Source organism: Lepus europaeus, chromosome 20 (assembly GCF_033115175.1).
Source record: "Lepus europaeus isolate LE1 chromosome 20, mLepTim1.pri, whole genome shotgun sequence".
NCBI lineage: Eukaryota > Metazoa > Chordata > Mammalia > Lagomorpha > Leporidae > Lepus > Lepus europaeus.
The window spans coordinates 1,637,595-1,699,998 of NC_084846.1; the positions used below are offsets into that span (position 1 = coordinate 1,637,595).

Here is a 62,404-nt window from a genome sequence, read left to right on the forward strand (position 1 = left end):
TGCATTAGGGAGCTGGAGCCAGAAATTGATCCCAGGTACTCCAATGTGGGGTGCTGGCATTTTAATCTGCGTCTTAACCATTAGGTTAAACACTCACCCCAGCATACTGTTTTTAAAATATTTATTTTTAATAAAATTATTTAATAAAATATTGTTTTAAAATATTATTTCTTTAAAAAATATATTTCTTTGAAAGGCAAGGTGACAGAGAAAGAGTGAGTCGGAGAAGGAGAGAGAGAGGGAGAGGGAGAGGGAGAGGGAGAGGGAGAGGCAGAGAGGGAGAGGGAGAGGGAGAGGGGGAGAGAGAGAGAGAGAGAGGGAGAGAGAGAGAGAATCTTCCAAATGCCAGTTCACTCCCCAAGTGGCTGCAATGGCTGGGGCTGGGTCAGGGCAAGGCCAAGAGCTGGGAGTTCCATCCGGGTCTCCCACATGGGTGTAGGAACCCAAGCATTTGGGCCGTCCTCTGCTGCTTTGCCAGGTGCATTAGCAGGGAACTGGATCAGAAGTTGATCAGCCAGGATTGGAACCAGTGCTTCTATATGGGATGTGGCTTAACTCACTGTGCCACAACACTGGCCCCCACCAGCATGCTGCTCCTGTTTCTGGTTGTTTACTATGTATAATTTTGGTCTTTTTATATAATCTGGGTGTTGATCTAGACTGTATGAGGACACACAGAGAAGTCTGTAGAAAATGGAATTAAAAGGTAGGCTTATGAGTAAAGCCATCACCTGCAGCACCAGCATCCCACATGGGTACCAGTTCCAGTCCCGGCTGCTCCACTTCCGAACCAGCTCCCTGCTATGGCCCAAATGCTTGGGCCATGCACCCATGTGGAAGATCTGGAAGCAGCTCCTGGCTCCTGGCTTCAGCCTGACCCAGCCCCAGCTATTGCAGCCATTTGTGGAGGGAACTAACTCATGAAAGATCTCTCTCTCTTTCTCTCTCTCTAACTCTGTCTTTCAAATCTAAAAAAAGGGGGCCAGCACTGTGGCACAGTGGGTTAATGCCCAGGCCTGAAGAACCGGCATCCTATATGGGCGCCAGTTTGAGAACCGGCTGATCCACTTCCGACCCAGCTCTCTGCTGTGGCCTGAGAAAGCAGTAGAAGATGGCCCAAGTCCTTGGGCCTCTGCACCCATGTGGGAGACCTGGAGGAAGCTCCTGGCTCCTGGCTTCTTCAGATCGGCACAGCTCTGGCCGTTGTGGCCAATTGGAGAGTGAACCACTGGATGGAAGACCTGTCTCTCTCTCTCTCTCTGCCTCTCCTCTCTCTGTGTAACTCTGACTTTCAAATAAATAAATAAATCTTTAAAAAATCTTTTAAAAAGGTAGGCTTATATTAGTGCAAAAAAAAATGTGAAAACCACGCATACAAGGGGTTTTCCCTGTGGGTTAAGATGTCCAGGGGGCCAGCGCTGTGGCATAGCAATAAAAGCCGCTGCCTGAAGTGTTGGCATCCCATATGGGCACCATTCGAGACTTGGCCACTCTACTTCCCATCCAACTCTCTGCTGTGGCCTGGGAAAGCAGTGGACGATGGCCCAAGTCCTTGGGCCCCTGCACCCACGTGGGAGACCTGGAAGAAGCTCCTGGCTCCTGGCTTCGGATAGGCACAGCTCCAGCCATTGTGGCCAACTGGGGAGTGAACCAGTGGATGGAAGACCTCTTTCTTTCTCTCTGCCTCTGCCTCTCTGTAACTGCCTTTCAAATAAATAAATAAATAAATAAATCTTTTATTTTTAAAAAAGACACATTTGTCTGGATTTGATTCCTAGATCCTGAATCCAGCTCCCTGTTAATGCACACCCTGAGAGCATTAAGTACCTGGGTCAGTCCCTGATTCCCTGCTGCCCCATGAGAGACCTGGATGGAGTTCTAGTCTCCGGTTTTCAGAGACGGCCCTATCCCGCTGTGGTGGTTATTTTGGGAGTGAACCAGCAGGGGTGCCTTTCAAAACAAATAAAAATAAACCAATAATTAACAATTAAAATAACAGATGGAATGCAGATTGAGAAACTGATTATGGATGAACAGAAGACTCTATTAACAGGTTCCACACCTGGGGGGTGGAATTCTGAGGATTCTCCTCTTCTTTTTTAAACTCTGCGCTTCTAAATGTGCTAATGAACTTGTATTTTCAAATGCGTACCCATTACTTACATCTTTATATTTCATCTGCTAAGTTTGCTGTAAACAAATAATTTGTAATGGTTTTGTCACGAGAAAAACGCCTCTCCCTCACCCTCACCGATAATAGATGTTTTTTATACTAAAGAACTAATAATAATAATAATAATAATAACAATAACAATAATAATAATGAAAGGAAAACAGGAGTCCGCCCTCATGCCTCCCCAGGCAGCAAAGTCCCGCCCTGGACCAGACACGGGGACGCCGTGGCAGCATCGCCCCCTGGCGGCAGTCCTCGGGAGGTGCGTGCGCACCAGACTGAAGCCTTTGATTTAAAATACAAAGCAATTCTTTGAGTGCAGGATTCACAAGAAGGGGAGGGGCAGCCGTTCGGTGCAGTGGTTAGGACGTTGCTCTGATGGGTTGGTGTTGCTGGGCAGAGGGTTAGGCCACCACCTACGGCGCTGGCAATCCCTTAAGAGCGCAGGTTTGAGTCCCAGCTGCTCCACTTCTGATCCAGCTCCCTGCTGATACGCCTGGGAAAGCAGTGGAGGATGGCCCAAGTGCTTGGAGCCCTGCACCCATGCAGGGAGACCCGGAGGAGGCTCCTGGCTCTTTGCTTCGGATGGGCCCAGCTCCGGCCGTTGTGGCCGTTTGGGGAGTGAACCAGAGGAGGGACGATCTCTCCCTCTCTAACTCTGCCTTTCAAATAAATAAAACTTAAAAAAACAAACAAACAAACAAACAAACAAACAAAAAAACAAGCACTGCTTGATCACCTGCATGCCATACCAGAATGCCCGGGCTTGAGTCCCAGCTCTGCTCCCTGTTCCAACTCCCTGCTGGTGCTCATCTGGGGAGGCGGCGCTGATGGCTCAGGTACCTAGGTCCCTTTTCCCAGCCGGCTCAGCCTTGACGGCTGTGGGCATTTGGGGAGTGAATCAGTGGATGGAAGATCTGTCTTTGTCTCTGTCCCCTCTTTCAACTAAATGATCTATAAACTTAAACCATGTAGAATATATAGGTGACTTACCTTGGTCTAGGGCAGCATACGTCCAGGGTCCCCTACCTGGCAAGCAGCAGAACCTGCCAGTCGGTTCAAGTTCCAGTGTTTGCTTTTCATGATCATGTTCTCTGCCCTGTCACTCCTGGCTGTGTCTGCGGCTCTCCCACACCACAGAGCCACCTATTGAAAGTACATAGTGGGGGCCGGCGCTGTGGCGTAGTGGATAAAGCCACCACTCGCAGTGCAGGCATCCCATATGGGCACCGGTTCGAGTCCTGGCTACTCCACTTCCCATCCAGCCCTCAGCTATGGCCTGGGAAAGCAACAGAAGATGGCCCAAGTTGTTGGGCCTCTGCACCCACGTGGCAGACCCAGATGAAGCTCCTGGCTTCAGATCAGTGCAGCTCCAGCTGTTGCGGCCATCTGGGGAGTGAACCAGTGGATGGAAGACCTCTCTTTCTCTCTCTCTCTGTCTCTGCCTCTCTGTAACTCTGCCTTTCAAATAAACAAATATTTTTAAAAAGAGAAAGAAGGGGAGAAAGGGAGGGAAGGAAGGAAGGAAAGGTGGGGGGGGGCCCTCTTGTGGGTTAGACTCCTTCAGTCTCTGGCTATATGCCTCTCAAGCAGCTCTTGAGGGCTGATCCTGACCTCGAGCCCTCACTGCAACTCCAGGATTCCTTGGCACTGGTTGAACCTCAATCTCTGGAACCAGAAAGAGGCTGCCTGGGCAGACCAGGAGCAGGCACAGACTCTGCAGCTCCAGCGCAAGCCAAACCTCGACACTCACCAAACACCTCCACTGCGCTCCCCTCCAGGCACGTGGTAGAGCTGTTTGCCTGCCTGCTTCTGGCCCGGTGGGGGCGCTGGACTTGTTCTTGCCTCCTGTAGTTTGCATGTGGTTTGTGCCCCAAGGGTTCAAGTGCTGGAATCTCGGTCTCCAGGGTGCTGATGTGAGAAGTGGTGTGGGCTTTAAGAGGCGGGGCCTAGAGGACGGTCACTGGGGGCACTTCCTTTGGAAGGGATTAACGCAGCTCCACTGGGACTCTGGTTGTTCTAATAGAGCGAGGCTGGCCCCTTCTGTTCACTGAGTTCCTGTGTACCGGGTGATCTCCCGCTCTCCGGCACAAATTCCACCATGAACGCATCCTCCATGAGGCCCTTACCAGGGCCAACGTGGTGCCAAGGCCACGCCCTGGAATCTCTTTTCTTCACAGAGTGCCTGGCCGCGGGTGATTTCCTGTAGCAACAGGAAACCCGACGATCCCACAGCCAACAAGCAGCGGCATTCCCAGATCAGAGCACCTCACTGCCGGCAGGAGGCTTTCTAGAGCCTTCTCTCCTCTGCTCCATGACCGGAAGTGTTCCAGCCATTGGTTGGCTTCTCTACTGTGCAGTGAGGCACACAGCAAAGACAGCCCAGATGGTCCGTGATAGATACAAAGTAGAGCAAGAAATGACGGTCACCCCTCAGTATCCCCAGGGGGATTGGGCCCGGGGACCCCCTCCCAAGATGCCAAAAACAAGTCTCGACCTTGACACGGTCTCCTATTTGCATGGAACCTGGGCGCACCCTCCCGCGGACTTTACTCACCTCTAGATGATTCTAACACCTGGGAGAACGTCAGTGCTTTGTAAGTGGTTGTAGCGAGGGGGAGAGACTTTGCCCGTTTCCAGTACAGACACAATGTTTTACTGATTATTTCCAATGCAGGAATTTGCAGAGCGCACAGGAAGGAGGCCCGGCTGTGCGTTTGTATGGTTTTAGGGCTAGAGGTCTTTGGGGTCATTTGATAAAGCAGCACAATCCCAGTGCCTCCCGACAGATACGCAGGCATCCACCTCTCCGCACCTGGGCCCAGCTGAGGGCCTTCTGTTAACCTGCGAGGGCCAACAAAGCAAAGAACCACAGACGTGGGGACTCAAACAATGCAAATATGTTTCTTACAGTTCTGAAGGCTTGAAGGCCAAGGTCAAGGTGGTGTGGACAGGGCTGGCTCCTTCTGAGGGCTGTGGATGGCAGTCTGTTCCCAGCTTCTGGTAGCTCCAGTCTGTCCTTGACTTGTTTGCTCCTCTCCCTGTGTCCTCACATCACTTCTCTGTGTCTGTCTCTGTGTCCTAATGCCCCACCCCTCTTTTTAAAGATTTATTTGAGAGGCAGAGTTACAGAGTGAGAGAGAGAGGTTTTCCATCCGCTGGTTCACTCCCCAATCAGCCACGACTCTCGGAGCTGTGCTGACCCAAAGCCAGGATCCAGGAGCTTCTTCTGGGTTCCCCACACAGGTGCAGGGGCCCAAGCACTTGGGACATCTTCCACTGCTTTCCCAGGCCATTAGCCAAGAGCTTGATTAGAAGTGGAACACCCAGGACTCGAACCGGCACCCATATGGGATGCCGACACTGCAGGCAGAGTCTTAAACTACTATGCCACAGTGCTGGCCCCCCACCCCCTTTCTTTAAGGAGAGAGTTCTGTTGGCTTAGGGCTTGTCCTAATGACCTCATTTTAATTTGATGTTAGGAGCAGAGGTTAAGATGCCCTTTGGAATACCTGCATCCCATGTTGCGTTTATTTATTTTTTTAAAGATTTACTTATATTTATTTATTTATTTGAAAGTCAGTTACACACACACACAGAGAGAGAGAGAGAGAGAGAGAGAGAGAGGGAGAGAGAGAGGTCTTCCATCTGCTGGTTTACCCCCCAAATGGCTGCAACAGGTCAGAGCTGGGCCAATCCGAAGCCAGGAGCCAGGAGCTTCTTCTGGATCCCCTACAGACGTGCAGGGGCCCAAGCACTTGGGCCATCTTCTACTGCTTTCCCAGGCCATAACAGGGAGCTGGATCAGAAGTGGAGTAGCTGGGACTCAAACCGGTGCCCATATGGGATGCTGGCACTGCAGGCAACAGCCTTATCCACTATGCCACAGAAACGGCCACCCCCTCCCCTTTTGGGTTTAAATCCTGCTCTGTTCTCGATTCCACCTTCCTGCTTGCACACCCTGGGAGGCAGCAGTGGCGGCTCAAGGGTTTGAATTCCTGGCACCTGGCTTTGGCATGGCCCAGCCACGGCCGCTGCAAGCATTTGGGGGAGTGAACCAGCAGATGAACACTCTGTTTCCACCTGTGATTCTGACCTTCAAATAAATAGAAATGTAAAAGAATCACGTGTCTAGAAAATTCACAGTGAAGGGAACATCTCAAGGACCCTTGCTTTGTCTTCAGAGATTGGTCTCATTCAACCACCAGTTACCAAGCACATACTACAAGACAGGTGCCCTTCTGTGTAAGACTGCCCAGCTCCCTGCTAATAGCCTAGGAAAGCAGCAGCAGATGGCCCAAGTGCTTGGGCCCCTGCACCCACATGGGAGACCCAGAAGAAGTTCCTGGCTCCTGGCTTTAGACTGGCCCAGCCCCAGCCATTGTGGCCATTTGGGGAGTGAACCAGCAGATGGTTCTCTCTCTCTCTCTCTCTCTCTCTCTCTCTCTAGCTCTGCCTTTCAAATAAATAAATACATCCAAAAGAAAAGAAACAGGTGAGACATCTGTGTGTACTGAAGAAGTTTAAAGGCAAGGAAACATGGAGCAGGTGGAGAAGGGGAAGCTACTTTTTTTTTAGCATAATGTTTCATCCAATTTTTATGAGGTAAATACTTTCTTAGATTTATTTATTTTATTATTTATAAAGGCAGAGTTATGGGGAGAGAGAGAGAGAGAGAGAGAGAGAGAGAGAGAGAGAGAGAGAGAGAATCTTCCATCTGATGGTTCACTGCCCAGTTGGCCACAATGGCTGGAGCTGTGCTGATCCAAAGCCAGGAGCCAGGAGCTTCTTCTGGATCTCCCACTTGGGTGCAGGGGCCCAAGCACTTCGCCATAGGTGGAGGCTTAGCCTACTACGTACATCACAGCGCTGGCCCCAGGGGAGCTACTTTTGGCAGGAGCCCCAGATGGCCTGAAGAGGTGACATGTGAGGACTTACCAACAGAAGAGTGAAGGGTGTGCAGCCAGGAATCGTGGAGACTGGGCAAGAGGTTGCTGCGTAATCATGGCAGCGTGATGAGTGTGGCATGGAAGCCAGTTAGGATGGGAAGGTCACCAGGTGGGGAATCCAGGGCTGAGTGTTCAGCCTAGTGGCCCCTCCCCAAACCCAGAGGTCTGCAGGGGGAGGGAATAGCGGGGGCTCCTTAGAACCTAGGACAGCGCCTTCTCTGTCCATGGTGCTGACAGCTGGTGGGGCGGTAAAACGGTGCCACTGCTTTGGGAGAAAGATTGACGGTTGTTCAAACATAGAATGATCTTGGGACCCAGCGATGCCACTCCTGGCGGGGAGGCCCTAACAGCAGCCAGAGGGCAGAAGCGACCCAAGCGTCCATCAACAGACGGATAACAAAGCGCAGCCCATGCACACAATGGAGCATCATTCAACCACCAAAAGGAAGCAGATTCTGACACAGGCTACAGTGTGCATGGAGCGTGAAGACATTACATGGGGTGAAATACGCCAGGCACGGAAGGGCCACTCACATGAGGTCAGATCCATAGAGACAGAGCACAGAACGCGACAGAGGGGGTGCCAGGGCTGGGGAGTGAGCGCTTCAGGGCAGAGTTTTGGCCTGGGAAGATGGGGAAGTTCTGGGGGTGGATGCAGGGGATGAAGGTTGCCGCCACCATAGGAATGCACTTCATGTTGCTGAGCTGTGCACCGGTTTTATGGTGTATGTATTTTATAGTAAAACAGACACATCCATGAAGAGACGAGATCTTCCAAGGCCCCCCCCCCCCACCCTCGAGACAGTCCCTTGCACATCTCCACGGAGTCCACATGCAGTGGACCAACCGGGGGCTCAGGCTCATGTCCCTAAGAAGCAGTGCCCATGAGGGACACACGGTCCCACCCTGGCTCTGCAGCTGCAGGGACCAAGGCTCAGAGAAGTTGAGTGACTTGCTGAGGACTGGCAGAGGCCGTGCTGGGGTCCGGCTCAGGGCAGCCTGGCCCCACAGACTGAACTAACAGCCAGGACCCTGCATGAGAGCCCATGGGCCGGGTCTCAGCCAATGGGGACCCAGCCATTCTGTGTGAGCTCAGCTGAGCACACAGGAGGGGCACTGCCTGGGAACCTCCAGAGGGGAATTCTCAAGCCCCGTCCGTGTGCAAGGGTGGGAGTCTGCCTTGGGGGAGAATCAGAGTCAGCAGTGCCCACAGTAGGCACACAGCATGGCACACATGGGCCACTTGCGCACAGTGGACCAACTGAGGGGCAGCGGGAACCTAGCAGGGAAAACGAGAAGCCCCAGAAAATCCCTGGAGCCCCTCGGGGAAGGGCATGTGGTGCTGGGAGGCCCTTTGCACGGCAGTGGCACAGGGCGGGGCCACACTTGGGCTGTCACAGTGGGGCGACAGGCGTGCCCCCGCCAACCAGAAGAAAGACAGTGGGGCAAGCCGTCTCCCAAACCCAAAGAAGACACAAGGTCATTTCCAAGAGGTCGAAGTTTATTGGGAGGGTGACCTAGTAGGTCAAGGGTCATCAGTGCAGTCGTGCCCCTCCCCTCGGGGCAGGTCAGTCCAGTGTGTGGGCCCCAGAGGGCGGCAGGACCCAGCGGGGCCCCAGACATAGCAGCAGCAGCAAGGGGAGCGTACCCCCAGCCCAGCCCTGGGGCGGTGGGGGTCCCTCCGGGGAGGTCCTCAGGCATCCGCGGCCGAGCAGGGAGGCTCCACGGGCAGGCAGCGCCGGTGCCGGAGGATGGACTTCTCGTCCTCCTGCGGGGACAGGCCACGCACGCGTCACCCAGCACGGGACGGGGACGCTCTGTACGGTGCACAGCAGCCACGTCCCCCCACACAAAGGCCAGAGCACGGGGACTGACGCCTCAGCCGCCAACCACGGGCTGTCCCGTTGCCTGGCGCGGCCACGCGGGCCTCGTGCTGTCTCCCACCTGTCTCCCACCGCGCAGGCCTGTGACTGACGGGGCTCCTGCAGGGGCGGCCCCGAGACACGTGCGCCTGACGTCACCCACCACGCACGGCCGCAGACACGCCCTCCCTCCGGCTCCCGGCCGCGGGGGGGGCAGTGGGGCCCCGCAGGCGCACTCACTATCTCCGAGGCTGTGCTGGGGCTCGCGCCCTCCGGGGAGCCCCCCTCGTCCCTGGAGCAGTCAGGTCCCGCGTCCTCCTCATACTCGGTCAGGCAGTCCGACTCCTCCCCTGCAGGCAAGGAGCGGCCACGGTGAGGACCCCAGCCCCCAGGTGCTGCTCAGACACCTCCACCCTGCCCCGGCCCCTCACCGTCGGCGCAGCCATCAGAGACGTAGCTGGTGGGGGGCTCGATCCGGGACACGATCTCGGCCAGGTCGGTGAAGCCCGAGCTTGGGAAGGCGAGCACCTGGGGCGGGTGTGATGAGGCCCTGGGGGTCTGCAGGGGCTTGGGGTGTCTGGGGGGGGGGGGGCTCTGAGGAGGGTGCTCTCTACAGTGAGCGAGGCCCTGCACAACCCAGGACTGTAGGGACACTCAGAGGGGACATCTCTGGATCTGCAGTGGCGCCATGGCAGCCCCTGGCTTACGTCTGCGCGGCGGCTCTCATTCAGGTCCGCAGACCGCCGGTCTGTGAGCATCTTCTCAATGACGTCGCCACGGGTCCAGCCTCCGAACACAGCCTTCCCGTACTGGTAGCCCACGTCCTGCGGGTAGCCAGGGCGTCGGGTCGTGCCTGCCACCCGGCTCTGTGTATCCCCACTCTGTCTGCTGCTTCTCTGGCGCCTCCAACGCCTGAGGCTCTGGGGGAGCTGGCACTCGAGATTAAACTTACTTCGCAGTCAGCCGTACGTAGCTGCCTCCTCTACACACCCGGTCTGTGCCTCTGCCAGGCACTCCCAATCCATCTCTCCACATCCTTCCCACGCAGTGGGATTCGGAGGGCTACAAATACGCAGGGCTGTGGAAATCGCCACCTCCCCCCACACCTGCAGTAGGTATCGCTAATCCAGCATGGCAGGCTATCTCAGTGAGCCCAGAAGGGACATCAGACCTTTGAGCTCAGGGTCTGGGGACAGCAGCTACTGATCAGCTTCCGGTGACATGGGCTCTAAGTTTCACAAGGCCAGTGGCACACGCATGACAAACACACTGCTACATCCCTCTCCCAGACCTATGGCAGACATTACTAACTGATCGCTGCTGTGATTCCAACCGAAGCAAACTGCTGCCCTGTCCTTGGGGCGGTGTAGCTGGCACACAGCAGGAAACAGCTCATCCACAGCACATGCACAGCCCCAGCCCCAGCCCCACCCACTGCAGACATCACCAATCGATAGCCTTCGCCCCGCCCGCCGCTCACATAGATCTGGTCGAACTTCCCGAAGTCCATGGTCTTGAAGCAGTCGATGGGCGGGCGCAGGTACTCGCAGTAGGAGCTGGACTTGACCACCTCCAGCTGCCGCACGCAGGACACGTAGGCCAGGCGGGACTGGATCTCTGCCATGTCTGGCACCTTCACCTTGTCCGCCCAGGGGTTCAGCCGCTTCCACAGCAGCCACCAGCCGGACAGGCTGTCCCCATAGGTGCTGAGGTCCGTCTCGTCCTGGCTGCCCACGTCGATGGCGATGACCGTTTTGGCGCCCATGCTGCGGGCGATGTCCGCTGTGGGGCCAGGAGGTCAGTGGGCTGCTGTCCCCCCGGGGCCTAGGGCAGGGATGCGCAGCCCAGTCCCACAAACACGGCCCAGTGAGCAACGAAAAAAAGCCATGCGAACAACACGCATTCATACAAACAGCATGGAAGTCAGCGCGGTGGCCTCGGGGGCAGAGGGCAGGCGGCGGTCGGGTCCCTGTGCCCCAGGGAGGGTCCCTCAGTGTGTGTGGGTGGACAGCCAGGCCCAGCCCCCGAGGGCACCTCTGTCTCCACCAGACTCTGCACACGGCTCCCTCACAAGCTTCACGGTCATGTGTGTGTGTGTGTGTGCGTGCTCCCTGTGGGAGGCTGTGTGTGTGTGAGAACATGCGTCTCCGCAGACACACAGGGGGCCTGTCTGTGTTCCTAGACCCCTGTTTCCCTGTGGGTCCGAGTCTGCCCGTCAACCTGCAGCTCTGCGCACTGCTTGCACCTGTGCAGCCGTGGGCAGGGCGTTTGTACAGCCTGCATGCAGCAGTGGCAGGAGTGGGGAAAATGACCCCAGCTTTGGGGGCCACAGGCTGTGCGCCCCAGCGACTCCACTCTGCTGTTATACTCCAGGGCAGCCTTGGACAACAGGCAAAACTGCACCGCATCACGCGTGATTCACAAAGTGAAGTGACTTCTGACCTCCGGCCTCTGGGCCCACGAGGGTGTGTGCCGATGGCGTGTGTGTCTGTTTGGGCACGTGGGCATCCCTGCCTGCTTCCCATCTGTGCACAGAGTCGGCAGTGAAAGCACGGGTGCCCCCACTGTGTGTGCACGTGGTTGCGTGTGTGGCAGTGTCAAGGCATGTTTGGAGACAGTGGTGTGCAGACATGCTGCTTCACGGAGGTACGTGTGGATCTGTGCATGTGTCCGACCATGTATGTGCCCCACAAGCATGTGAGACAACACGTATGTGTGTATACCTGGCGTGCATACGTTGTGTGGGCCGGCATCATGGTGCAGTGGGTTAAGCTGCCACCTGCAATGCCGGCATCCCATGTGGGCACCTGTTCGATTCCCCCTTGCTCCATTTCAGATCTAGCTCCCTGCTAATGGGCTGAGACCAGCATGGAGCTCCTGGCTCCTGGCTTTGACTTGGCCCAGCCTGGGCTATTGTGGCCATTTGGGGAGTGAAGCAGCAAATGGAAAATCTCTGTTTCTCCCTGCCTCTAACTCTGCCTTTCAAGTAAAAATAAACAAACAAATCTTTAAAAGAAAAACTTGGGGCCAGCACTGTGGCATAGCGGGGAAAGCAGTAGAAGATGGCCCAAGTCCTTGGGCCTCTGCACCCGTGTGGGAGACCTGGCGGAAGCTCCTGGCTCCTGGCTTCGGATTGGCGCAGCTCCGGCCGCTGAGGCCAATTCAGGAGTGAATCAGCAGAGGGAAGACCTCTCTCTCTCTCTCTCTGTCTCTCCTTCTCTGTGCAACTCTTTCCAATAAACAGATTTAAAAAAAAAAAAAAAACACCTCAAAAGTCTCCCTTTCGTGTGCTTGCTCCCCGATGCGTGTGCACGCCTTCAAGTACCTGGACCCACACTCCTGTCCCTCCTGTGCACGCGCCCCCATCGGCACAAGTCCAGTCACACTCGTACACCCATTCGTGCACACGTGTGTGTCTGCAGCACGGGACACCCTGCGTGCATCCGGCAAGCCTGCTTGTGCAGTCTGTGTGCGTGCGTGTCGAGGCAGGCGCATGCGCGAGGCCACTTGCCTGGCAGGTTATTGGTGTAGCCGCCGTCCATGAGGAGGTGCCCGTCCTTGGGGTCGCACAGTGGGGGCAGGTAGCCCGATAGCGTCATGCTGGCACGCACATACCGCCACAGGGAGCCTGCCCGGTGGGACACACAGACCCGCTCAGATGGTGTGGGCAGGTTGTTCACATAGCACCCATCCACCAGCAGGTGCCAGACCTTGGGGTCGCACAGTGTGGGCAGGCAGGGGCAGCGGGAGGCACTAGCCCAGACGTAGCACCACACACAGCCTGTGGGAGGCACCTGACCCCCAAGGATGCACGTACCTGGGGTGTTTAGGGCGTTACTGGGTGATGGTTAGTGGTCAGGCCAGGGTGGACGGTCGCTTGTGTTAACAACATCCCAGACACTCGGCTGCCCCCCCCGAACACCCCCCCACTCCCATGAGGCCACACAGGGTGTCCCATGGCCGGGGGGGGGGGGGGGGGACACGCACCATCCTTGTGCACACGCATGGCCGAGGCCGTGATGTCTGTGGTCACGTTGAAGTAGGGCAGCCACAGGTCCTGTGGGCACAGGGATGGAGGTCAGGGCGTGCAGCCCTCCTGCCGGGGGTGGGTGCTGCAGGCAGGCGCAGGCACACCTCAATCTGCTTATCCTGGAAGACGCGGTGCACGCTGCGGTTAAAGGCCGAGCCGGTGAACATGGAGGTGACGGGGTAGGTGAGGTCCAGCACGGGTTCCAGCACCGACGTCATGGCCTACGGGCAAGCAGGCGGCTGGGGTCAAACGGGAGTCACTCGAGGGCAAAGGGTGGGAGCCAGGAGCGACCAGGGACGCTGACGTGGTCAGCCAGAGCCATCAGCAGGGTGGTCACTAAGGGACCGGGGCCCAGGGTCACCAGCAGGAGGTTAGAGACGCAGGGTGTATCTATGAGGGTCTGGGCAGGGCTCACAGACTCTCCCCCCATCAGGTCAAGGCGGAGTCACGTGGCCCTGGGGGCGGCGAGCCCTCCCCCGCACACACCTTGGCCCACTCCCGGGCCCTCTGCTTGGTACGGCTGGCGCTGCGCTCCTCTGCATAGAGGGCCCCGATGAAGGAGCCAATGGACGTGCCGCCCACCAGGTCCACGGGAACCCCGGCCTCCTCCAACGCCTTCAGCACCCCGATATGCGAGCAGCCCCTGCGGGAAAGAGGGGATCCAGAGTCCCGCCCCAGGGGCTTCCCTGCTGCCACCTTCCCCCCACATCCCTCTCAGCCAGGGCTCAAAGGGTCTCTCCCGGGGAATAAGCCCCACCCCTGGGCACCCTCGCTCCGCCCCTCCCGGACCGCCGCCCCTCACCTGGCCCCGCCCCCGCCCAGCACCAGGGCAATGGTGTTTCCCGTGAGCACGCGCGCCAAGCGGGAGAAGTCGCTGTGCCGGTCCGCGCGCCTGGAGAACACCTTCGCGTAGAGCTCGTGCTGGGCTCGGAGAGAGGGAGAGCGCGACCCGTGAGGATCCAGAGTCACAGGGGCGGAGCTCTGCAGCCTTGGGGGGGAGGTGCTGGAGGGAAGGGTGGCCCCGCTCCAAGTCCCGCCCTCACCAGCTTGGCCGGGCTCCTGCGCGAGAAGAGGCGGCGAGGGCAGCGCAGGTGCAGGTGCCCCGAGCACCAGCTGCGCATGTTGAGCCACTCCACGGTGCGCATGGGGCCCGGGCCCTCCTCCCGGTGCAGCAGGACAAGCTGCTTGAGGGCGCGCACGGCCGTGTTCTCCAGCATCTGCTCCAGCTGCGAGAGCGACAGCGGGGTCACGGCCTCCCGTCCACCTCCCTGGCCGCTAGGCCCCATGGCCAGGGACAATGGGCTGGCCCGGACACGGGAGGGCAGCGAGGGGTCCTGGGGGCTGGGAGGTGGGGGTCCCTCTGCGTGGCTTCCAGACCTGGCCCAGAGTGGGCTCCTGGTCCCCCAGGCCCACGATCAGGATACAGTCGGCCTGGCGCAGGCACCGCACGGTCCAGGGCGTCAGCGATGCGTCCGTCTGGTAGAGCACAATGCGGTGCGCGTCCTCCTGTTGGGCCAGCCACCCCGACAGCCGGAATTCTTGGATGCTGGCAGGAAAGGCGCCGCATCATCCTAGGGCCAGCCTGGGGCCGGGCGCCCCCCAGCGACCACACAGATCCACTGCCGGGAGGAGCTCAGGCCCCAGGCCCCGAACTGTGGGGCAGGATTCACCCCAGGGACCCATGAGGGGGGTCGCACGCCCTTTGGCCCAAAGCCTAGGGCTCGAACCCAAATCTGAGAGAATCTCCAGGGAGCTCCAAGTACCTGCTCTGCCTGCTTCCCCCTCCCCCCAACCCCACACGCACCTATCCAGCGCAGAGGCCCCCAGGCGCGCCCGGATGATGTCACTGTTGAGCAAGAGTGTGGGGCCTAGGGGTGGGTGGGGAGGGGCAGGAGTCAGAGCCAACAGGGTGGGGGACTCTCCCCGAAAAGAAGACCCCTGTGGCCCTCCCACCCCACAACCCCCAAGCGCCGTCACTCACCAAGGCCCGCCCATGACCACGCCCCGCCCCGCCCCCCACTGACCGATGGCTTGCAGGGCGTGCTGCAGCTCCAGCGTGAAGGCCATCATGGGCACTTCAGCACACACGGGCAGGACCGCCACCGTGGCCAGGTTGCTGGCTGGGTTGGTGAGCTCCGAGTGGGGGGGCACTCCCAGCCCCGAGCCTGCTGAGACCCAGGGGGCGAGACGTGCTGTGTAACCCTGGAGAAGAGGGGTCGGCTTCCTCCTCCTCCCCTCCCACTTCTGCCCCTCGTCTGCCAGACTGCCCCAAACAACGCACCGGCACGAAGGCCATGGCTCCATCCTGGCCCCACGCGCTGTGAACACTCTCACCTGCCACGAATACCTAGCCATGCAACCTCCACTGTGGCCTGAGCTCCCCAGTGGGACCCACTAAACGCCGCTACCACGCCCAATTCGCCCGCAGCCCTGGTGTCACCCCCACTCCACTGGGGCCCGGCTCCTGCTGGTCCAGTCCTCCCTCCCTGGAACCTCAGGATAAGCTCAGACACCTGTCCTCGGCCCCAGCTCCTGCACCACGTGCTCCTGTCCTCACGCGGCCCCGCCCCAACCCTGGTCCTCATTTCAATAATTCTGTCTTGGAGCAGTGCTGTGGCACAGTAAGCCAAGCCTCTGCTGCTGGTTCGTGTCCCAGCTGCTCCATTTCTGATTTGGCTCCCTGCTGTGGCCTGGGAAAGCAGTGGAAGATGGCCCAAGTGCTTGGGCCCCTGCACCCATATGGGAGACCTGGAAGAAGCTCCTGGCTCCTGACTTCGGATTGGCCTAGCCAGCCGTTGCGGCCATTTGGGGAGTAAACCGGCGGATGGAAGCGCTCTCTCTGTCTCTAACTCTGCCTCTCAAAATAAATAAATAAATAAATAAAATCTTCTGAAAAAATAATTCTGCCCTCTCTATGTGCACAGAGGGGGAGGGGCGGCGGGGTAGAAGCCCCTGGTGCCATCTGGTTGGGCCCCGTTTTAGCAGGCCTGGCACAGACTCCCCTCCCTGGTTGATCCTGGCTCACAGAAACCCCAGCGGGAACGGAGGGATCCACACCTTCCCACAGGCAGAGCTCAGAACACCACCCCGAGGGCTCCCTCTGCCGGCGTGTTCTGATCCAGACCCCTCTTTCCCAGTACGTTCCGGATGCGGACCCGTCCCCAACAAGCCCTGACACCTGGAGCCAAGTCGTCATTTCAGACTGGCCCCCTGCCCAACTCCGAACGCACGCCCGAGGTCCAGGACTCCATTACCCAGCATGCACCAGATTTCAGATTCCCACTCCCGGCCTCAAACCCCGCCCAGAACATGCTTCACACTCAGAACTCTGCTTCCTAGCATGCCCTTGGGTACAGCGTTCCCCCTCCCAGCATGCTCTGGGAGCTGGACTACATCCCCCAGAATGCCCTGAGCTGTCTGTCTCTCACCTGGGAAAGGTCCTTGGAGCTGCTGCAAATTCCCGAGAATTTTCTGGCTCAGCAGGTGGATAAGGCGGGTCACCACCTGGGGGCGTCGGAGGCCGGGGATACCATGAACTAGGGGGGTACTGTGCAGGTCCCTCCTTTCCCTCCTCCACCTGCGCGTCTCGGTCCCGTTACCTGTACCCCGCCCCCAACAGCCCCTCCTCCGCCACCCGAAGCCACTCCCCACCCAGAAGGCCCTGCCTCTCCCACAGTAAGCGCACCTGCGGGTACCGACGTTTGATGTGCCCTAAGGTGCCCTCGGGGAGCTTGGCCAGCTCTGTGTCGCGCACCGCGTGCACCGTCGTGGCTCGCGGCTGCCGGGTCAGCGCCTCCACCTGTGGGGCCGTGTGCATGACGGGGGCTGCCCGGAAAGGGAAGGGGAAGCCGACCCTGGGGGCTGAGACGGGGCCCCACCTGGGGACTACCCCACGTCGGCAGTGCTGGTAACTGAGCCTGGCTGCTTGCCACCCACTAGGACCCCGGGGATAGGGCAAAGGGTCGGGGGCACACTGTGGACCCCCTGAGGTCGCGCAGTTAGGAGCTGGGGCGGGGCGGGGTCGCGGCGCTCACCACGCCGATGAGGTCCCCGCGGCCGTACTCGCCCACCAGCTCCTTCTTGCCGCTCCCGCGTTGGATCACGCTGCGCAGCCGCCCGTTGAGCACGATGTAGGTGCAGTCGGAGCGGTCGCCCTGCCTGGGGTGCAGGGCACGGCGGGGTCAGGCAAGATCAAAGCCTTGTCCTGGGTAGGGGCTGGGCCGTGCGGTGGGAGAGGGGCTGCACCTGTACAGCGCGCGTCCCGCCTCCACCGCCGTCCAGTCGATGGCGAAGTCCATCTGGCGCACGAAGGGCGACATCCTCGCGGCCACCGTGTGCGCGGCGCTCAGCACCACACTGGGCTGTGCGCGCATGATCCTGCAGGAGAGGGCGTGCATGGGCCAGGGACTCCCCAGAACCATAACGCACCTTGCATTCCCCACCCCCAGAGGCAAGAAAGTGGATGGCTTGGGGGTGAAACAGGAAGAGCTCAAAACTAGGGAGGCCACATCTGGGTGCTCCCTTCTTCCTGGGATGGGTTCTGGGCCTCACCCCCAGCTGAAAGGGGTTGGGGTCTTCCAAGTGGCATTCCCCTCTCAACCTCAGACCCAGCCGTACTCATAGAAGTCGGACTTGGAGATGCGCAGGAAGGTGCAGTCGCGCTGGGCTCGCAGCGTGAAGATGAGGGGCTCGCCAGTGAGTACGGCCAGCTGCCCCACCAGCTCCCCGGGCTGCGCCACGAACAGGCACACATCCTCCGCCTTGTCAATCATGCGCTGGTACACGTGCAGGCAGCCCCAGAGCACGAAGTGCAGGCTCACGTCCTGTGGGGCACACGTCCAGGCTCATGGCCAGGGCCAGGGCCCCCCTCCCCTTCCCCAGATCAGGTCAATCAGCCCCACAGGGAGGATGAGAGGAGGAAGAGTTAAGAAGGCAAAGTTAAAAGCGGGGGAAGGGGAGAGACTTCAGATAAGGGCCACATACAGTCCTCCCTTGGGGTCCTGGGAGGGGGCGTGGTCAGAACCCCAAGATATCAGAATCTGCAGATTCTCACATCTCTTATATGACTCTATATGACTGCTATTTACATTGTATACAATGCAAATGTACACAACATATACAATGTATATAACATACACAGTATATATACAGAATGTATATAATGCTATGTAAACCCATGTTCTTCTGTATTGTCTAGGGAGTAGTCTGTAGTTTTAGTACAGATGCACCCAACCATCATTGGTCTATGCTTCTGATATTAAGCTGGCTGCATCAGCAGGTGCAGCACCTGTAGGCAGACGGATTTTGTACACATAGACGTCTATACATATATACGCATGCATGTATATACACATACATGTGTGTGTTGTGTGTGTGCCTGCTTATTCAATACCAGGACAGACACTGCTAATGGGTCACTGAACTCTGAGCCCAGAGGTAGGCCCATCGCTTGGTTCTTTTCGACAATCAGCAAGAGGCTAGCAGGGACCAGCTCCTAGGGCCGGGTGAGCTTAAATCCTTTGTGTGTGCCAGGCAATCAGCAAGCCACGTGGAAAGTCAGTTGATCTTACACTGTGCCAAAGTGGACCAAAGGCGTAAATGTAAGAGCTGAAATCCTTAGAAGAGGATAAATCTTTGTGGCTTGGAAGTTGATGATGGATTCTTAGCCATGCCACCAGAAAGCACAAGCAATAAAGTTAAAAATTAGGAATTGGATTTCCTCCAACTAAAAATGTTTTGAGTTCAAAGAACACTGTTAAGAAGATAAGCAGTGCGCATTTGGCAAAGCACTTAAGCTACCCCTTGCAATGCCGGCATCCTGCGTGAGGGTGCCTGGTTTGAGTCCAGCTCCCTGCTGATGCACCCTGGGAAGCAGCAGGTGAGGCTTAAGTATGTGGGAGACCAGACTGAGTTCCAGGCTCCTGGCTTTGGCCTGGTCCAGCCCTGGATGCTACGGGCATTTGGGGAGTAGACCAGTGGATGGGAGATATCTCCATGTCCGTCTGCGTGCCTGTCTGTCTCTCTCTCTCTCATTCTGCCTTTCAGATAGTCTCCTGGCTATAGACCCAAGGGAAAACTTGTGCATAAATATTAACTTCAGCATTATTCATCATAGCCAGAAGGTGGCACCGCCTCAGATCCCCAGGAGCAGAAGAATGGATGAACACAGCATGTCCTGTCCCTGCAGAGGTCATTCAGCCATGAAGGAATGAGGCACTGATTCATGCACCAGCACGGACCACCTCTGACTGCACCGTGCCGGGGGCTAGAAGCAGACACAACAGGCCCCGGAGCATAGGACTGCATTCCTGTGAAAGGGAACGGCAAATCCAGGCAGAAACCAGAGGAGTAACTGCTTAGAGCTGGGGACGGGACATGGCCGGCAGGAGGCTCTGAGCTCGAGAACTGGGACTTCTTTTCAAAGTGAGGAAAATGTTCTAAAAGTGGGGTCAAGGTCACATAACCCTTAGAATGTACTGAAACCCAGTGGGTGGACTTATGGCATGCAAGTTGTATCTGAACAAACGCACCCCTGCCCCAACCACGAGTCTCTGCTTCCCTCGGGTGTTCCACTTGAGTCCCTTGCTTGCTCCCTCTTGGTTCCTGGACACCAGTCTGTTTTTTCCCACCACAGACGTTTGCACAAGCTGGCCCCTCTGCCTGGAATGAACTCTTTTCCCTCCTTCCTCCTTAGCTGGCGGTCACGTCCTTAGAGAGGCTACCCCGCCTGAGCCACACACGTCTCCTCCTTCGCAGCACTAAGCACTTCTGCTCTTACAAGGATCTGAGTCACTTCTGTCTAAACTGTGAGCTTCCCGAGGGCAGGGGCCACGCTGGTTTTTCTCGCCTCTTGTCCAGCAGGCAGCACAGGGGCCGGACAAGGTGGAGGCTCAGTACACAGACAATTGTCTTGTCTCTGGTTAGCCTGACCAGCCACACGCCTCCCCAGTCCACCCCTTTGTGAGGAACTGAAACTGCAGATGAGGCAAAGATCCTCTCCCTGTCCAACTCATCTGGCGCCAGACAAAGCCCCGCCCAGCAAACCCTTGCACACGCATCCACACATGCCAGAACCTTCTAACACAGAATTCCAGACTGTGCTTGGGATACGCATTGAGTCACTGCTAGGAAGCCACCCTTGTCAGGACTGCTCAGGGACCTGAATAAAACAGCGTTTCCCAAACCTGCCGACCACAGACCCTTTGTTGCTAACACGGGTTGAGGATCCCTTGCCCAGCATGCTTGGAACCGGAAGTGTTTCAGACCTCAGAGTTTTTGGATTTTGGAATATGTGCATTTACGGGGACATAACGAGCTGTCTTGGGTCTGAGCACCAAGTCTATAATGCGATCCATTAAGGGCTCACAAGCACCACCTGCACGTGGCCCGGGGTCGCTGGATAACAGCATTTCTGGTGCGCGCCTGCGTCTGGGCTGCAGTGTGAGGTCACGTGTGGAATTTTCCACTTGTGGCGTCACGTGGGTGTTCCGAGAGTTTCAGATTTTGGATTTCTGGCTTATGGATGCTCAACCTGTTCCAGATGTTCCCTGAAACACACGCGGGGAGATGTGTGCATGGAGCACAGGCCCTCAACCTTAGCATGAAAGACGGCTTGGGCAGGCCAGTGTCGTGGGGCACGGGGTTCAGCCACCACTTGTAATGCTGGCATCCCATATTAGAGTGCTGGTCTGAGTCCCGTTTGCTCCACTTCTATCCAGCCTTCTGCTATGGCCTGGGGAAGCAGCAGAAGATGGCCCGAGTGCTTGGGTCCCTGCACCCACGTGGGAGACCCGGATGGAGTCCCAGGCTTGTGAGTCAGCCTGGCCCAGCCCTGCCTGTTATGGTCTGTTGGGAAGTGAACCCATGTCAGTGTGTCTGTCTCACCCTCTCTCTGTCACTCTGCCTTTCAAATAAGATGTATTTTCTTTAAAAAAAAAAAAAAAAAAAAAGGTAATTTGGAGTAGATGGCACAAATGCACTACCCCGGGCACGGTCGTCTCCCTGGCCTCTGTCCCCTCAACGCCAGAAGGGGCCGCCAAGCCACAATGATCAACAAAGTCCAGGCATCGCCAAATGTCCCCACGGTGGAAGCAAAGTCACCCCCAGCTGAGGATCAGTGGCCTGAAGTTTCGGGGGGAGGCAGAACACAAAAGTGATCCCTCACAAAGCCCTAAGGACCCTGAGACCCCTCGAGGGGCAGCAGAGCGGCCTGGCTGGGTTGAGCGGGGGTCTCCCAGGTGAGCAGGTCTGGGTCCCCTGCAGGAGCCACGGTGCAATCTTGCTCCTTAGCCTTTCCTCTGAGGGCTCACAGCAACCAGCAAGGACTCACTCCACTTCCTCTCCAGGAGCGGGCCCACCCCTGCGCTGGGCAGCTCGGGGAAACAGCAGAACCAGCCGACCGAGCGCGAGGCTCGCCTGCCCCAGCCGCCTCACCGGCGGGACTGCACCTGCCACCCTGCACCCAACCCGACCCAGGCTTCTCTCGGAAGCAGGGCTGGGTCTCGGTGTTCTGCTGGTGTTTCTGCTGCCTTCAGCGGTCAGCCTGGATCCCGCCACCACGAGCTGCTTATCCTGGCCAGCCTTCCACGTCTCAGAACTGTCTCCTCTCACCGCCCCACGGCACAGGTGAGCATGCTCCGAGCTCTCTGGATTACCTGTCCAAGCTCACACAGGCAGTCGGGGCCAACTCTGGATGTGAACGTCGCTCACTCCAGAAGCCCCTCCCTCTGTGCTTGCCCCTTGGTGGGTCTGTTTGTCCACAGGGTGGAGGACTGGTAGGACACAGGTTCCTCCAGCTCCTGGCTGGGCGTTGCCAGGATGCCCGGAAGCCCCGCCCCCAGGCTGTCCCCACAGGCTCCCGGGCTGGACGGACACACATGGAACAACATAAGTTGGAAAGGCCAGAAAACAGAAGCTACAGGATGAGCCAGGGCAGGCGAGAGAGATCTAGGAGTTGGGGGTCCTGGGATGAGAGGTTCAGGGGCTAGCAGTGAACAGGACGGGGTTAAGGGGGTGAGGCGAGGGTCACAGGACCCGAGGGTTCCAAGTTGGAAATCCCGGCATGAGAGGGCCAAACGTGTGGGGGAGGTGTCAGTCACCCAGGCAAAAGAGAGGTCAGGGTCAGGGAGCAGAGGGAGGTCAGGTGCACAGTGAGGGACCAGGGGTCAGCCTCACCTGGTCCCCCTGGCGGGCGATGATGGTGCCGGCTTTGGCGTGGTGCAGCAAGACGCGGCTGTTCAGAAGAGAGGGGTCCTGGGGAGACAGAGCGGTGGAGGTGGGCCCAGCCAGGCCTCCTCTACTCTCACCCCGCGCCCCAGCACCCCCTGGCCCTGCCGCCTACCTCAATCCGCATCAGTTTGGCCAGTTCCCGCTTTGCCGCCTCGAAGATGCTGCTTGTCTGGCGGCCCTGGTAGGGCCCAAAGGGGCAGCCGCCGGTGGCCGACTCGTCTTCACAGTAGCTGTACTCACAGGCACCCGCTGGCTGCTCCCGGGGCTCCTGAGTGGGGGTCTGCGGGGGCAGGAGGGGACAGGGCCTGTGACTTCCTAACTCCCTTCCTCAGGGCACTGCTGAGTGGCCCGGGGATGCAGGGCAGAGCCTTACCCGGGCAGGGGCTGCCAGGGGCCCCGCGGACGCCTCTTCTTGAAGAGACACGGAGATCCGGCCCCGCTCGTAGGCCATGTCGAAGTCGGAGCGGGGCCCGCCCTGCAAGCCTGCGGGCAGGCAGTGAGAGCCTGGGCTGGGGGTGACCGCAGCCACAGTCTGAAGACTGCCTGAGCCCTGCTCACCCTCCGAATCCTTCTCAACACAGCGGGGAGAGCAGCATCTCACTGAACGCCCACAAGAAGGGGCCTGAGGAAGTGCGCTCCGAACTCCCACTAACGGGCGATAAGAATCAAGAGCAGCAGGCAGAGCCCCCAGGCCTCCCGGGCTCCGAACCTGATATGTCCACGGGCATGGAGATACAGCGACTCAGCAGAGGGGCGGAGGGCGCTTCCAGGGACGCGGGCTTCACGGGGTCTCCTGGGGGAGACACATGCTGACTCCGACCGGTCAGAGCTGCTAGGTCCAGAGCTAGGATCGGGGCTGGGGAGCGAAGGGGCCTGGGTAGGGCTCAGCGTGGAGTCCCTGGGCACTGGGGATCTAGGGAAAGCCTGCCCAGGAACCCTCAAGGCTGAAGCCAGGGAGCTCCCTGGGGGGGCTCTGCGGGGGTCAGGCTGAGTCTGCAGAATGGAGAGAGGGATTGGGTGGGTCTTGGGTGCCTGGGAGGGTGGGAGCCCAGCAGGGTGGCCTCAGGTACCTGCAGGTCCAGGCAGTGGGGCCCCGGTGGGGTCAGTTGGCCGGCCGGGGGTCTCCCTGGGCTCGTCAGCGGCTGAGGCGCTAACCACTCGCTTGGAGCCACGCACGGGGCTGGTACGGGCTGGGAGCCCAGGGCTGGGGAACAGGCGCAGGGGCTGGATCTCCTGGGGACAAGGAGCAGCTTGGGGCAGGTCCCAGGAGTCCCCTCCCACCCCATCCTCCTGTGCTCGCCCCCAACTCACGTGGCTGAACAGCTCGTTGGTCAGCCCCAGGTAGTTGTGCAGTGCCAGGAAGGTGACTCGCTGCAGCCTCACCATGATGATCTGCAAAGGGGGTGGGAGGGGTGGGGTCGGGGTCCACAGGGAGAGGCGGGGCCAGGCCAGAGAGGGGTGGGCAGTGGGCGGGGCCTGTGGTGGAGGGGTGGGGCCCAGCTGGAGCCCCACAGCCTGGTGAACTGGGGTGGAGGCGGCTCATGGGAGGAGCCTGGCTGCTCAGGGCTGATAACAGCACGGGTGACCACAGCTCCAGCGCCCGATGGCCCCTGGGCTGGGCGGGGGAGGGAGGCAGAAGGCCGCTGACCTGCACCACCCGCACCAAGCTCTCCGGGTACTTGGTGAAGACCGCGGAGAAGGCCTCCACTGGCAGCCGCAGCACTGTGGAGTCCCTGGCGGCCCGGGCGGACACCGTCCTCTGGGGGTGCTGGTGACCCTGGCGGGCAGGAAAGGAGACAAGGTTAGGGCAGCCCATGTCCTCACTGCTCCCCCCGTCCTCCCCGGTGCCAGGACCTTCAGGGGCCACAGACAGTACGGGGGCGCAAATCAGAGTCAGGAGCCTGGGGTGACCTCCTCTAACCTCGCCCCCCGCGAAACCCCAAAACCACCCCCTCGGGGGGCCCGGCCACTCACGGTGATCACATCCAGGATGCTGAGAAGGCTGTTGACGCTGTCCCCGGGGACCACTTCCTTCACGACACACTCTTTCCCGTCCTGAGACACACAGGCCCGCTGACCAGTGCCTGCCTGACCGCACCGCCGCCCCCAGCCCAAACCCACCCGGCCTCCTGGCCAGCAGCCGCCCCCTGTGCTGCGCCCACCGACTGCCCCCGCCTTCTCCCTGGGGGACCCACTCACAGGGCCCGGCAGGCAGAGTTCCAGGAGCCCGTCCTGCACCACGTAGATGCTGGCGTCCGGCTGCCCGGGCCGGAAGACGTAGTCGCCCTGGCCCAGCCGCTGGAACACCATGTGCCGGCACAGCTCCAGGAAGAGCGGCTTCTCAAAGTGGCCCAGCACCCTGCCAGGGGGGCCGGCGGTCAGGGCAGCCCCCAGCTCTGCGGCCCCCTCCCCCCACCGCCTGCACCCCCCCCCCCACTGACCTGACGTTCTTTAGCATGTAGAGCACCTCGGAGGGCAGGTGGGAGTTGGCCAGGTCCCCCTCGGTCAGGTCAGCCTCCAGCACGGAGGGCGGGGGCTCCTTCCGCTGCAGGGTGGGCGCCTCTTTCTGGATACGAAGAATCCTGGGGACGGGGGTAGGCAGGGAGGGCACTCAGACCGACCGGAGACCCCTACACGGCTCCTCTCCTGGTGCACAGAAAGCTGCCAAGTCAGGCCTGCCACCTATTTTTATACATAAAGTTGTATTGTTCCTGGGGCCACATTCATTCACTGGTATATCTTCCATGGCCACCTTTGTCCTCTAACAGGAGGGTGGAACATTATGATGGAGACTCTGTGTGGACTAATGTTTACTCTCTGACCCTTTCCAGGAAAAAAATGTGCAAAGTGTTGAGGCTACCCCTCTACTACTCACAGGTGTCAGAGATGGACCTTCCAGTTATAATGGCTCCTAAGGTCTGGGCAGACCCCAGAAACAGCACCTCTGTGTGTCCTGGGAGCTCTGACAGTACCCTAGCAGTCACAGACTAGATTCCTGGGCTGCCCTGCCGTGGGCCTGCCTCTGCAGTAGCTCCCCTGACACGAGAGCATCTCTGATATAGCCTCTGCTCGTTGTCAGAGGTCCCTGAGATAGCCCTTGCTGCCAGGTCTCACAGAACCCTGAGATAGTCCCTCAGATGGCCACAGAGATTCCCGAGATGGACCTTGTTACATGTGGAGAATCCAGACACAGCCCTTCTGCTTCTTGTACAATGGAGGTATCTTCCCCACAGGTGTCAGGGACTGCCAAACAGCCCCTCTGCCGGTACAAGACCCCTGAGATAGACCCGCCGCCAGCACAAGACCCCTGAGATAGACCCTCTGCGAGCACAAGACTCCTGAGATAGACCCTCTGCTGGTACAAGACCCCTGAGATAGACCCTCTGCTGGTACAAGACTCCTGAGATAGACCCTCTGCCGGTACAAGACTCCTGAGATAGACCCTCTGCCAGCACAAGACTCCTGAGATAGACCCTCTGCCGGTACAAGACTCCTGAGATAGACCTCTACAAGCACAAGACTTCTGAGATAGACCCTCTGCTGGTATAAGACCCCTGAGATAGACCCTCTGCTGGTACAAGACTCCTGAGATAGACCCTCTGCTGGTACAAGACTCCTGAGATAGACCCTCTGCCGGTACAAGACTCCTGAGATAGACCCTCTGCCGGTACAAGACTCCTGAGATAGACCCTCTGCCAGCACAAGACTCCTGAGATAGACCCTCTGCCAGCACAAGACTCCTGAAATAGATCCTCTGTGAGCACATGACTCCTGAGATAGACCCTCCACCAGCACAAGACTCCTGAGATAGACCCTCCACCAGCACAAGACCCCTGAGATAGACCTCTACTGCAGGCAGACTCAAGTCAAAACTCCTGAAACAGAGAAATCCAGCTATAACACCTCTTCTAATCAGGAAGAGCACAGGTTAACCCTTGCCCTGGTCCCAGAGAGCTGAGGCGGTCTCGCAGCCCTGAGGACAGCAGGGTGGCCTCTGAAGGCTATGCAGTGGCTAGAACCTGGGGTGAGTGTGGAGAGCCTCGATGGAGCCTTCCCCCTCCAGTCACGGAAAACCCACAGCGGTTGATGACCGAGAGCCTGTGACACAAGGAGACCCCAGAGCTCCCAACGTACAGAGACCCCTGGGAGAGGCCCCTCAGAGACCCTGAGATAGCCCTCTGCTGCCAACAGGGCCCCTGTGATGTCCTTCCTGCCCTTCTAGTACCAGAAGATGACAGAGATAGCCCCCGGGGAACAGCCCCTCGTGTGTGAAGAACCCTGATGAGCTACAACGATGCCTTCTGCGGTGTAGGATGACTGAGATAGCCCCTGGGGAACAGAAGCCAGGATTAACCCCCTTAGCAGGTCACAGAAACTCCACTGGAGCATTCTGGAATAAACGCTTTCTTGGGGGGAGACCTCAAAGTAGACCCTAAATCCCTGGCAGGATCGCTGAGGTACTGGCTGGGGAGCCAAGGGCTCACTCCCCCACCCCCTGTGGTAGAGAAACCCCCTGACACAGCTCTTGGGGGACAGGGACCCCAGACGCAGCGCCCCGAGCCGTCCATTCTTCTGATGGCCCCGTGGGTTTCGCAGAAGCCGGAGCTCCACAGTTCGGTGGGCGTGGAGCACTGAGCAGACCCCTGAGAGCGCCGGGGGGCGGCGGCACCCGCAGCCCAGTCTTACTTCTTGGCAATGTTGAGCATCTTCAGTTTCTTCTTCATGCGTGGCCGGGAAGTGGTGGAGACAGAGGCGTCCACTAAAGAGGAAGTGGACTGTGACACCTGGGACGATGAAGGTGGGGAAGGGGAAATAGGTCAAAGGTCAGACAGCGGCGGGGGGGGGGGGGGGTGGGTGGGTGGGGGGAGACCCGGGGTGGTGTCCACTAGGGAAGGGGCGGGGCCGCAGGGGGCCTGGACTCACCTTCCGCATAATCTTCCGGCCATAGAAAAGCACTTTGTCCCTCTTCCGGAACCGATACCGGGGGCCATCGGGGGCCGGGGTTTCTGGGGAGGAAGCGGGGAGGGGGCGCTCAGCTCTGCGCAGCCTCGGCCCGGCCAAGGCCCGGGACCCCGGCCAGCCCCCCCCCCGCCGCTTCTGCTCCCCTCCCCTCCGCCTCGCCCGGGAGACCCCCGGGGTCCTCACTCGGCACTCGCAGCCTCCGCACCACCAGCAGGATGAGCACGGCCGTGACCAGCACGGCCACTCCGGCCCCGATCATCACGCCCAGGACCTGCGGGACGAACGGCACCGGCTGCGCCCCGCATACCCGCCCCGCCGCGCCCTCCTCGAGGGCCGGGACTGCGCGGCTCGCGTCCCATGCCACCTCTACCCCCGAGGAGGTCCCGTTCGGCCTCTGACTCGGGGTCCCCATCTGCAGAATGGGCCAGCGCGGCTCCCACCCGCGGGGGCGCGACTCTTCCCTGAGACTCGGCGGCCCGCGGTGCACGCCGGGAAACGTAGTTCCGCGTGACCGCGCGCAGCTTCGTTCTCGCGAGGCCGCGATGGTGCGCGCTGAGCACGCCGGGAGTCGTAGTCCCCGAGGCGCCGCACGAACTCCCCCCAACCCTTACCATTCCGGTTTGCAGCGGGGCCTCCATTGGTTGCTTCAGGCTGGGTAGCAGGTCTTGTCCTGACGTCCTGGTAAATCGAGGAGCAGAGAGAACGCGTGGACATCGCTCATCTGGACCCGCCCCTCCCCTGCCTCGAGCCCCGCCCCTTGGCGCGAGGCCCGCCCCGCTGGGTTTGTGCAGCCGGGGCGGCTCCTGCACCTGCCCGGCGGGCAGCTGGAGGGGTGCCGCGGGACCGGAGGGGTGGGGGTGCTCGCTAACAGGCCGGGGCCAGAGGCTGAGGGCGGGTCTCCCGCTTGTCGCCTGGCTCCCGTCGACCACAAACGCCCCGGCCGTCCAACCCTAGTCCCTGCATCCGCACGGTCCGCAGCTGCCGGCGAGGGCCCCGCAGGCCACGGCCACCGCCAGCCGGGGGCTCCCTCCTCGGCCTCAGCAGTCTGCGGCGCTGCCGGGTCCCGACCCCCGACCTCGGCAGTGCCCCTCTCCCACTCCCCGCCCCAGGGCCCGGAGGGACAGCGGGTCACCGGCTCCCGACCCACAGAAGCGGCCCTGGGACGCTCGTGACGGGGGTGTGGGGTGGGGCGCCGGCGTGCTGCGGGCTCACCATCGGCCACGCCGTGGTCAAGCTACAGGGTCTCGGGGGTCTCAGAGCATCGCCGGGGGTCGGGAGGCGTAACCAGGGACGCCGGCATTAGCGCGGTAGGGCAGCGGGCACTGGAAAGTTACCAGAGATTCTGGGGCGCACAGGACTGGGTGGGCAGGGCCCCGGGGTCGTCGGGGCTCCTGGAAGATTCTGGAGAACGCTGGAATTTCAGTGGGGGCTCTTAAGGAAGCTGACGGCGTTCCCGGAGCCGCTGATGAATGGAAATCGGGAGCGATCGCTGGGCCCTGCGATGTTACCTGGCAAATTCCCGAACGACCGCTACCCTCCCACCCCCAGGGCGCACCTGGCTACTGGGGTGGCCGCACCTGCGGGGCAGGGCGTGGGAGCTGCAGGGCATCGGCAGAAGACAGGCGCTGGGAGAGCCGAGGCGCGCTTATGCTCCTCGAAGGGGCACCCTGTGGAGCCGACGGAAACCCGGACCCGCCCGGGCGCCGCCGCCGGGGTCCGCCCAGCGGCGACACCGCTAGCATTCCGCCCGGCGCCGCAGGCGCGGCCCCTTTAAATGACTCGCCGCAGCCCCGCCCGCCGCCGTGCAGGGAGGGTCGCACCCCGCGCTCCCAGCTGAGTGTGCGGGCGCCTTAAAGGGGTCGCGGGCCGGCTGGCTCCAGGGCTGCCCCGCCCGCTGGAAAAGAGCAGAAGTTTGTTTTCCCTTTTATTTATTTATTTTTTTTAAAGATATTTTTCCGTTTATTTTAACACCCGCCCCGTTTCGGTCCTCGCCCCCCCCCCCCCCCCCAGTGTCCGATCGCACCTGCCCAGGCCCTCACAGGGCGCCGCAGGCAGCGGATCCTTAAAAGCAAACCCTAAAATAAATACGCGGGGGTCCGCCCCTACAGTCCGGGAGCGCAGTGGGGGGGCAGGGGGCTTAAGGTCCAGCGGCAGGCAGTAGTCGGGGTCGAGGTCAATTCACCAGCAGCGAATGCTCCTCCGACGGGTCCCTGGAGAGGGGGGCGGGAGGCGGGGCGTCAGCGCCCTGGGGCCCCTCCCCCGCCCCCCCCCCCCACCCCCCAGGGACTCACCTGCAGCAGCAGAGCAGGCTGCAGGCCGAGCCGCTCCCCCGGCGGAACTTGCCAGAGGTAGGGCTGTCCTGGCACTGCGCGATGTAGGCCTGCAGCTCACTCTTCTCGGCTCCTGCCCCCGGGTGCTGGCGAGACAAGCGGCACCTGCTCTCCCTGACACCTCCCCTGTGCCATCTGGGCCTCCTCTGGGTTCCTGCCAGGAGCAGGCATTCTTCTCCCTCACCCCCCACCCCCCGCCCCAGGGCCTTTGCACATGCTGTGCTGGATTCTTGTTCCTCAGGGCTTGCATCCACAGGGAGACCTCCGCTGACCCCTGGAGGTGCACACAGGCCCCATGGTTGTCAGTCTGGTGGTGCCTACTGCGAGTCCAGCGCCTAGGGCCTGACCCTGCACACCGCAGGCTGCCACAGGTGTGGTACCCGAGTGGTACTACGAGGCCCAGGGATGTGTCCACGGATGGCTGGGAGCAAGGGGTGCACACACCTGCTGCTGAGCCAGGACCATGCTTCTCCAAGTCCCCCCCAGCTTCCTGCTGGCCTCTGCTTTGGCTGGACCTGGCTCCTCCCACCCCGCCCCCCAGAGCGCTTGCGGGGCTCCCGTCCCTTCAGCCCAGAACTGTCCGAGAGGAGAAGGTCTGACATCCTTGCTGTCCAGTGGCTCTGTCGCTGGCCACCCCTGGCTTTGGGGCACTCGAGGGGTGGATGGGGGAGCGAGGAATCGCATTTGGAACTGGATTTCATCTCGATTCAACATGGGAACAGTGGTGGCCAGCGTCGCAGTGTGGCAGGTGAAGCCGCTGCCTGTGACGCTGGCATCCCAGATCGGAGCGCTGGTTCCAGTCCTGGGGGCTGAACGTCTGGGAAGGCAGTGGAGGATGGCCCAAGCGCTTGGGCCCCTGCACCCATGTGGGAGACCGGGTTGGAGTGCCTAACTCCTGGCTTTGGCTTGGCCCAGCCCTGTCTGTTTTGGACATTTGGGGAGTGAACCAGTGAATGGAAATCTCTCTGTCCCTTCTCCCTTTCGTTCAAAGTAACAAAATCCTTTTAAAAAAAAATTTTAAATAGCGGCACGTGGCTGGTGTTGTGTAATGGACAGAGCATCCGCATGTCAGCCTGGGCAGGGGTTCTCTGTGACCGCCCACACCGCCTTCGCCTGTCTCTCACCAGTCGGTGACTGCCTGTTAGCTGGCCATTCATGGGCCCGGCGCTGTGGCAGAGTGGGTTAAGCCACCGCCTGCAACGCCAGCATCCCATCTGGACGCCAGTATGATTCCCGGCTGCTCCACTTCCGATCCAGCTTCCTGCTAATTAGTGGCCTGGGAGAAGCAGCTGAAGACGGCCCAAGTGCTTGGGCCCTGCCATCTACGTGGGGGGACTGGATGGGCTCCTGGCTCCTGGCTTCAGCCTGGCCCAGCCCTGGCTGTGGCAGCCATCCGGGGAGTGAACCAGCAGATGGAGACCTCTCTCTCTGTCTCTCCCTCTCTGTCATTCTGCCTTTCAAGTAAATAACCTTTAAAAAAATTAAAAGCGAGGTCGTTTTGTCACCAGTGGCCTCGCACAGATGGCGAACTGCCGAGTGTCCACCATGGCTGGCACAGAGCCCCACCTGCCACAGGCCTGGCCCCGGTCTTCCCCGGCTCTGCCTCCTTCCCCTTCCCTGACCTGCGTGACCTGGAGGAGAACCACCAGGATTGCAGACAGCGGCCGCCGAGGCCACCCGGCGGGGCAGAGCGGTGCAGGCCACAGCTTCCACATCAGATGGCCCATGGCCCAGTGGTCAACCTCGGGCAGCTCCTGGAACTCCATCTTGGCTCACAGCCTGGGGAAGCCGCCCGGCCCGAGTGGACGGTGTCGGGCCCCAACTCCCAGCCTCAGTCACAGCGCCCCCTCCCGCGGGGCCTCCTCTGCTAGCTCACCCTGCTGTGTCCCCCAGGCCCCCCTCGCCCCCGTGGCCGCCCGCGGAGCCCAGGGAGGCAGGCGGGCGGCTGACCTTGATGGTGTCGTAGGCACCAGTGATGAGCGCGATGAAGAGGCTGAGCACCATGTAGATGAAGAGGCTGATGAAGGAGTAGAGGTAGAGCTGGGAGAAGAGCCACACCAGGCTGCTGCGGCCCTGCTGCGCCTGCATCGCCGCGAACGTCACGAACATGTCGTCCCCGTTGATGAGCGAGAAGAGGCACTCGGACACCATGGAGAGCGAGCGGAACTGCGGGCGGGCGGGCAGGCAGAGGAACAGCAGTCAGGAGGGGCGCTGAGGGCAGTATGGCAAGGCCAAGGTCACGGGGGTAAGGCCAAGGTCATGGGGCAATGCCACGGTCATGGGGGCAATGCCCAAGGTCACAGAGGGCAAGGCCAAGGTCATGGGGCAATGCCACGGTCACGGGGGCAATGCCATGGTCATGGGGGGCAATGCCCAAGGTCACAGAGGGCAAGGCCAAGGTCATGGGGCAATGCCACGGTCATGGGGGCAATGCCCAAGGTCACAGAGGGCAAGGCCAAGGTCATGGGGCAATGCCATGGTCATGGGGGGCAATGCCAGGGTCATGAGGACAAGGTCATGGGGGGCAATGCCAGGGTCATGGGGGCAATGCCCAAGATCACAGAGGGCAAGGCCAAGGTCATGGGGCAATGCCACGGTCATGGGGGCAATGCCCAAGGTCACAGAGGGCAAGGCCAAGGTCACGCGGGTAAGGCCAAGGTCATGGGGCAATGCCCAAAGTCACAGAGGGCAAGGCCAAGGTCATGGGGCAATGCCAGGGTCATGGGGGGCAATGCCAGGGTCATGAGGACAAGGTCATGGGGGTTAATGGGGGGACTTCTCAAGGGGCAGAGAGACTAAGAGAGAAAGCTGCAGGTAGTGTAACCTGAGACTCTGACAATGTACAAGGTCATAAGGTCAAGGTCAGGGTCACCAGGTCAGAAGGGACAGATGGCAGAATTGCTCAGACCTGCTGGTTCAGAACCAGGGGTCGAGGCAGTCCATTCAGTGTCACCAGGCCCACGACAGAGACGCCAGGGTTGGGAGGGCCCAGGGGGTGCCATCTCGGGGGCGGGTGGAGCCAGGGACCACCCCACGGTGTGCCCTGAGCCCCTACCTTCACGTGGTAGGGCCCCAGCACGATCCAGCCGCAGAAGCAGTAGCCCAGGTAGATGACAGCCACGCAGCAGCAGAAGCGCATGACGCTGGGCAGCGCCACCCGCAGCGTGGCGATGAGAATCTGTGGTGGGGGCAGAGGGGCCCACGGTGAAGGTGTGGACGCCGCCCCGAGGCAGGCTGTGGGCCCTTGGCTGGGAGTGGTGAGGCAGGCAGAGGCCGGTACGTGCCTAGAGGGGGCAGGGCCGTCCTGGACTCAGCTGGCCGGGGACAAGGGGGCGGGCTCCCGGGGCCTGCCCAGGGGCAGGGCCGGGTATACCTGGGGCGGACAGGTACGGAGCAGAGGCCGGCGACAGGCCAGTGGACAGGGCTGGTGAGTGCTGTGTGTGTTCAGGTTTATTGGGGTGGGGGGCGGGGTAGCCACCCGGGTCCAGGTCCGGGCTGCGTGCGTGGGGCTCACGTTGTACTTGTGGAAGAAGGTCAGGTAGCGGATGACGCCGACCCAGACGAGCAGCGTGGAGGTGCCCAGGAGGATGCTACAGACGTCGTAGCTCGCCAGGTTCTGGGGGCGGGAGCCAGGTCAACCCCCGTGGGCCGGCCCCGTGCGGGCCTGGGCACGGGCAGCACCTGGGCTCGCCTCACCTTGGCCTCGATGCCGATCTTCATGATGGTGCCCGAGATGGTGAGCACATCGCTGGTGACCAGCAGGATGTACCAGCCGTTGATAAACTCCAGCCGTTCCCACAGGCTGATGACCCGGCCCCGCTGCCGCCACATGAACCCCACGAACTCCTGCGGGGGGCGGGAGGGGGGCGGTGAGGGCCCAGGACCCTCAAAGCCTCGGCCTCGGCGGCCCCAGGGCTGGGCTGGAGCCTCACGTTCTGCAGCAGGAAGCCACGGAGCAGCGAGCGGGCGCAGAGCAGAAAGGACAGGGCGCACGTGAGGATGACGACCACGTCAAACAGGAGCCGGAAGCTGTTGTCTCCTGCGGGAAGAAGGGGGTGGCGGGTAGGGCCGAGGGGGGCACGGGGTGCTGGGAAGCCCAGGCCAAGCTGGGGACCTGGGGGGTGCTGTATGAGTGGTGCTGACGGTCAGGGGACTCCGGGTTGCTCAGGGAGGTGGGTAATCAGGGCCCTTGGATAGCTCTGGAGTTCAAGGGCCCCCAGGCAGGACGAGGCCCATGGCCAGTGCCAGTCTGAGGCTGGAGGCGCCTCAGAAAGGTCAGGCCTGCTGGCCGGCGCTGGCCCGGGGACCGGGGCCTCACCGTGCCTGGAGACGCTGGTGTGTTTGCACTCCTGGATGTGGGCCCGGGTCTCCAGGCGGATGGGGACGCGCCCGCTGTGGGCCTTGTTGTCAAACGTGATCTGCAGGGGGCCGGGCAGGGCAGGATAAACCCTGGAGAGCCCGAGGCCCCCAGACCCAGCTGCGCCCCCACCGCCCAGGTCGGCGCGGGGTCCTCACCAGCACGCTGAAGGTGTAGCAGTCTGGGATCTCGTTGTTGATGAGGCTCTGAAGGTTGATGGTTTTCAGTTGGAAGTGGATGGTCACGTTGATCAGCCTGGGGGTTGGCTTGGGTGAGGGGCAGGGGGCGCCGCGGGCGCTGTCCCTTCCCAGGGCTTGGCCCCAGCCGCGTGCTGACGCTGCAGCTGGCTCAAGAAGTGCTTGCACAGCAGGCGTCCATGCTGGGGTGCGTGTGCCTGCCCCCCCCCCACTGATAGGGAAGTGAGAGCACCTGCCTCCCCCCCTCCGCCCAGCCCAGCCCTGGAGCAGCTCCCTCGGGCGAGTGGCCAGTACTTGTGGAATTTGAGCGTGAGGTTCCTGTAACTGGAGCTGCTGTCCAAGAGGGCGAGATCCTCACTGGGGGGACCCGGGGGTCTCTCGGGGGGATCCACCTGGATGCAGTCTGAGGACAGGGAGTCAGGGAGGGGCTTCAGGGGGTGCTGGCTCCCCCAGAGTCCCCCATGGAGATTTCCCTACTTCACTTCCCACTTTGTGCTGTGGTTCCGTAGTCACTGTCAGTGCCCCACCCCCACCCCGGGTACAGCCTGGGCCTTCTCAGTCCCCGCAGAGACCCCGGGGCCCAGTGCTCTCAGGCCCTCCCAAAGTACAGCGAATGTTGCCACTGAGAAACAGCAGGTGTAGGGCAGGTGCTGTGGCACAGCAGGTTCAGCTGCCACTTAGAGCACCCACACCCCAGCTGCTCCACTCCCAGTCCAGCTTCCTGCTAACCCGCCTTGGAAAGCAGCCGAAGATGGCCCAAGTCCTCAGGTCCCTGCCACCCACATGGGACACCTGGATGGATGGAGTTTCTGGCTCCTGGCTTCAGCCTGGCCCAGCCTCGGCTGTTGCAGCCATTTCGGGAGTGAACCAGCAGATGGGTGATTTCTCTCTCTCTGTCACTCCTTCAAATACATCAATAGTCTAAAAAAAATGGGGGGAGGGGCTTTCCCTCCCTCCCTAGAGCATCAGCCAGGCACACACCAGGGCAACCTCATCTGAGAAGGGGCAAAAGGCACCCCCAGGACCTGGCTCCCAGCAGCTGAGCCGACAGGGGCCACCCACCTGTGACGACCCGCGGGTCAATGTCAAAGGTGTCGTTGGCTGGGTCCACGTGGCCTCGGTGGTAGTACCGTTGGCAGAGAGCCAGTGCTGAGCCGTTGGCCCCGGGGCCGCCCCCGCCCCGGACGTAGGCGTACCTGCCCAGCGACACATCAGGCAGCATCAGGTACTGCAGGCAGAGAAGAGGAGGGCCGGTGAGCCCTGGCCACGCCCGGCCACAGGCCGCCAGGTGCTGCCCACCCGCACCTGGTCCACGGCGTAGAAGATGGCCTGGTAGAGCTGTTCCCGCGTGTATGCCGCGAAGGTGTCATCCGCCCCGTCCGAGTAGCCGAGCAGGAAGAGGTGTCGGAAGGCGATGGTGTTCTCTTCCCGGAACGTCACGGCCAGCTGGTTGCTGAGCCCGAACAGGATGAGCTGTTGAGAGGGGCAGGGGAGGGGTGCCGCTGGGATGGGGACCCCTCGGGGCCCAGGCGGAGGGCCAGGAGATGGAGGGTCCAGGAGTGTCCCCTGGGGCGGGCCGGGGCCCTCCTAAGGTGGGGCAGGGCACCTGAGCCCTGCTTTGATTGGGTTTTGCTGTCCACTGGCCGGGCTTCGTCTCTCGCCGCCTTGGGACTTTGCCAGCAAGGCGGCCGTGACCAGAGGTGGACCTCTGGCCTTGGGCCAGGACCGTGAGCCCAAAAGTCACCTCTTCTCTTTTTGACTTCAAAACAGAATCAAAGGAGTGAGCGCTGGATGCAGAAGCCAGACTTTCAGTGCAGGCCCACGGAGGGCCCTTTGACCAAGGGGAGGTCACAGCCCTGCCTGTACCGGAAGCAAGAACTCCGGGCAGTGGGCTGGGTCTCCTTTATCTGGCGTCCCCAGCGCCCAGCACAGAGGAGGGAGAATCAGCCGTCTACACAGCCAGCAGGTGATCTCCCTGAGAAGGTCAGTGTGGCGTCACCCAGTCCGGATCCAAATCCTAGCTCCCAGGGCTCTGCCGCTGTGTGGCTTTATCCAAGCCCTCCAACCTCTCTGAGCCTCGGTGGCCTCACTGCACACAACAGGGGCGACAACAGTTGCCAGGACTCCGTAGGGGTCCCTGCTTGGTCACCGCCACAGCCACAGTCACTGTGACGCTGGGGGAGTGGGGCGGACTGGGCTCCTGTTCCAAGGAGCTCCTTCAGGGAGAAGGAGGGCCGCGTCTCACCTGCACGGTGACCACCAGGATCTTGACCACCTGCAGCATCAGCTTGCAGGGCTTGCGTCCCTTGGCCCTGAACTTGTCGCAAGGACTCATGAAAAAGTACTTGAGGCGGCGACGCAGGTCCTCCTCCTCCGGGGGGGTAGGAGGGGCCGGTGGAGGCCCCGCCTGGGTCCCATACCCAAGGTTGGGGGTCAGGAGCCGCTCTGTCTCTGTGGGAACAGGAGAGGGCAGTGAAAACCAGGCTTAGGTAGCCCCACTTGCCACAGGCGCAGCTCAAGACCCGGGCAAAGGGTTGGCATTGTGGTGCAGCGGGTTAAGCGGCCGACTGGGCACCGGTTTGAGTCCCCGCTGCTCCACTTCCGATCCAACTCCCGGCTGTGTCTGGGGAAGCAGCCGACGATGACCCAAGTACTTGGGTAAATGCCACCTACATGGGAGACCCAGATGGAGTTCCTGGCTCCGGGCTTTGGTCTGGCCTGGCTCTGGCTGTTGCAGGCATTTGAGGAGTGAACCAGGGGATGAAAGATCTTTCTATCTCTCCCTCTCTCTCTGTAACTATACCTTTCAAATAAATAAACAAACCTTCAGAAAAAAAAAAATGTCCTGGGCAAATTCCTCTGCCTCCTTCCCCCTTCCCCAAGATGCTGGAGCTTGGCCAATTAAAGTAATGCTTGCAACGCGGGCACCCCACATCAGATGCTGGTTCGAGTCCCAGCTGCTCTGCTTCCAATCCAGCTCTCTGCCAGCGCTCCTGGGAAAGTAGCAGAGAGTGGCCCACAAAGTAGGGCCTTTGCCACCCACATGGGAGACCTGGATGGAGTTCCAGGCTCTTGGCTTTGACCTGGCCAGCCCTGGCTATTGTGATCATGTGGGGAGTGAACCAGCAGATCTCTCTCACTGTCTCTCACTGTCTCTCTCACTGTCACTCTGCCTTTCAAATAAATAAAATTTTTTCAAACAAAGCTGATCTAGATAAAGAGGCGCTTTGAGATGTCCAGAAACCGGCCACACTTCCTGGCTTGCTGCAGCAGGCCTGCACAGAGGCGGTGAGCAGGATGTGCAAGTCAGAAGGCCCCACCTGGTCCCCGGCACCGATGCTCACCAGTTCTCTGAGCCTCCACTTCCTCACTGCAAAACGGGGCAACAGCCGCCTCTCACGGAATAGCGTATAAAGCGTTCGGCGGCTGGCGCCGTAGCTTAACAAGCTAATCCTCTGCCTTGCGGCGCCGGCACACCAGGTTCTAGTCCTGGTTGGGGTGCCGGATTCTATCCCGGTTGCCCCTCTTCCAGGCCAGCTCTCTGCTATGGCCCGGGAAGGCAATGGAGGATGGCCCAAGCCCTTGGGCCCTGCACCCGCATGGGAGACCAGGAGAAGCACCTGGCTCCTGCCTTCGGATCAGCACGGTGCATCAGCCACGGCGGCCATTGGAGGGTAAACCAACAGCTAAGGAAGACCTTTCTCTCTGTCTCTCTCTCACTATCCACTCTGCCTGTCAAAAAAAAAAAAAAAAAAAAAAAAAGCGTCTGGCACGAGCTGGTATGTGGTGGATGTCACAACATCCCCTCAACGTGCCTGCAGGGGACTCGTGACAAGGAAATGACTGCTTCCCCTAGCTCCTCACAGGGCATCCGAGAGCCCTGGGCTCGTGCCAGTTCCAGGCGGCAGCCACAAGCCCAGAGCGCAGCCCGTATTCCACTTTGCTCTGGACAAATACCCAAAGGATGACCTTTGCCCCCATCACAACGCGGCCCGTGGGGTGGCCCCGCTCACAAGCCGCAGGCCTGCCGGAGCGTGATTGACAACAGCAGTAATGACCACGAGACGCATTTGCTGGAAGCTCACGTCATCTTCCTTAAGAGCACCGGATTCCTGGAAGTCACAGAGCCCCAGGATCAAGTTCCAGACCTGCCACTCCCCCAGCAGGTGGCACCCATCCCCACCCCTGCCTCCCTAAGGTCTTCATCCAGAAAGTACAACCAAGAGGCACGAGGTGCGGTGCAGCGGGGTAAGCCGCCACCGGCGACCCCCACGTCCCATGTCAGAGTGCCTAGGCTCCAGTCCCAGGTCCACTTCTAACCCAGCTTCCTGCCGATGTGTACCCTGGGAGGCAGCAGTGATGGCTGGAGGACTGGGTCCCTGACACCCGCGTGGGAGACCCAGATGGAGGTCTAGGGCCCTGACATTGGCATGGCTCCCCACCCCCAACTAGTGCGGGCATTTGGGAAGTGAACCAGCGGATGGAAGATCTCTCTCTCTCTCTCAAACATTAAAACTTTAAAAAAAAAAAGGGGGGGGGCGTGTGGGCACACACTGTGGTGTAGCGGGTAAAGCCACCGCCTGCAGTGCTGGCATCCCATATGGGCGCCAGTTCAAGTCCTGGCTGCTCCACTTCCGATCTGCCGGGGGTAGGCTCCTCAGCCCCTCTGCGGCCAACAAAAACTGTCTGGGTGCCTGCTTATCTCCTTCCAGCCCGAGAGGGTCACGGCCAGCCTGCCCTCTGCCTGACACAGCCCCAGCAGCCCGGCTGGGAGCATCCCACCTCCTGCTGGGGCCAGGGTGTCAGGACACACTGGGGCAGCTCCTCCTTCCAGAGCTCGGCTGCCACAGTGGCTGTTTACAAGCCGGGAGAAGGCGGGCCCTGCCTCCTTCCCCGGCATCGCAGCCTATCAGCTGTCCCTGGCCAGCTCCGGCGCTGAGCCCAGCACCAGGGGGCTCTCCCCCAGTCTCCCCAAGGCGCGGCACCCACAGCCCGAGCCTGGAGATCCGACACTGAGCCGCTCTCCGCCGGAGCTGGGAGAAGCGGAGCCTTGGCCCCGCCTCTCGCTGGCGTCTCGGCTGGCGCTGTTTCTGCACGGCTGAATTCCAGCCAAGTTCAGCGAGGGGCAGCGCTGGGACCCCCCGGCCTGAGTTCGGAAACTCTGACAGCACGGACCCGGGAGCGCCCCCGCCGCCTGAGGTCGGAGAGCAGCCGCCCATCCGCCGCCCAGCCTCTCGGAGCCGTGTGCCCGTCTTCGCCTCGCCCCTGGCGGACGCCGAGAGGCCGGCGCCGCGGACGGGGAGCTCCGCCGCCCGCGCTCGGGGACCGGCGACACCGCGCGCGCCCTCACCTGAGCCGCGCGAGCCCGCGGGGGCTGCCATGCCGGGCCGGGGAGCGCGGGGCGCGGGCAGGCGCGCGCGGCGGGGCAGCCTGGGTCCGAGCGCCCGCCGCTGTCACTGCGGCCTCGCTCCCTCGCGGCCAGGCTTCAAACCCTGAGGGGTCAGCTGACCCGCGCAGCGCGGTCACGTGATCCGGGCAACACCCCCCCCCACCCGGGACGCCCACGTGATCGGATCCAAGCCACGCCCCCGGCGCCACGACACACACCCTTTTCCCCCCTCCCGCCCCGGGCCGGAGCAGCGCGCACGCGTGATTCGTCGGCGGCAGCTTGCGGGTCGGAGACGGTCGTGCGGTCCTAGCCCCGACGGGCGCTGAGGCGGGGGGGATGGGCTGGCTCTGAGCCTTGCAAGAATTGGCTCCATCCTGGCTCCCTGTGCCGAGCTCGTGACTGCCACGGCCAGAGCTTGACCCCTCACCCTCTGTGCGCCCTGTCTCAGGTCTGCCTTCCTCCGAGAAAGCCTTGCCTCTGTGCTGGCACTGTCAGCAAACCCTATCTCTTGAATGATAGACCAAGTAGGACCACATACTCTCCCGCCTCCCGGCCTGGGCCCTTGCAGTGAGCTCAGGTCTGACCCCAGCCCGGCTCTGCACCCCTCCGCCTCACTCTGCACCTTCCAGCTGCACACCCTCGAAGAACTCAGCTCACCCCATTGCTCTGGAAAGACAAGCCTGCTCCTCATCCCCTCCTTTGAGGGCCCTGGGGTCTTGCTCCCTTGGTGGCCCCAGGGCCTTTGCACAGCTGCTGAGAATAGAGGTGCTGGAGGACAGACAATGCTGGCTGTGTCGGGGGTGCTGCCAGAATTTCTGAGATTCCTTGAGCTTTGGTTCCCTTGTTTGCAAACTGAGAATACTCCGTTTTCTGCTGAGAGAGTGCAATGAGAAAATGCAACAGCACCTCACGGGGCTGCGGTAACAGAAGTGGCGGTTCAGTGAGTGGTACTGGGATGCCCCCCATACTCAGATCCGAAATCTTGCCACGCTTCTGCTGGAAGGTACCATTCCCTGCCATCACTTGTTTGAGAGGCAGAGTGTTCGCTTGCATCCTCTGGTCCACTCCAAGTGTCCAGCACAGGCAGCAGCCAGGAACTCAACCCGGGTCCACCCCATGGGAGGCTCAGGTATTTGAGCCATCACCACTGCCTCCCAGGGCCTGCGTTTAGCGGGAAGCTAGAATCAGGAACCGGAGCTGGGGATGGAGTCCAGTACTCCAGCAGGGAGAGTGGGCTTCTTGGTGTCTTAATCACAAGTTTGAACGCTTGCCCCGTATTTTTGTGAGTTTGATGCGTGAGCTGTGTCAGGATGAAGACCCCACCCCCCCCTTATCTTCAACCCTGCTGAGACCCCCCCCCCCCAGTGATCAACATTTGTTAAGCACAAAAATGGGCTATCTCCTTTCGTCTGGTGTTGTACCTAGAACGTGAGCTCCTGAGTTTCCAAGGGCAAGGGGTGAGCTAAGGGGCTCAGAGAGGGCAGGGTATTGTGTCCATTGTCAGCCCGTAGACCGTCAACATGCCAGGAACCCCAGCCTTCCTGGGAGAGCCAAAGCAAGAGGATCTTGCTCAGGGCACTTGCAAGGCTGGTCTCCCGCCGACGGAGGTGGCCAGATCTGAGTGGGAGGGCAGGGTTTGGGGCAGAGAGTGAGATTAACTTGTGTGAGAGCTTGTGGAGGAAGTCAGGGGGTCGGGGGAGGCTGCAGATGTATGGCTGGTCCTGGCCACACCCTCCCATCTCCAGAGCTTGGGACCACGCAGCCGGGGAGAAAGCAGAGACAGCAAGGCACGACTCGGAGCCGGGCAGTGGTGGGATGGTTTTACTAACTGCACAACACATGACTTCCCCAGGCCCCCGGCGGGTGCTGGCGCCCCCTTCAGCCATCAGGCCCCAGCAGTGCCCCTTGCTCCTGTACCCACTCAGGACTCTCGCCAGAAGGGAGGGCTGTGCTGACGGTGTCATGGGTTGGAGAGCAGGGCTCAGGGCTGGGCACAGGACCAGGATCAGATTTAGGGTCAGGGCTGGGCACCAGGTCAGGCTCAGCATCTGGGCCAGGCTTGGGGTCAGACAATTCCACAGGCTCAGGGCTGGGAGTGGATCTGGAGCCAGGGAGGGCTTCCGAGCTGGGGTTGTGGTCAGCGCCCGGATCAGGGTCAAGGCCGGAGCTGGAACCCAGGCCGGAGCTGAGCACAGAGACGGCTTCGGGACCCAGGAGGGAGACCTGCCCCGGCCTGGTCACGGACGCCCGGCTCAGGCCAGGCCCCAGGCTCAGGCCCGCGGCGGCAGCTGCAGCGGCAGCGGCGGCAGCAGCAGCGGCGCCCTCGTGCACCCGCTTGTGCTTGGTGAGGCTGGAGGCTTGGCCGAACGCCTTGCCACAGAGCTGGCAGCGGTAGGGGCGCTCGCCGGAGTGCACGTGGAGGTGCTGCAGCAGCGCCGAGCTCTGCCCGAAGGCCTTGGAGCAGTGCGGGCAGGCGTAGGGCCGCTCGCCCGTGTGGATGCGCAGGTGGTGCTGCAGGTTGGAGCTCTGGCCGAACGCCTTGCCGCAGTGCGGGCAGCGGTAGGGGCGCTCGGCCGTGTGCGTGCGCTGGTGCTGCAGCAGCGCCGAGCTCTGGCCGAACGCCTTGCCGCACTGCGGGCACGGGTAGGGCCGCTCGCCCGTATGCGTGCGCAGGTGCTTCAGCAACGCCGAGCCCTGCCCGAAGCCCTTGGCGCAAACAGGGCACTTGTGGGGCCGCGGGCCGCCGTGCGTGCGCAGGTGCTGCGCCAGCAGCGAGCCGTGGCCGAAGGCCTTGCCGCACACGGGGCAGTGGTGCGGCTTCTCCCCGCTGTGGCTGCTGCGGTGCTTCAGCAGCGTGGAGCGCCAGCCGAAGGCTTTGCCGCAGGCGGCGCACTGGTACGGCCGCGCGCCGGTGTGGATGCTGCGATGCTGCGCCAGCGTGGCGCCGTGGCTGAAGGCCTTGCCGCAGTCGGGGCAGCGGTACGGCTTCTCCCCGCTGTGGGTGCGGCGGTGCTGGCTCAGCCCCGAGCTGCGGCGGAAGGCTCGCCCGCAGTCGGGGCAGGAGAAGGGCCGGGGCGGGCTGGCGGGGGCGGGGAGCACGGCGGGGCTGGTGGCCAGGACCTGGGGGCTGTCGGAGAGGCTGGAAGCCAGGGGGTCCACATCGGACGCGTCGGGGCTGAGGGTGTCATGGTCAGGGTCGAGGACGAGGGGGACAGGGCCGATGACATCCGGATCCAGGTCAAAACTTGAAGACATGGGGTCGAGATCTTGGGGACCCGAGTCACGGTCCCCCAGTGCGGAGCCCGGAGCTTGGATATCGGGGTCCAGGCCCTCGGGGGTGGGCTCCAGGGCTCCGGAGACAGTGTTGAGGTCGTCAGCATCAGGCCCTGGCTCTTCAGACACTGGGTCCAGATCTTGCCGGTGGGGGCCCGGGTCTTCGGTGTCAGAATCCTGTTCTTCATGGACTCGCCTCAGGCCCCTATGGCCTGGGTTCCTGACCAGGACCGAACGCCGCCGCATCCCAGGCGTGGAAGTGCCCGTTGCTTCCGGGGCAGGTTCTGCAGGGGCACACAGAGGGTGGGTCCTGCAGGTAGGTTCTGGCCAACCAACCAGGGGTGTCTTGTGGACGCTAGGATGGGAGAGGGGACCTGGCCACCTCCCAGCACCCTTGCCCTCGTAAACTAAAACCCCATGCATGTGAATCTTCCCAGCTCTAGGGAAATTCTGGCTTGCCCCAGACAAAGAGCAAGTGGGGTAGGGTGGGACAGCTCCGAACCTGGATGCAAGTCACGGGCGCCAGCACCAGGGGTCTCCAGTGCCCATCTCCACGGCTCCGCCCCCTTCTCCATCCTGGCCTCCTCCTAGGGAAGACAGAATCTTGGGTTCTTCTGGCTCCCTGGACTGGAGTGGGTGCTTGGAGTAGCAGGTGGGAGGCAGGGCTTCTGAATTCCTGGCCCACAGGTGGCGGGGGCAGGTTTGGGGGTTCCTGAGTGTCCTGAGCTCTGCAGCCTATGACTGGGGGGTACAAATGGGGGACAGATGACATCTTTTAACCTTCAGCGTCTTGAGGACTGGGGCTTGCCCCTGGGAGGCACCAGCCTGAATTCCAGACCTCAGAGTTGGTGGAGGGCTGCCTGAAACAGAGGAGGCTGAAAACTGGTGGGGAAACCACACAGGGGGGCCCTCCTGGTAGGGAAACCACACAGGGGGACCCTCCTGGTAGGGAAACAGGGAGCAAGGAGACCCAGAGACCCCACAGCCAGCAGGGTGAGGCCAGCAGTGAGCTCAAAGATCCTGAATTTGGACCACCCAGCTACAGAATGGAGGGAACTCATTCCTGGGGTCCCTCTTGGATTCTTGGGGGGAACCCCCAGGGCCATCTCCTTGGAAGGGGAGAATCCTGAGTGACTGACCCCATGAGGAGGGGTAGGCAGGGAGGTGTTGGGGGAGCTCCCAAGGGGGAGATGCCTTGTGCTGTCCACCCCCGGCTGGATGTTGGGGTGGGCATAAGCACTAGAGAATGGACCTATTCCTAGGGGGTGGGCGGAACTCTGGCTTGCAGGGGGCACACGCTGAACCTCAACCCCACCACTGGTAGGGCCGGGTTTCTGGGTGGTCTCAACCCGGACCCTCCTGGGTTGGAAGATGTGAGGACAATACCTGGGCTTCTGGAGGGGACAGAGAAACCTGACTGCCTCCTGGGAAAGGAGCCCCCCAAATCCTCACTTCTCAGCTGCAATCACTGGGTCCTTTTTTGAGTCCCTGGGGAGCACCCCCAGTCACCACCCGGGATGTAGACCCCAAAGCTGAAGGGGGTGGGGAACAATAGCTGGAGTCTTGGGGGTAAGAGATCCCCCCCTTGGGAAAAAGGCCGCCTGAACTCCTCCCACCCCAGGCTGGAGGTGGGGGGAACAATATGGGACGAGGGGGGGGTGCTTCTGGATTCCAAGAGGGGAGGGGGCTCTGGATCGCTTCCTGGGGAGGGGCACCCCCCCACCCCCGCCCCTCGCGATCGAAGGCCCCCAGCGCAGGGCCCTGCCCCCGGGCCGCAGCGGCGGGAGCGGCGCGGCCAGCCCCCTCCTCGCTCGCCAGCGACCCCGCCCGCCGGGCCCCGGGGCGAATAGAGGTCGCCCCCAGCGCCGCACCCCGCGCCGCCCCCCGCCCGGCCCGGCCCGGTCCACTCGCGGGGACACTCACCCGGCGCCCCTCGCCCCTGCCCGGCCCGCCGCGCCCGCGCCGGCCGCCGGCGCCCCCCGGGCCCGCAGGAAGCCCCCCGCCCGCCAGCCCCGCCGGCGGCCCCCTCGGCCCAGCGGCCCCGCCAGGCGCTCCCGGGGAGCGAGAGGGGCCGGCCGAGGGCCGCAGCGGGAGCTGCTGGGACTTGTAGTTCGCCCGCGCCCGCCGCGGCCGTCGCCATCGCTGCCCCCGCCCCCCGGGCCAGCCTTTGTCCCGGCCCGGCCGCCCCGGCCGCGCCTTTGTGTGCGCCGCGGCCGCTGCCGCGCCTCCCGCAGCCGCCGGGCCCGGGCCCTGGCTCTGCCTCTCTCTGGCCCTCTCTGTCTCTCTCTCTGCCCCTGTGTCTCATCCCTGTCTCTCCATCTCTGCTCCTGTCTCTCTGTGCCCCCTTGTCTCCATCTCCGCCCGTCTCTGTTTCAGCCTCTGCTCCTGGCGCCTTCTCTACCCTCCCTCTTTGTCCCTGCCTCCTGCCCGTGTCTTTGTCCGGAAGAGAGCACACGCGACATAGCTCTGGCAGACCTGCCTTGCAAGTCGGCTCGGTCTCCAAGCATCTCTCTGCTCCATCCACAAGTTCTCCCCCGACCCCATTTTAAAAAATAGTGGCAGCTCCCCCCGCCCCATGACGGGTGCCCCCTCTGTAACACCTGCCGCAGAACAGAGGTGGGAGAGGGGATACTCTCCCTTAGCGTTCCCGGCTCCTACCCGGGCTGCTGTGTTCCCTGGAAGACTCCAGGTGCCTGAGGCCGGTGTGGATTTGCTGGAGAGTCTTCGCGCCCCCACCCCAGGGCCCTGTCTCAACCCCACCTGGAGACTCGCAGATGAACAGCTGCCCCCACCCCCGCCCCCAGTAGCTGGCAGCTAGGCCGAGATGTTCTGGACCGAACACAAACAACGGTCACAGAATATCAACAGTGATCAGACAAGGCCACTCAGTGACCGTGCCTGTCCCGAGATACAGACAAGGACACTGTGCAACCATGAAAATGAACACACACACACCCCTCTCTTGGCTCCCACAAGTGACTGCTGCTTTTTGCCGATGGATGGTTCCAGCCTGGTGGCCCACCTCCTGGCTCCGGAGAAAAACAGCCACTGAAATCCCAGTCACCCACCTGCTTCTTGCATGCCCCAGACCTGCATCAGGTCTCCCCTAAACACCTGCACCCACCCGAATTCTCCAAGAAGCCCATTTGCCCCCAACTCCCTGGTATTTGATCTCTCTTGTGAAGCAAGCTATGTAGGCTTTTTTTTTTTTTAACTACAGGTGTTTTTTAATTAGTTATTTGAGAAGCAGATGGACAGATCTCCCATCTACCCAACGGCCAGGACTGGGCTGAGCCAAAGCCAGGTGTCAAGAGCTCCATCCAGGTCTCCCACGTGGGTGCAGGGCCCCAAGTACTTGGGCCATCTTCCACTGCTTTCCCCGGCCATTAGCAGGGAGCTGGATTGGAAGCAGAGCAGCTCGGACTTGAACCAGCGCCCATATGGGATGCCTGTGTCATAGGCAGCAGCTTAACCCACTACACCACAGTCCTGGCAGGTAGGTTTTAATACCACCCACCTACCCTCAAATACAGACGACCCTGCACAAACCAGGCCTCCAGGAATTTTTGCCTTCCAGAACCTTCTAGATCTTCCAGTTGGACTCCCAACCAGAGCCCTGTTGTCCACCTTTCTGTGAGCCCGCAGCAGGTGTGACGGGAGAGGGCTTCAGCTGGAGACATGGCTGGTTCCTCACCTGTGGACGGCGGGGCGACCCCGTTATGAGTGACATTTGTTCCTGCCTGGTTGGTCTCTGCCTTGGGGCCTTGCGTCTCCTTTGCGGAGCCTTCTCCACTCTCCCTGTTGGAGCTGAGTCTCGAGCAGCTCCCCGCCGCCGTGTGGATCTGGATTTCCTGGCGCCCGTTCCCTGGGCACAAGGATTGGGTGGGAGATGAGGATGTAAGCTGGAGGCTGATAGTCTTCCTCCGTGATCCCAGGGCGTCATTCTGCCGGTAGCTACCTTCCCCAGTCATTCCAAAGACCAATCTGCAGGGGTCTATACTGGGATGTAGAGGCGGATCAGAGAGCGAGCCCGACTACATGGTTTGAGCTCCTGGATCTAGCCACACCTGAAGCCAGAGCCCTCTTTCTTTCCAGGATTATGAACCAATAAATCTCCTCTTTTTTTAAAAAAAAATATTTATTTGAAAGCCAGAGTTACAGAGAGAAAAGTCTTTCACCTGCTGGTTCACTCCCCAAATGGCTGTAAGGGCCAGAGCTGGGCTGGTCCACAGCCAGGAGCCAGGAGCTTCTTCTGGGTCTCCCAAGTGGGTGCAGGGGCCTGAGGACTTTGGCCATCCTCTGCTGCCTTCCCAGGCCATCAGCAGGGAGCTGGACTGGAAGTGGAGCAGCCACGACTCGAACCAGGACCCACATGGGATGTCAGTGCCACAGGTGGCAGCTTCACCCCCTGTGCCACAACATCAGTATCAGTAACTTTCTCTTTATTCACCTTCTATACTTTTTTTTAAAATGAGATTTATTTATTTGTTGAAAGAGAGGAAGGGGGATGGGGAGAGATTTTCTATTTCCCGGCTCACTCCAGCTTAGGCTGGACCAGGCTGAAGCCAGGAGCCCAGAACGCCATCTGGGATTCCCATGTGGGTGGCAGGGACCCAACCACTTGGGTCATCCTCCATTGCCTTCATAGGCGCATTAGCAGGGAGCTGGATTGGAAGTGGAGCAGCTGGGACTAGAACCGGTGCTCATATGGGATGCAAGTGTCGCAGGTGGCAGCTTAACCCACTGCAACACAACAAGAGCCCCTCTCCTAGGTGTTTGAAGTAGTTTTCATGGGGTTCTACCCCTTGCAGTCTTGAATAATTTAGAAATTAGCACCTGGAAAGAGAAGAGTATTGGCGGAAATAACTTAAAATGTAGAACTGGCTGAGCCAATGCTGTGACGTAGCAGGTAAAGTCACTGTCTGGACGCTGGCCTCCCTTATGGGCACCAATTTGTGTTCCAGCTGCTCCGCTTCTGATCTAGCTTCCTGCTAGTGGCCTGAGGAAGGCAGCGAAGATGGTCTGAGAGTCTGAGCCCCTGCCACCCATGTGGGAGACCCAGATGGAGCTCCTGGCTCCTGGCTTTGGCCTGGCCAGCCCTGGCCGTTGGGGCCATCTTGGGAGTATACCAATGGGTGGAAGATCTCTGTCTCTGTAACTCTTTCAAATAAATAAATAAATAAATAAATAAATAAATAAATATCTAAAAACATGTAGAATTGGCTAAGTAAAGATCAGACAGAGCCAAGACCACCAAATTCATGAATTAAAAAAAAATTTTTTATGTTTGAAAACCAGAGAGGCTGGCGCTGTGGCATAGCAGGTAAAGCCGCCACCTGCAGTGCTAGCATCCCATATGGGTGCCTGTTCGAATCTCGGCTACTCCACTTTGATCCAGCTCTCCGCTATGGCCTGGGAAAGCAGTAGAAGATGGACCAAGTCTTTGGGCCCCTGCACCTACATGGGTGACCTGGAAGAAGCTCCTGGCTCCTGGCTTCAGATCAGCACAGCCCAGGCCATTGCGGCCAATTGGGGGACTGAACCAGCGGATGGAAGACCTCTCTCTCTCTGCGCCTCTCCTTCTCTCTGTGTTTGACTCTGACTTTCAAATAAATAAATCTTTAAAAAAGAAAAGAAAATCAGAGTTACAGAAAGAGGGAGATATGTGCACGTACACACACACACAGAGTCTCGTTCACTTCCCAGATAGTTACATTGGCCAGGAGTAGTCCAGGCCAAGCCAGGAGCTTCTTCCAGGTCTCCTCTGTGGGTAGTAGGGGCCCAAGCACTTGGGCTGTCCTCTGCTGCTTCTCCCAGGCCATTAGCAGGGAGCTGGATCAGAAGTGGAGCAGCCGGGACACGAGAACCAGTGCCCACATGGGATGCTGGCACTGCAGGCAGCTCTACCCACTATGCCCAAACACTGGCCCCATTCACGAACTTGTATCAAGTGAATGGCACGCCCTAGGTTTGTGCAGTGCACGACCCATCTGGATGCGCATGGCAGCAGCTTTCCCAGGAAATTAGAAAAACGACTGTTCAAGTTGCGGTCTGTCCTGTCTCAGCCCTCTGACCTGGTGTCGCCCATGGTTACAGGGGCTTCAGAGAAAAAGCGCAGGAGGCTGGAAAGCCTTCAGCCAGGCCGGGCAAGGAAGTCACCAGTGTGCTGCCTCTGCTCCTTAGGAAAGCAGTGGCTGCCTTCTGCTTGGTTTCGTGAGTTTGCCAGGGCTGAATTCTGGAATCCAGGAGGAGGAGGTGGTAAGATTGGGCTCCTGGGAGAACCAGGGCACGTGGCAGGTCCTGGGCTAGTCCCAAACACCGAACATTCCCTGCCTACCACAAAACTGTTATTTTTGCTAGGAAGATTGTAATGGGAGCAAGATCGATGCAGGTCTGTTGCTAGGAGATGGGGCCCTGCCAGGTTGGGCCCCAGACGCAAAGGTCTCGCTGAATTTGGAGGAACCAAATAACCCAGTCTGAGCTAGTGAGCCGGCCCAACCAATCACAGGCCCCCATTCTGCTGGGCCTGTGGCTCCAGTGGACCAATTGGCCTGTTTGTTGCATTTAATATGGTGGGGGAGGGGGAATCCCTCCTTGGATCCACTAGTGTCTTTCTGTGTTCCAGTTTGGGGGGGGGGGGGACACAGAAGTGAGAGATGTAGAGGGAGACATAATCCTGATAGAGACCGGCGAGCCCCACGTAAGACCCAGTCCCTGTCCCTCTTGGCTTGAGCAGGCTAGAGTTTGGTTTCTGTCTCTTTTGCAACAGAAACAACCAAAGGTATGAGCTCAGGTAGGCAGCGTTTGCTGAGCCCTTTCCAATGCACAAGCCCATTTTATTTAAACAATCCTTGTACTCCCTCTATGAAAGAGAACATGGCCACGCCCATTGTACAGATAAGGAAAAATGAAGGGCGGAGCTTGAAGTCACTTGTCAAGAACAGAAAGCTAGGGGCCAGCACTGTGGCACAGCGGATTAAAGCCCCGGCCTGCAGACATGGCATCCCATATGGGCGCTGGTTCGAGTCCCAGCTGCTCCACTTCCAATCCAGTTCTCTGCTATGGTCTTGGAAAGCAGTACAAGATAGTCTAAGTGTTTGGGCCCCTACACCTGCATGGGAGACCCGGAAGAAGCTCCTGGCTCCTGGCTTTGGATCAGCTCAGCTCTGGCTGTTTCAGCCATTTGGGGAGTGAACCAGTGGATGGAAGACCTCTCTTGCTCTCTGGCTTTAACTCTCTCTGTAACTCTATCAAATAAAAAAAAAAAAAACCTTATATATATATATAAAAAAAATACAGAAAACCAGTGAATGACAGGGCTGAATTCTGCGGCTGGGTGATGCTTATTTATTTATTTATTTTTGACAGGCAGAGTTAGACAGTGAGAGAGAGAGACAGAGAGAAAGGTCTTCCTTCTGTTGGTTCACCCCCCAAATGGCTGCTACAGCCAGCGCGTTGCACCAATCTGAAGCCAGGAGCCAGGTGTTTCCTCCTGGTCTCCCATGTGGGTGCAGGGCCCAGGCACTTGGGCCATCCTCCACTGCCTTCCCAGGCCACAGCAGCAGAGCTGGACTGGAAGAGGAGCAACTGGGACAGGACCAGCGCCCCAACTGGGACTAGAACCCGGGGTGCCGGCACCGCAGGTGGAGGATCAGCCTAGTGAGCTGCAGTGCCGGCCTGATGTTTATTTTTGAAGGTAATTTTCCTACTTCTCATATATGCTGAAATATGGCTCTTTTTAACTCCTACCCATTGTTTAAAATCTGGTATACCTAAGTGATTTAGATCATTCCTGGGACAAAACAGGAGCGCGGATAATTCCGTGACCAGAGCTACATGGACACCAACGTAAGCTTCCTCAGCTTCCTGGCAGGCCAGGCAAGAAGGCAAAGCCTTTCTGGTTTTTTATTTTTTAAAATTTTTTTGACAGGCAGAGTGGACAGAGAGAGAGAGAGAGACAGAGAGAAAGGTCTTCCTTTTTGCCTTTGGTTCACCCTCCAATGGCTGCCGCGGCTGGCGCACTGCGGCCGGCGCACCGCGCTGTTCCGATGGCAGGAGCCAGGTGCTTCTCCTGGTCTCCCATGCAGGTGCAGGGCCCAAGGACCTGGGCCATCCTCCACTGCCTTCCCGGGCCACAGCAGAGAGCTGGCCTGGAAGAGGGGCAACCGGGACAGAATCCGGCGCCCCGACCGGGACTAGAACCCGGGGTGCCGACGCCACAAGGCGGAGGATTAGCCTAGTGAGCCGCGGCGTCTGCCTAGCCTTTCTGTTTTAGTAGGCTGGTCAGCCAGCTTCATCACCAGTTTCCTACCAGGACAACTCCTCACACCCTCCCACCGCTTCAGGGGCATTTGTCTGTCTCTGGAGACACTCTGGTGGTCACAACCAGGAGGCAGACATGCTACTGACGTCCATGGGGTGGAGCACAGAGATGAAGCTAACCATCCTACAATGCACAGGACAGATTTGCAAGGCGTTGCTAGTGCCGAGAGAGAGAGAGAGAGAGAGAGAGAGAGAGAGAGAGAGAGAGAAATCTTAGTTTATCACCTGGTAACTCAACAGAATCTCATGCAAGACGTCTCTAAATGTTTGTTTTCATTGTATTTGAAAGACAGAGAGGGAGACATTCCATCTGCTGGTTCACTCCCCAAATGCCCACAACAGCCAGAGCTGGGCCAGGCTGAAGCCAGGAGCTGGGAGTTCCATCCGGGTCTCCCATGTGGGTGGCAGGGACCCAGATACCTAAGCCATCTAAATATCTTTAGGGGAAGCAAGAAGAGGAGTTCTATGGCCAGATGGTGACATCATGAGAGCAACCACAGGCTCAGCTTGTCCCCAGGGCTGCCCCTTCTGTGGCAATCATGACCTGGCTTGAAGAACTGACGTGGGATTGGGGCTTTGGTCTTTGGAGAGGTGACTGTAGGTTCTAGAGAGTCGAGTTCACTCACTGTAACTGGATGCTCAGCAGTCTACAGGGAGGCACACTCTAGGCGTGGCCACCGAGGCCCAGCCTATCCCCCCACACACCTGACCCCACACCTTAAACACTGGACGCTGTCCAAGGTCCTGGTTCTCATGGAGCCCGTGGCCCAGGGGCTCCAGGGCTCTGCTCCGTCCTCCACCTATCAACCCTGTTTACTTTTTCGCTGCCTGAACACCTGCCGCTTTTCTTGGACCTGCTCGTGCTGGTGGGTCTTGTGGATTTGCTCCTGGGCCTGGTGCTCTGACCTTGGTGAGTGGTCGATGCACCACTCAGCTCCCTGAGTCTGCCCACAGGGGAGGAAAATGATGGGTCCTTCTCAGCAATGCTGTCTCCAGCTCTACCTGGTCTCTCCTCGACCGAGAGCTCCTTCCTCTGCTGCCCTCACCTTCGTCATCAGAATGGAAGCTCTCTCTCCAGATCCAGCCACACACACACACACACACACACACACACACACACTGACAGGCACCCATACCTTTCTCACAGATGACAATCGAATCCAAGAGTTACCACTTAGCTCCATTTCACAGAGGAGTGAACTGAGAGCCAACGCCGTGCCTGGGACCGTGGTGCAGGGTGTGGAACGTGTCCCTCAAGCGCCAGGAGCCTCCATTCTTCCCCGTGACACGGGTCTCAGCGCTCTGAGCAACCCGTGCAGGCGTGCAGGGCTTTCCCAGGGGCATCATTCTCGCCCCTGCAGCCCCACCTACAGCCCCTCCCGTCCAGTGCCTCATGAACGGGGAGGAGCGGGAGGCTGCCGAGCTGGCGTTTACTGCTGGCTGGGGCATGGGTACATTCGAGACTGGGGGGCTCGAGGGTCCACCTTCTCGCCCAGGCAGCCCGAGCGGCGAGGCGTGCCCAAGGGCACGTGGCTCTCCTGTATGTTGTTCACTCTCAGCACCGTTGGGCCCTGGTACTTGAAGGGAAACTCATCCGTGTACTGAGTTGAGAAAAAGCGCTGTCCACCCAGTGGCGGCTCCACGTGGCTGTGCTTGCTCTGTGGGGTCACGGCAGACAGCGTGTCAGGGCAGCCTGGAGGGCGGCTGACCCGCTCTGGCCACCCCCACGGTGCCTGAACCACTTTGGGGCGGGGTCAGAACAGGGAAAGGCTCAGCCAAGTTCGGCTGGGGATTGGGCGAAAGGGATCCCTCCCTCTCTGGGCTGACCCAGGAGCTGGACGAGAAGTTGGAGAGAAAGCAGGGGTGCCCCCTGGAGTGACCCCAAGGCTGGGGTGATCTTAGGTAACTCTAAATGAACCTCAAGCCTGATGGGATCCTGGGGGCAAGGCAGCTCACTTGAGTGAAGGTTTGGTCACCCCGAGACAATGCTACACTGATCTGGGGGCCACCTGGTGAGGGAGGACCCCTTCCTCACCCGCTGCAGCATGTCTTCCGTGGCGGAGGCTGGGGCTGCTCTGTGGGCCTTCATCATCTTCTGGTTCGTGGTTAAAAAGTCTGGTTCTGGAAATTCGGGTGGAAGGGGGCTGGGTTGAGGGATGTGGGAGACTGAGGGTCGGGGACAAGGGTGAAGGATGGATTAGGAGCAGCAGGTTGGGTGGGGTGGGGGTGGGGTGGGGAGCAGGATGAGTCTGGAGGCTGGGCCAGGAGGTGGAGCCACAGAAGAGGAAGGGTTAAGGTTGGTTAAGGGCAGTGGGGGAAAAGGACCCGGCTATGGCCAGGTCCGAGGTGGAGCTATTAAGGGGGCAGTGCCACCGTGCGGTGAGAGGCATGGTCACGATTGGGTAAAGTTCTTGGGGTAAGATTTATCCCTTTGGGAGGTTGATCCAAGGTTAGGCCAGGAGTGGGGTGGGACTGGATGGGGCGGGGCCACAGCCATGATGGACCAGGGTGGGACTGGCTGAGGGTGGGCCCAGAGCTGTAAGGGTTGGGGCTGGACTGGCTAGGGGCGGGCTCAGAGCTGTGAGGGGTGGCGCCGGGCCACAGCTGTGATGGGGGAGAGGCAGGATGGGTTGGAGGAGGGGCCAGAGCCGTGATGGGTCAGAGCTTAACAGGGTGGGGCTTTCCGGGGTGGGCGGGGCCGCACTCACCAGGGGTCTCCTCCCACATTTTGCTCTTCATCAAGTGGAGGTTGGGTGCTCTCTCTGGCCGCCCCTTGTCTGAGGGCAAGTAGTCCGAGCCCATGGTGGTCTGGAAGAAGTGGCCGAGCAGCTTCGCGTCTCCCAGGATCACGTGATCCTGCAACCTGTCATGGCTCAGGTGGCGGCTGGGCGGCTGGGTCGGGGGCGGCGGCTGTAGGACCACAGGACGGAAGCGCCGGTGTCCTGGGGCCCAGCGCGAGAGGCAGCAGGTGCCACTCAGGCCTGCAAGGGACTGCTCTGCCCGGATCCGGGCCCAGCTTCCTGCGTCCACCCCAGGGCCTGCGCTCAGCCCACTGACCTGGCCGTAGAAGCGCTGCGTGCAGGTTTCCAGGCTGCCGGGACCAGGGCGCCAGTTCCCTTCCAGGATGTGCGACTCAGGAGTCGTATCTCGGTGAAGCACGACCGGCTCTGCTGGCAACATGGTGGGCACTGAGTGGCCGGCGGACCCCGCGGCGGCCGCAGGGCCGGGCGGGCAGCGCGGCTCACCTGGCTCCGGAGCTCGGAAGTGCTCGGCCTTGGTGGTCCCGCGGAGGAAGCGGCTGTCTCCTGGGCGAATGCTCACGTGCTGGTTGTGGGTCACCGCCTGGGCCTTGTCATACCTTCAGGGGGTTTCAGGAGGATCCGAGCAGGCCCTCACAGCCCACGGGGAAAGGGGGGCGGGCCGGGGTGCCGGTGGCCAAGCCTTGGCGGCACTCCTAGTGGGAGCTCTGGCATACAGTGGGGTTGCCCAGAGCCCTAGGTGGCACTCCCCACATGCTCCTGGAAGCCAGCTGTCCCGTCTTGGCGGTGTGGCACTGCCCCCCACCCCATACCTGTCTGGGGGTAGGCCCTGCGGCCTGTAGAACTCTTTCTGCTCAGAACACAGGGGTCCGTAGCCAATTTTGCTGTCTCCCAGTTGCACGCTGGATGAGGCCTGTGGGCAGGCAGGGGTAGGAAGGCCCAGTCCACCCAGCCCCCGCTGCTGCCTCCCCCAGCCGCCCAGCCCAGCCTGCATTTACCCTCTTACACATCAGGGCGGGGGGGCCCGGCAGGGCCTGGAACAGTCTCTGGTAGGTGGTTTTGTCTCGTTCCCAGTAGTCCCACTTAAGGGTGTTTGGGCCCCCTGGGAATGGGCCAAAGGGAGAGAGAGGAGAGAGAGACAGCGAGCAGTGGAATGAGTCCTTGAGGCCGTCGGCCCCCTGGCATTTGATTCCTGGCCTGGAAGTGTTCTGATGTTTAGGAAACATTAGAAATTCATAAAAATGGGGCCAGTGCTGTGGCGGAGTGGGTAAAGCTGCCGTCGGCAGCGCCGGCATCCCATATGGGTGCTGGTTTGAATCCCGGCTGCTCCTTCCAATCCAGCTCTCTGCTATGGTCTGGGAAAACAGTGGACGATGGCCCAAGTCCTTGGGGTCCTGCACCTGCATGGGAGACCCGGAAGAAGCTCCTGGTTCCTGGCTTTGGATCGGCACAGCTCTGGCCGTTGCGGCCAGTTAGGGAGTGAACCAGCAGATAGAAGACCTCTCTCTCTCTGCCTCTCCTCTCTCGTGTAACTCTGACTTTCAAATAAATAAATAAATTTTTTTTTAAAGAAATTCATGAAAATGACAATATGCAGAACAGCGATGAAGGACGGAGCCGGATGTCTCCATGAAGTGCTGTGCCGCTCATTCTATTGCCTGGCATTGCAGCCTGCGTGTCGCAGCTCCCCCAAGCCGCACACAGGTCCAGCGATCTGGGGTCAGGATCTCTGGCTTGGAGGGCTCTGACATCTATCAGAAGGGCACGGTCCCATGGGTGGTGACTACCCTTTGCAGGGGTGCACCCTGGGCCCTGTAGCAGCTTCAGCAGCTCCTGTTCTGAGGCTGGGCCCTGTGATCGCACCCACTTTACAGATGAGGAGAGACTGAGGCTTGGGGCGCTCGGGTGGCTTGGGACCCCCCCTCAGTTGGGAACGATTCCCATCTGAAACTGGCCAATTCTATGTTGCAGGGGCCGCCCCCCAGGACACTCTTGGACCCCCCCACCCCCGACAGTGGTGGCAACCAGAAGTGCTTTTCCAGACAAGGCCAAGCGTCCCTCTGGCAAGGGGGGAGGCAGAGCGCGAGCCGCGGCCCGCGCTCACCCAGGTGGTAGCAGGGCATGCGGGGCTGCAGGCACGCGTCGTAGGGGGGAAACAGCGCCCGGTACGTGGTGAGCGGGAAACGCAGCTTCTTGGGGTCTCCCGGCGGCACGGAGTCGCGGTCGAAGAGGAGACGCGCGCCGCGGATCTGCTCGTGCGCGCTCGCGGGCGGCTCGGGCCAGCCATAGGTGGCGCGCGCGATGGAGATGCCGGTGCGGGCGCCCACGCCCTCGGGAGGGCGCACGTGGCTGGCGCCCAGGGCGAGCGCACGCTCCCGCGCCTGCTCCTGCAGCATTTGCGCCGAAGGCGTGCACGGTGGCGGGAATGCGCGGCGCGTCTCCGGCACGTGGACCTCGCCCGCCCAGCGCGTGTCCACCGGGAGCAGCGGCGAGGGTGGTGGCGGCGGGCTGGGCTGTGCCCGGGAGGCATGCGGGTAGGCTGGGAAGTCGCGGTGCGACCTGGAGTGCAGGTCGCCGCGGTGCAGCCGCGGGTCAGGCCCCAGGGAGAAGTGTGACGCCCTGAGGAAATCTCGCAGCCACCTGTTGCATGGCGGCAGGGCGCCCGCGGCCATGGCGCAGGCCACCTTGTACTCCTTCCTGTGTGCGGGGGCCCGCGCTGGGAGCCGGGGATCGCGTGGGAAACTGGATCAACGTCTGCGCCTGCGCTAGGGAAAGCACACAGAAATTAGCACCCACGGCCCGAGATGGGTGCTGGTTCGAGTCCCTGCTGTTCTACTTCTGATCCAAATCTCTGCTAATGCCCCTGGGAGGCAGCTGACGATGGGCCAATTGCTTGGGCTCCTGTCACCCACGTGGGTGACCAATATGGAGCTCCTGACTCCTGGCTTTGGCCTGGCCCAGCCCTCACTGTTGCAGCCACTTGGGGAGTGAACCAGTGATGGAAGTTCTCTGTCTCTGCCTCTCTCTTGGTAACTCTGCCTTTCAAATAAATACTTTTTTTTTTTTTAAAGATGTACTTATTTACTTGAGAGGCAGAATTACAGACAGGAAGAAGGAGAGAAGAAAGTCTTCCATCTGCTGGTTCACTCCCCAGATGGCTACAACAGCTGGAGCTGAGCCAATGTGAAGCCAGGAGCCAGGAGCTTCTTCCAGTCTCCCACAAGACTGCTTTCCCAGGCCATAGCAGAGAGCTGGATTGGAAGTGGAGCAGCCGGGACTTGAACCAGCGCCCATATGGAATGCCAGCGCCGCAGGCAGACGCTTAACCTACTATGCCACAGCACCCCTAAATAAATACATCTTTGTAAAAAAGATGATGATTCCAAAACAGTTTATGAGAGATTCCGATACCTGAGATTACAAGCGGGGAACAAGTCACTGAGCCCCTCCCAGCCTCAGTTTCCCTGTCTGCTCATCAGGGACAAGCACTCACCTCAAGAGATAGTGCAGGGCTACTGTCGGCTCCCGCTGGGCTGTAGGCAGGACCCTGGGTCTCCCTGTGACCCTGGCCTCTCTCTCACAAGTGCTTTTCATGCTGTCCAAGTGTGGCCTAGCCACGCCCATTGTGACTCCCAGGGCTTCCCCATGGATGCTGTCACAATGGTCCCCCAGCACCTCTGGGGGCAAGCTGAGGGACTTGGCTTTGAATCCTACCTCCCGGGAGCTGGAGGGACCCAGCCAGTTCACCTGTTGTCTCAGAGCCTCAGTTTTGTCACCTGGAAAATGGGACTAATCAAGTGACCCGCTTGAGAAAACAGGCTGCAAATGTCCGCGGTGATGGTGCTCGAAAGTTTTCTGCTTCCTCTGCCTCCTGACGCTGCCCACAGGATGAGCCTCTCTTCCTGAACTGCCGCACCTCCTGAAGTCACTCCAGGGCTCACAGACGGCCCAGGAACCCTTTAAAAGGGTCACCCCTCCCCGACCAGGCCAAGACCACTGGCGATGCACCTGTACTTCAACAGCTTCAAGCTGAAGAGCCACTGCATCAGCTGAGAGCCCCCCTCCCACCATGGCTCCCGGGCTGGGTGTCAGCAGGAACGTGGCGAGGGGCACTTCCAGGAGCTGAGGTCCTGCAAGGGGTCTTTGGGGAGGGTTTAGGGAAATAGGACTTTGGTCTGCGTTAGATGCATGTATCGGTTAGAAAGTTTCCTTTTTTAAAAGGTTTGTTTATTTGAAAGGCAGAGTTACAGAGAGAGGAGGGGAGCAGGGGAGAGCTGAAGCCAGGGGCCAGGAACTTCACCTGGAACTCCCATCTGGGTGGCAGGGTGGTGCTTGGGCCATCTTCTACTGCCTTCCCAGGTGCATTAGCAGGGAGCTGGATCAGAAGTGGGGCAGCCAGGACTCGAACTGGTGCTTTGATATGGGATGCCAGCAGGCATCACAAGTGCCGGCTTCATCTGCTGTGCCACAGTGTGGGGCTAGGGGGTGGCAGTGGCCCCCTTTAAAAGCCTCATCTATTAATTTGAAAGGGGGAGCAACACAGAGTGTTTTCCATCAGAGTATCTGGTTCAAGTCTGGCTCCTGTGCACCCTGGGAGCATCAGTGATGGCTCAAGTGCTTGGTGCCCCTGCCACACATGTGGGAGACCTGGGTGGAGCTCCTGGCTCCTGGCTTTGGTCTGGTGCAGCTCCAGCTGTTGCAGTGAACCAGGGGTGGAAGGTACCTCTCTCTCTCTCTCTCTCTCTCTCTCTCTCTCTTGCTTCAACTTTCAAAAAAATAAATAAAAGTGAGAGAGTGAGCCTCCATTGGTACCTCCTTTAATTTTGTTTTAAGATTTATTTATATACTTGAAAGGCAGAGTTACAGAGAGGGAGAGAGAGAGAGAGAGAGAGAGAGAGAGAGAGAGAGATCGAGAGATCATCCACCTGCTGGTTCACTCCCCAGTTGGCTGCAACAGTTGGGGCTGAGCCGATCTGAAACCAGGAGCAGGAGCCAGGAGCTTTCTTCTAGATCTCCCACGCGGGTGCAGGGGCCCAAGGACTTGGGCCATCTTCCACTGTTTTCCCAGGCCACAGCAGAGAGCCGGACCAGAAGTGGAGCAGCCAGGACATGTACCGGAGCCCATATGGGATGCCTGCACTGCAGGTGGCGGCTTTACCCACAGCGCCACAGTGCCAGCCCCAGAGAGAGGTCTTACATCTGCTGGTTCACTCCTCAAATGACCGAAACAGCTGGAACTGAGCTGATCCAAAGCCAGGAGCCAGGAGCTTCTTCTGGGTCTCCCACATGGGTGCAGGGCCCAAGCACTTGGGCCATCTTCCACTGCTTTTCCAGATCATAGCAGAGAGCTGGATGGGACGTGGAGCAGCTGGGACTCAAACTGGTGCCCATATGGGATGCCAGCACTGCAGGCAGCAGTTTTACCTGCTATGCCACAGCGCCGGCCCCTGCCTTTGCTCTTTAAGACATGAGTCAATCAAAATGCAACAACACGTGACAGAACTAAAGATCTGCTGAAGCCGGCCCAGTACACTTGGCCCCACATCATTAAGTGCCTGGCTTCTGTCTCATTAAATTCAAGAAAATGATCATTTTGTCCACTGAGCTCAGGCCAGAGCATCTGCCTCCGGCCCTCAGCCCAGCGAGGGCTTTGGTCCAGCCAGCTCCTCTCAGCCTGCTCCTGCTACAGAGCCCAGATGCTATCAGGAAGCAAAGAGAGAGGCTACTGTGTCTGCTCACCGTGTGCACGGAGCAAGACCAGAGCTGGGACCGGTGAAGCACTCCCAGTTGCTCACAGGAGCCAGGGGCTGGGAGGCAGGCTGGCTGCTTTTGGGGTTAACGTCTCACCCATGTGCAGACACAATGACGGGGTTCGCTTGTTTTGTCTTGCTCTGCCAGGGTCACAGGGTGGCCTTGCCAGATGCTGGCCTTCGGTGCAAGTGTTTTTGTCCAGCTGGGGCCCAGCTGAGCTGGCCAAGCCAGCTCCTAGCAACACCAAGGTCAGCTGTGAGGGCCGGACCAGCTCCTGGCATTTTCTCAAAGGTCCGTCTCAGTGCAGCAGAGTGGCGCAGCAGAGGCATGCTGGGCCCATAACCCAGAGGTCGCTGGATCAAAGGTCCGTCTCAGCCATCAGTAGATGGCGAATCCTGGGGGGGGGGGGGGGGGGGCAGTGTCTCTGCTGCCTGAAGTTGCACTGGGGACACCCCAGGCTTCAGAGGAGGGAGCTCAGAGGTCTTGCCTGTCTTGTCTGGCCTTGGCCTGGGTGTTTTTTGGACTTCAACTGGGGAGAGGGGGTACACTCAGACCCTAGGACCCACATCTTAGCAGGGACAGCTATTTGTTGGGTGTGGGAGTTAGAGTCTCTTGGGGTCTTGAGGTCCAGAGAAGCGAGAATTGGGTTGCCCAAGGAGGGAAGAAGTTGATGGATTCAAGGGATTTTTTTTTTTGGGGGGGGGGGACCAGTGTGCTGACGCAGCAGGTTAAGCTACCACCTGCAATGTCGGCATCCCACATTGGAGCACTGGTTTGAGTCCTTGCTGCTCCACTTCCCTTCTGATGTGCCTGGGAAAGCAGCAGAAGATGGCCCAAGTGCTTAGACCCCTGCCACTCACATGGGAGATCTGGGTGAAGTTCAAGTCTCCTGGCTTCAGCCTGGCCCAGTTCCAAAAGCTATTGAGGCCATATGGAGAGTGAACCAGCAGATGGAAGATTGATCTCTTAATCTCTCTTGATATCTCTCTTTCTCTAACTCTGCCTTTCAAATAAATAAATAAATAAATCTTAACAACAACACAAAAAAGAGGTGACGATGTTTCAGCCATGCTAGAATCAGGAGGAAGAGCATTTCAGGCAGCAGGACTGGCAGGTGCAAATGTCCTGCGGTAGGAATGTGCTGTAACTCCAGGGAACAGGAGGATGTGCGGGTAAGTGTGGGGCAGAGTATGGCAAGTGAAATCCAGAGGAAATACTTTGCCCAAGGACAGAGGTCAACATCATCAGTCAAGAGGGAAATCATGCATGGTTTGATACCACTCCACACCCACTACTACCCTACAGCAATAGAGACAATGCTGCAAGGATGTGTGTGTGTGTGTGTGTGGGGGGGTAGTTCCTCAAAAAGCTAAACCAAGGATGACCCACAATCCCCCTCCCAGGCATATTATACTCACAAGAATTGAAAGCAGGAACAGACATGGGGCCTGAACACCAAGTCCACAGTGCATCATCCACACCAGCACAAGGCAGACAGGGCCCAAGCATCGATCAGCTCCTGAATAACCGGTTAAGCAAAAGTGGGTCCTTCCACACAAGGGACTGGGACTCAGCTACACTGGAGTGAGATGCTGACCCACGCTGCAACCTGGATGAACCTGGGAAGTGTGAGAAACCAAACACGAATGGTCACATCCTGTGTGGCTACCTTTATAGGAAACACTGGGTTGTAGCAGAGGCGTCAAGCTGCTACAATGTTGGCATCCCATTTGGGAGCGCCGGTTCAAGTCCTAGCTGTTCTGCTGCTGATCCAGCTCCCTGCTAATGCACCTGGGAAAGCAGTGGAAGATGGCCCAAGTGCTTGGATCCCCCCCACCCATGTAGGAAACAGATGGAGTTCCAGGCTCCTGGTGTTAGCCTGGCCCAGCACAGCCCATTGTGGCAATTTGGGGAGTGAATCAGTGGATGAAAGCTCTCTCTCCACCTTTCAAATAAATAATTTTGAGTAACACAGAGAGAGGTCTTCCATCTGCTGGTTCACTCCCTAAATGGCTACAATGACCCGAGCTGTGCCAATCCAAAACCAGGAGCCAGGAGCTTCTTCTGGGTCTCCCACACCGGTGCAGGGGTCCAAGCACTTGGGCTGTCTTCTACTGCTTTCTCAGGCCATAGCAGAGAGCTGGATCAGAAGAAGAGCAGCTGGGACTAGAACTGGCAGCCATATGGGATGGCCACAGGCAGAGGCTTAGCCCACTACGCCACAGCGGGGCCTCCTTCTCTGCACTTCTAATCCAGCTCCCTGCTAATGTGTCTGGGAGGCAGTGGATGATTGCCCAAGTGCTTGGGTCCCTGCACCCAAATGGGAGACCCAGATGGAGTGCCTGGGTCCTGGCTTCCACCTGGCCTAGTCCCAGCTGTTGCAGCATTTGGTGAGTGAACCAGTGGACTCAAACCTAGGGACCCAGGTACCTAGTTCAAATGCCCACTCTGAACTGTGCATTTTAAAATGGTGAATTTTGGGGTCTGCATTGTGGCATAGCAGGTTAAGCTACTGCCCTGCAGTGCCAGCATCCCATATGGGCACTGCTTCAAGTCCCAACTGCTCCACTTTGATCCAGCTCCCTGCTAATGCACCTGGGAGAGCAGTGGAAGATGACTCAAGTGCTTGGAACCCTGCTGCTCATGTGGGAAAACCTGTCTCTGTTTCCTTCTCCCTCCACCTCTCTGTAACTCTGCTTTTCAAATACATCTTTAAAAAAAAAAGTAGGCCGGCGCCGTGGCTCAACAGGCTAATCCTCCACCTGCGGTGCCGGCACAGCGGGTTCTAGTCCCGGTCAGGGCGCCGGATTCTGTCCCGGTTG

At 59.9% G+C, this 62,404-nt stretch overlaps 4 protein-coding genes across 14 annotated transcripts; all 4 read right to left on the reverse strand.

Annotated features, from left to right (window-relative positions):
• Positions 1 to 8,602: 8,602 nt before the first annotated feature.
• Positions 8,603 to 28,850, reverse strand: PNPLA6 (patatin like phospholipase domain containing 6). Of its 10 annotated transcripts, none has more exons than XM_062178088.1 (34): positions 28,760 to 28,850; positions 27,816 to 27,882; positions 27,388 to 27,475; positions 27,166 to 27,248; positions 26,929 to 27,026; positions 24,684 to 24,824; positions 24,442 to 24,601; positions 24,217 to 24,297; positions 23,891 to 24,019; positions 23,554 to 23,634; positions 23,313 to 23,475; positions 22,952 to 23,035; positions 22,616 to 22,725; positions 22,355 to 22,522; positions 22,189 to 22,266; positions 17,632 to 17,837; positions 17,260 to 17,391; positions 17,049 to 17,172; positions 16,700 to 16,813; positions 16,443 to 16,518; positions 15,039 to 15,179; positions 14,819 to 14,882; positions 14,392 to 14,560; positions 14,058 to 14,240; positions 13,817 to 13,935; positions 13,501 to 13,657; positions 13,119 to 13,235; positions 12,972 to 13,041; positions 12,496 to 12,612; positions 10,465 to 10,766; positions 9,692 to 9,808; positions 9,416 to 9,512; positions 9,225 to 9,334; positions 8,603 to 8,890 (listed from the first exon to the last, which is right to left on the reverse strand). In XM_062178088.1, the coding sequence occupies exons 2-34, from the start codon at positions 27,840 to 27,842 to the stop codon at positions 8,816 to 8,818; spliced, it is 3,981 nt and encodes a 1,326-aa protein (XP_062034072.1). In that variant the 5' UTR covers positions 27,843 to 27,882; positions 28,760 to 28,850; the 3' UTR covers positions 8,603 to 8,815. The 10 variants fall into 10 exon arrangements, with proteins under 10 accessions (XP_062034072.1, XP_062034071.1, XP_062034070.1 ...); XM_062178087.1 differs by having other exon boundaries at positions 15,039 to 15,182; XM_062178086.1 differs by having other exon boundaries at positions 15,039 to 15,182; positions 22,952 to 23,098.
• Positions 28,851 to 29,153: 303 nt separating this feature from the next.
• MCOLN1 (mucolipin TRP cation channel 1) lies at positions 29,154 to 39,516 on the reverse strand. The gene is made up of 14 exons (XM_062178630.1): positions 39,439 to 39,516; positions 36,334 to 36,539; positions 35,394 to 35,561; positions 35,151 to 35,316; positions 34,383 to 34,491; positions 34,050 to 34,146; positions 33,853 to 33,952; positions 33,467 to 33,573; positions 33,231 to 33,380; positions 33,049 to 33,150; positions 32,590 to 32,712; positions 31,485 to 31,700; positions 29,496 to 29,620; positions 29,154 to 29,414 (listed from the first exon to the last, which is right to left on the reverse strand). The coding sequence occupies exons 1-14, from the start codon at positions 39,467 to 39,469 to the stop codon at positions 29,378 to 29,380; spliced, it is 1,737 nt and encodes a 578-aa protein (XP_062034614.1). The 5' UTR covers positions 39,470 to 39,516; the 3' UTR covers positions 29,154 to 29,377.
• Positions 39,517 to 41,282: 1,766 nt separating this feature from the next.
• Positions 41,283 to 44,704, reverse strand: ZNF358 (zinc finger protein 358). 2 transcript variants are annotated; one of them, XM_062179158.1, is made up of 3 exons: positions 44,674 to 44,704; positions 43,253 to 43,337; positions 41,283 to 43,034 (listed from the first exon to the last, which is right to left on the reverse strand). In XM_062179158.1, exons 2-3 carry the CDS (start codon positions 43,323 to 43,325, stop codon positions 41,356 to 41,358), a joined length of 1,752 nt encoding a protein of 583 aa, XP_062035142.1. In that variant the 5' UTR covers positions 43,326 to 43,337; positions 44,674 to 44,704; the 3' UTR covers positions 41,283 to 41,355. The 2 variants fall into 2 exon arrangements, with proteins under 2 accessions (XP_062035142.1, XP_062035141.1); XM_062179157.1 differs by having other exon boundaries at positions 43,253 to 43,491; positions 44,674 to 44,696.
• Positions 44,705 to 52,502: 7,798 nt separating this feature from the next.
• SAXO5 (stabilizer of axonemal microtubules 5) lies at positions 52,503 to 56,503 on the reverse strand. The gene is made up of 8 exons (XM_062178241.1): positions 55,936 to 56,503; positions 54,830 to 54,933; positions 54,644 to 54,744; positions 54,318 to 54,430; positions 54,130 to 54,239; positions 53,781 to 53,982; positions 53,108 to 53,193; positions 52,503 to 52,730 (listed from the first exon to the last, which is right to left on the reverse strand). Exons 1-8 carry the CDS (start codon positions 56,501 to 56,503, stop codon positions 52,503 to 52,505), a joined length of 1,512 nt encoding a protein of 503 aa, XP_062034225.1.
• Positions 56,504 to 62,404: the final 5,901 nt, after the last annotated feature.

Coding starts and splice junctions, on each gene's coding strand:
- MCOLN1 (XM_062178630.1), bottom strand. CDS start 39,469: ATGGCAGCCCCCGCGGGCTCGCGCGGCTCAG. Junction 29,621..31,484: donor GTGCCTACGACACCATCAAG/GTCAGCCGCCCG, acceptor TTGTCTCGCCAG/CACCCGGGGGCAGGAGCCGA. Junction 29,415..29,495: donor AGCCTGCTCTGCTGCTGCAG/GTGAGTCCCTGG, acceptor CCCCCTCTCCAG/GGACCCGTCGGAGGAGCATT.
- ZNF358 (XM_062179158.1), bottom strand. CDS start 43,325: ATGGAGAAGGGGGCGGAGCCGTGGAGATGGGCACTGGAGACCCCTGGT. Junction 43,035..43,252: donor CGCCCGTGACTTGCATCCAG/GTTCGGAGCTGT, acceptor GTGCCCCTGCAG/AACCTGCCCCGGAAGCAACG.
- SAXO5 (XM_062178241.1), bottom strand. CDS start 56,503: ATGGCCGCGGGCGCCCTGCCGCCATGCAACAGGTGGCTGCGAGATTTC. Junction 54,431..54,643: donor CAGGGCCTACCCCCAGACAG/GTATGGGGTGGG, acceptor AACCCCCTGAAG/GTATGACAAGGCCCAGGCGG. Junction 54,240..54,317: donor CTTCCGAGCTCCGGAGCCAG/GTGAGCCGCGCT, acceptor TGTTGCCAGCAG/AGCCGGTCGTGCTTCACCGA.
- PNPLA6 (XM_062178079.1), bottom strand. CDS start 27,616: ATGGGGACCCCGAGTCAGAGGCCGAACGGGACCTCCTCGGGGGTAGAG. Junction 22,726..22,951: donor CATGCCCGTGGACATATCAG/GTTCGGAGCCCG, acceptor GCCTGCCCGCAG/GCTTGCAGGGCGGGCCCCGC. Junction 10,767..12,495: donor CTACACCAATAACCTGCCAG/GCAAGTGGCCTC, acceptor CTGGCCCCACAG/CGGACATCGCCCGCAGCATG.